At 34.4% G+C, this 60,948-nt stretch overlaps 5 protein-coding genes and 2 pseudogenes across 6 annotated transcripts; 6 read left to right on the top strand and 1 right to left on the bottom strand.

The window, feature by feature from the left end:
* The first annotated feature begins 4,822 nt into the window (after window positions 1-4,822).
* On the top strand, window positions 4,823-7,465 carry LOC120142249 (hydroxyproline O-arabinosyltransferase PLENTY-like). The gene is made up of 8 exons (XM_039157000.1): window positions 4,823-5,448; window positions 5,738-5,805; window positions 5,894-6,095; window positions 6,217-6,314; window positions 6,410-6,479; window positions 6,572-6,643; window positions 6,737-6,850; window positions 7,007-7,465. The coding sequence occupies exons 1-8, from the start codon at window positions 5,077-5,079 to the stop codon at window positions 7,067-7,069; spliced, it is 1,059 nt and encodes a 352-aa protein (XP_039012931.1). The 5' UTR covers window positions 4,823-5,076; the 3' UTR covers window positions 7,070-7,465.
* Window positions 7,466-12,046: 4,581 nt separating this feature from the next.
* On the top strand, window positions 12,047-18,632 carry LOC120142212 (protein CLT1, chloroplastic-like). Of its 2 annotated transcripts, none has more exons than XM_039156959.1 (10): window positions 12,047-12,560; window positions 15,178-15,323; window positions 15,756-15,793; window positions 16,220-16,335; window positions 17,099-17,198; window positions 17,290-17,325; window positions 17,449-17,499; window positions 17,628-17,754; window positions 18,014-18,142; window positions 18,339-18,632. In XM_039156959.1, exons 1-10 carry the CDS (start codon window positions 12,121-12,123, stop codon window positions 18,503-18,505), a joined length of 1,350 nt encoding a protein of 449 aa, XP_039012890.1. In that variant the 5' UTR covers window positions 12,047-12,120; the 3' UTR covers window positions 18,506-18,632. The 2 variants fall into 2 exon arrangements, with proteins under 2 accessions (XP_039012890.1, XP_039012891.1); XM_039156960.1 differs by having other exon boundaries at window positions 18,017-18,142; window positions 18,339-18,631.
* Window positions 18,633-25,658: 7,026 nt separating this feature from the next.
* On the top strand, window positions 25,659-28,945 carry LOC120142182 (annotated as a pseudogene).
* A 2,986-nt stretch (window positions 28,946-31,931) lies between these two features.
* Window positions 31,932-34,618, bottom strand: LOC120142048 (calcium-dependent protein kinase 17-like). The gene is made up of 8 exons (XM_039156805.1): window positions 33,934-34,618; window positions 33,699-33,842; window positions 33,031-33,183; window positions 32,809-32,924; window positions 32,545-32,712; window positions 32,313-32,440; window positions 32,110-32,209; window positions 31,932-32,027 (listed from the first exon to the last, which is right to left on the bottom strand). Exons 1-8 carry the CDS (start codon window positions 34,616-34,618, stop codon window positions 31,932-31,934), a joined length of 1,590 nt encoding a protein of 529 aa, XP_039012736.1.
* A 3,325-nt stretch (window positions 34,619-37,943) lies between these two features.
* On the top strand, window positions 37,944-38,913 carry LOC120142089 (heat stress transcription factor B-4-like). The gene is made up of 2 exons (XM_039156852.1): window positions 37,944-38,180; window positions 38,380-38,913. Exons 1-2 carry the CDS (start codon window positions 37,944-37,946, stop codon window positions 38,911-38,913), a joined length of 771 nt encoding a protein of 256 aa, XP_039012783.1.
* Window positions 38,914-50,793: 11,880 nt separating this feature from the next.
* Window positions 50,794-53,418, top strand: LOC120142169 (annotated as a pseudogene).
* Window positions 53,419-53,799: 381 nt separating this feature from the next.
* On the top strand, window positions 53,800-57,018 carry LOC120142171 (RNA-binding protein Y14-like). The gene is made up of 4 exons (XM_039156903.1): window positions 53,800-54,155; window positions 55,529-55,665; window positions 56,075-56,226; window positions 56,804-57,018. The coding sequence occupies exons 1-4, from the start codon at window positions 53,891-53,893 to the stop codon at window positions 56,847-56,849; spliced, it is 600 nt and encodes a 199-aa protein (XP_039012834.1). The 5' UTR covers window positions 53,800-53,890; the 3' UTR covers window positions 56,850-57,018.
* Window positions 57,019-60,948: the final 3,930 nt, after the last annotated feature.

Here is a 60,948-nt window from a genome sequence, read left to right as displayed (position 1 = left end):
CTTTGTTTGTAGCCTTTGACGATTAATCTTGCTTTGTGTTTCTCAATCTTTCTTTCTTTGTTGGTTTTAGTCTTATAGACCCATTTAACTCCAATTGGGTTATAACCTTCTGGTCGCCTTGTTAGATCACATGTATCATTTCTTTCTATTGGTGCAATTTCTTCATCCATTGCATCCTTCCATTTTTTATCTTCAATCGCTTCTTCGTGTTATTGGGTCACTATTCACAAGTAAGCAGAAAAGTGAAACATTTTGTAATTCATAATCATTGTACTTTTTTGATATCATTCTCTCCCTTGTAGATCTTCAAACTTCTGTGGGACGTACTTTAGGATTTTTTATTATGTTGCTACCACCGTTGCTACTGTTTGATGACGATGGTGTATTTTGTTGAGGGCCTTGATAATCATTTTGTTCATCTTGATTTATAAGATCATCATCATCATCTTTATCATCGTTAAAAATAGTCCTTCAACTTTCTTTTCTCTGGTTCATTTCCAATATTTTGCTTCATCGAACTCGATATCTCTTGAAATTGTTACCTTTTTGGTAAGAGGATTATATAACCTATAGGCTTTACTTCTTTCATCAAAGCTAATAAAAATACATTTCTCTCCTCTGTAATCAAGTTTCTTTCTTCTTTGCTCAAGAACGTGGGCGTATACGATGCACCCAAAAATCTTGATGTGTCAAACTCTTGGTTTTTGACCGTTTCATGCTTCATTTAACGTCATATACTTAACATTTTTTGTTGAACATTGGTTCAAAAGGTAAACTGCACATCGTACTACTTCGGCCTAGAAATTTCTCGGTAGGTGCTTGTCTTTTATCATGCTTCTTACCATGTCAAGGATTGTGCGATTCTTTCTTTCAACTACACCATTTTGTTGGGGTGTATATCTAGTTGTGACCTGATGGATAATGTCATGCTCTTTACAGAAGTCTTTAAATAAATTTAATGTATATTCACCTCCTCTATCTGATCTAAGTATCTTCAAATATTAACTGATTTGTTTTTACGTCATTGCTTTAAATTCTTTCAATTTTTAAGGCTTCTGATTTTTCTTTCAAGATATAAATCCAACACTTTCTGCTAAAATCATCAATAAAAGTTAGGTAGTACATGTTACCTCCAAGTGATGGGATGTCATAAGGGTCGGCTATGTAAGTATGCATAATTTTCAATTGTCTTCGGGCACGCCAGGATCTACTAACTTTAAAGTTTTGTTTATGTTGCTTTCCTTTAATGCAAGTCTCACATAATTGGTTTAGAGGGTTGATCTCTAATAATCCTTTCACCATACTTGTTTTCAATAACAGCTTTAAGCCAGAAAATTCAAGATGTCCATATCGTAGATGCCATAGCCATGAATCATCATTGATTGCGGTCTTCATGCACTTGACTTTTTCTGACTCAATATCAATTGTAAAGAGACGATTTCGAATCATATCAACTTGGGTTATCAATTCTCGTTCTTTATTTTTGATGGCAAGTGAGCGATTTTTCATTTGGACTTCATATCCTTTTTTTCAAGAGTTTATCAAGACTGATGATATTGTTTTTCAAAGCAGGTACATAATAAACATTTGAAATGTACTTTTCACTTTTTTTTTTCTGAGTAATCATGATTTCGCATTTTCCTTTTACTTCTACGTGCGAGTCATCTCTGAAAGTTACCCGACCATAGATTATTTCATCTAATTTCACAAACAGCTCCTTTCGAGCACACATATGGTTGCTGGCATAATTATCAAGATACCAAATATTTTTCTTGAATTCTTCATTTTCTTTATAAGTGAGTAATACATGAGATTTTTCATTTTTTTCTTCTTCAGATGCTGCTACGTTATTTATTTCTTCTTGTTTAGGAGCAAATCTGCACTCATAACTATAATGTCCATACTTTTTGCAATTATAACATTGTACATGTGATTTATTTTCTTGTTGATATCTGCCTCGGCCTCTGAATCTTCGTCCATGGCCTAATGCTTGATTGTTTTTACTTATTTGATCAGTTCCATATGACCGACCACCACAACCACGAGTTCCTCGTCATCCTCTGTATCTTCCACGATAACCTTCACGATTTTCTTGGCCTCGTGTGCAGTTGCTGCTATCTTTACCTTTGCGAATGTTCATTTTGCTTTGCAAAGCGTGCTCCAAATTTTCAGAATCTTCGTTTTGCTTCATATTCTGCTCATGGGCTTGAAGTGAACCCACAAGCTCAACGGTTGATATTTGAGATGAATATTTCGATTCTTCGATTTCCACGATCACATAATCAAATTTTTTTGTCAATGATCGCAAAAAATTTCATGACTCTGACTTCATCGAGTGATTCACCATTCATCTTCATTTCATTTACTACCACTTTCACACGGCTAATGTAATCATTGATGTTTTCCATATTTTTCATTTTCAACATTTCAAACTCAGCTCTAAGAGATTGTAAACATACTTGTTTTGCTTTTTGGCACCTTGGAGAGATTTTTGCAAAATCTCCAATGCTTGCTTTGCGATCTTAACATCAAAAAATTTTCGAAGGTAGATTAGTATACTCCTTAAAAAATAAAAAACAATGCCCTCTTTTATTTTTTACGAGTTTCCTTTAGTATCATTTTCTCTTCATTTAACAAGATTGCTTCTGCTGATGCATTTTCTGGTTCGGGCGTAACAATCTTGGGAACCAAGTAACACCTTCATTTGAATACTCCAATTGCCATAGTTTTTCTTTGTTAATCTAGGGATTTGTAGTTGAATCATGTTGATCATCTTCTCCATCACGTTAAACTCGAACCAAACTTTAGATACCACTTGTTGAAAGTGTAGGTGGACACTCAATAATTTATACCTCACACTATTATTGATAAGAACTAAATATAAATATGATAAAAAAAAACTAGAGGCGACTAATTTACAAACACAACCCCACTATCACAAACTTTGCTAAGTTATCCCTCGTATTTTTTTCTTCTCACTTTTACTCACATTCACATGCTAAACTAAAACTATCAAGGTCTTTTCATAGGCAATTTAACTGCCTAAGTATGTTGCATTTCCATGTCGTGTTTTACTTCAATTTTGTAATTTAGTTGATAAGCTTTGCATGTACTGCTGCCAAGTTTTGTTGATGCCGACTATTTAATTCTTTTTCCATTTGCCACGTTAAGCTTTGCCGCCTTAATCTTAATCTTTCATATGCCACGTTTAAACTGCTGCCTTGTGCCTTGCAAAATCATCAAATTGTTTCCACGGTTCCAAATTGCTTAATTATCAAGTACTTCTAATGGATAAGCACTTCATTCATTTGTTGCCAAGTCATATTATGAAGCTTTTAGGTATGCCGACATCAAATACAAAATCTGGTTTGAATTCTAACAGAATTTGATTTTTTTTTAAAAAAATTTAAAATTTTATTTAACTTTTTAAATTTTATCTTCTATACTTTATTAGAGAATGTTAGGTGCATCTAAGTGATTCGTATGACCTATGCGAATAGTCACGGAGGGTTCCTACGATGTCAACACTTTAAGTCATATGAACCACCTTAGACATTCTCAACACCTCTAATAAAGACAAAATTCTGAATTTAAAATTACATACAAACGCTTTGCGTACACATTGCTGATTTGGTGAGATTTGTCTGACATTAGAAACCTCAATCATCTTCAAAATATACGTATGGATAAAGGTCTTTGCCTCATATTCTGAATAGCCTTTTTATAAGTCCTTTGATTTTCTTTTTCGAGCAATGAAAAATGATTCAGTTGCCGTTATACTCTTTTGGTATCTTTCTAAGCAAGTAGTAGCACAGACTAACCAAATCATTCTCATTTCTACCGATCACAACATGATCATTAATCGAGAGACTTAACTAGAGTAAAACATACTTTAGAGTGATTGTACACGCATCATATGAGAGACTAAATGTGTGTATCTCGTATCTCCACCTTTTTATGAAGGTAAAATAAGTGTTGGTTGTAGTTTACGAGCTCCAATTACCCGAGACACGTAATAAAATCCAACTTAATTTACATACCCATAAATGGTTAAAAGGTGAAAGTTATTGATGTGATGAATAAACTCATCGAAAATACGATCATAATCTGTTATATTTAAAACAAATATATTTATGTGATAATTTTTTTTCAATAAAGTATAACTACCTTATGGTGACGCATAAGCATCGTCATTATATTTTTAACGGCATATGATTAAAATGGAATCAAAACTTAACTTTAGCTATAAGTTTGAAAAAATTAATATTTTGGTGATCAAAACAGTGCCGTAAAAATAATTGAGTGACTAAATACTTAGATTACTCTTTTTAATTTAATTAAAAGAGGTGATGTACCAAATCCTACATATGATAAAAACCAAAGCAAATATTGACTAGTGACAAGTCAGTAGGCAAATGCAAAGATCTTAGAACATAAAACCAATGCAGTCGTCCAACAAGTAGACCCCAAGATCTTAGAAGCATTCAACTCTTTTCCAACTTGCCAAAACTTTCCGCGTTTTTCTCCATTGACTCTGAACACTAGAAATTTTAGGTATTTCTTTTCCTCGGTAAAATTCAGCACTACTACTACATTCATCTCTTTTTTCTCATTTTATTTTCATTTTGAAAAAAAAAATCTTGGTTTCTGTTATTATTTGATTTCTGGATTTGGTTTCTTTTTAATTAAAAAAGTGGAATATCAGATCTGATATTTTCCAATTCTGAATTCTGATCAATACCCGGATTTTTATATTGTTGTTTTTTTATTGAATCGTCTTTATTTTGCATCCTTCTGCTTTAATCATTGCCGTTTTGAAGCAGCATTGACTCATGTCTTACTGCTTGCAATGGATTGGTGCAGATTCATTTTTATGGATTCCTGAGGGATTTATGATCAATTATTTGATATTTTGCCAGAAAGGGTATTCTTACTTGCTGCAATTCTATACTGTATAGCACGTTTAAAAGGAATTGTTTTTATTTTTCTCTCTCCAAATGTGGCTCTAGATCGTATAATTTGAATTAAGCTCTGTGACTGTGAGAAAAGCAGTATTTTTGTATTGTGTAGTGAAAGATGAGGCGCATTTCGCCGCTCTTTTTGGTAGTTCTAGTCCTGGGGTTTTTCTTTGCTACATATAATTTGTTGACTATGATAATACACTATAAGACATCTTCAGAAGAGTGGGACGATCCTTTACTAATGCCCAGGAATTTGAATGAATTTGGGGGTTCGAAGTCAAAGTACCATGTTGCGCTCACGGCAACTGATGCTCCTTATAGCCAATGGCAGTGTCGGATTATGTATTATTGGTATAAGAAGGTAAGAGATATGCCTGGATCAGAGATGGGAAAGTTCACTCGAATTTTGCATTCAGGGAAGCCTGACAGTTTGATGGAGGAGATTCCAACTTTTGTTGTTGATCCTCTTCCGGATGGTTTAGATCGGGTGAGTCTTTTGCTGTTTAGTATTTCAGTTCTTCATTTCCCCTTGTATTTTGTAACATGTAACTCAGTGAACAAGCAACCAGACTGATATATATATATAATCAAACCTAAAGATATAGATCAAGCTTATCCATGACGTGTCATTGCAAGTCGAAGATGTTCATATCGTTTTTCACTTGAATCATACTTCTACGGTGTATTATCCGCAGCATTACTGCAAGACATGAACTGAACTAAAAACATCTTGTTTTAGCTAAAATTTTCTTGTTTTGTCTCAATGCCATCTTCAGGGTTATGTTGTCTTGAATAGACCATGGGCTTTTGTACAATGGCTGGAAAAAGCAACAATTGACGAAGGGTGAGTTTTCGTTAACTAATAAAACCATCCATGGTGTATGCACTTCCTTTAATTTATCTGAAAAGTTACTGCATTATGACTGATGCAGATACATTCTAATGGCAGAACCTGACCATATATTCGTAAATCCTTTGCCTAACTTGGCTCATGGAAAAAATCCAGCAGGATTCCCTTTCTTTTACATTAAGCCATCTGATCACGAGACTATTATTAGAAAGTATTATCCTGAGGAGAAGGGTCCTCTGATGAACATTGATCCAATTGGCAATTCTCCAGTGATTATTAGAAAGGTAGCCCTTTAAGATCGCCATAGCTTGTGTGACGTGTTTGCTCTGAGCATAAATCGCCTTTCAATTTCTTTCGCATTAATATTTGTGCAAATTTAAATCACAATTTCTTGTTTCATAACAGTCTGAGTTGGAGAAAATTTCACCTACATGGATGAATATTTCATTAAGGATGAAAGATGATCCAGCAACCGATCAGGCATTTGGATGGGTGCTTGAAATGTCAGCAACATTTTTTGTTTTTTAAATTGTTTTAATTGTATTCTTTTTTGCTGATATGGCCTTTTGACACATGTGATCATTCCATTGGAATATAGGTATGCATATGCTGTGGCATCAGCACTACATGATGTTCGGCATATACTTCGTGAAGACTTCATGCTCCAGGTTTTATTATAATGCAATGAACCGTTTTTTTTGGCTCTCAATCAACTTTAGTTACAATTTGATATTCAACTCTGATCGCTGTTTGTTATCAGCCGCCGTGGGATGTGGAAATAGGGAAGAAGTTTATACTCCATTATACTTACGGATGTGACTACAATTTAAAGGTACAAGTACAACCATAAAAGAAACTCATAGCTGTTTACCGCTTTAAGATGAAATTTTGCTTACAATATCTTCACTCTGAGTTGGCATTACAGGGAGAATTAACATATGGAAAGATTGGAGAATGGCGTTTTGACAAGAGATCGCATCTTAGCGGGCCTCCTCCAAGGAATCTCTCTTTGCCCCCTCCAGGTGTTCCTGAAAGTGTGGTAAGTTCATCTGTTTGGGAGGCAATAGTTGTAATCAATGTCTCACTTATTGCAGGTTAATCAAACAGTCGTAATTTCTCGGCAAATTAGATAGTTTCTTGACATGCACTTTTTGAGCTGCAACTGTTTGAAATGTGGTCTTTGCAATATCTGCAGGTGAGACTTGTACAGATGGTGAATGAGGCTACGGCAAATATTCCCAATTGGGACACACTTTAAGTCGTGGCCGAGACATAATCATATTAGTCTGTGCTTCCATTCCAATGCTGATATCAATCTCCTTCCAACGAGTGTTATCAGCGCAAAATAGTGGTAGCTGAGACACCAGTATACATAGAGAAAAGGGCATGTTTACAAGTTAACGAGGGAAGTTTCCTTTTTTTACTCTTTTAGTAAACATGAAATGCATGTTTAATAAAAGAATGATGTCTATTTATCGATTTTTTCTCGTGAAGTTTTGTGACTGTAAACGGTACACCAAATGTTGGAGATGAAAATCTTTTTGCAATATTTCTATTGTTTAAGGCTAGACCTACATATGGAACAAGTATGGCAATGCTTGTCTACACACCTATTTGGTAGAGAAGAAATGCAGAAAATGTTCATTTTCTTTTAGCCATTGCCACTTTAGTAAACTTTTATGGATATATATCTGATCAAGCTGAAAAAAGATCTAATATTGACATATATTTATCATATAGTTATTGCATCTAAAAATAAGATTAGGTGAAAAGCATTTTTTTTCACATCAAGCATTGCATGACAGAACAGGCATCAATATGCGCACCAAATACAAACCAACAGACTCACCCTGCGAAAGCATTGTCTGATACGGAAGTACAGAATGGTTTAGAAGCATTAGTGTTACTAAGAAATGATGTAGGGTAAAATCACTAAGTGCTTATGCACAAACACAAAAGGAGAAAGTAATTGGAATAGATCCTACAAACAGAATCACCACGTGCATGCAAAAATCAAACAAAAGAGAGCAACTAGGAAATGACCCAAGTAAATTATTTCAGGGCACTCTCATCAACAAAATGCCGTTTAAAAAGAATTTTAATAACAATCATGATGAAATCCAAATCAAGAAGCAGAAAATGACAATCAAGCAAAGTTACCAGGCATGCTTGCATATCGATCTCACACAACATGACCTGTCCAGACTGATTGTTCTTGAAACTGCTCAGGCTGTGCGGTAAACTGCTGGTTTCCACTTTCCATTCATGAATTGACGATGCTGCAGCTTCTGTTCAAGTTGAAATTCTTTTATGCACAAGACTATTGTTTTCTGCTTTTCCATCTGGAACTGAACTGGTGGAACCTGTTTTCCAGGGAAAGGAAAGATTCAAGCCAATTTGCTGATGTTATTGACATACAGGGAATCTAATGAGATTCATAATTGACAGAACTATCAAGCCCAGAGCCTTTCATTGATGATGCCAACAGATATACAGCCAGGCAACTATAATCATCCATCAACGGGGTTACCAAATCTGAGGAAGAAACAGATTCACTCGATGGCTTTAGAGGAGAGGGCTAAACCCTGGTGGGGGAAGATGCCTAAGAGTGCTGTTAACTAGATTCTTCTGCATCCCAACTTGTGAAGCTGAGGTAGTTCTAGAAGCCAAAGCATCAGATGATACAGTAACATCAATTCCGGATGGGATCGCAGTTTCTGGCACTTTTGACTGATTGTAGTATATATATACGACCAGCACTGACACTGATGGGTTGTTGAACAGCAAATGAGCGAGCAGCAGGATGAGGAATAACAAATTAACAAACATTTGTCTGGGAACTCGAACCAAAATGAAACAAATGCTTGTCGGGAAGTAGAAGAGACAAAACACAGAAATATTAACCAAAAATAGTTGGCTCTTTCAAGCCTCCGTTGTAGTCTAGTTGTAGTTGGTTAGGATACTCGGCTCTCAACCGAGATAACCGGATTCAAGTGCCGGCAACGGGACACATGTTTTTAAACACAATTTTTTGATGAACAAGGTTTGCCAAATCACTTTGAACTTCAATATGTGGCGAGTCGAATTCCAGCGCTAGTTGCAGGACATATAGCTTGAGATTCCATCATCTCAATATCATCCCGTGCTCGTCTCTGACAATAACACCTATCGCTGGAAACTCGAAACTCATTAAACAAAAACCGCCACCATGAATGGTGATACAACCCTGAGAAGGCTTCCACTAATATTTTTTTTTACAAATACATGTGTTTTTTTAATTTATAGTTTTTATCATCAAACTAGTGGATCTAACTATAGTTCTTAATATTTTATTATATTTATCGTATCATGTTTAATATGATCGTCAATCAAAGCAATATATAACATAATCGATAAAACACAAAAGTTTATCGAAATTTAATCCTCACTGTAGACTGTTATTTGACTATTCAGTTGAAACGATACACAATATACATATTTTTCAATATAAACATAATAAAAAACAATATAATATATGGACTCACAATTTGACTACACTCACCTAATAGAAATTAGGTGGATTATCTTGAATTATACTCTCTCCGAAATAAAACAATATAATATACGGAGTAAAAAAACAAACAGTACAATACGGACTCAATATTTTAAAAAATGGGTAAAGTATACAAATAGTTCCTAAACTTTTAGGTATCTTGCATTTTGGTCACTCAACTTTTAAAACTTGCAATAAAATCGTTGAACTTTTAATTCGATTACATCCCGTTAGTTTTACGTGACATGGCAGTTAACACCGTTAATTTATTCTTCTTCTTCAACTTCTTCAGCATAAACCCATGACAATTAAAAAATATAGCATAAACCCATCGCATCGGGGTGAATCGTTTCGCTGCAGCATAGCAAAGTAAATCAAAGGACTCGATCTAAACGGCAGTCATGGAGACCGAAACTCTTCCTTCTGCCTCCGCCAAAGCTTCACACAAAAATCGATATCGTTTGATATTTGAACTCCCTATCAACTTCTTCAATTTGTGTCGTTTACTTTCTCATTCTTTAACTTCACCCTTCGAGCCCCTCTCAATTTCCGAAAATTCTTCTTCAGAATACCCTGATAGCATCTATGAAAAGGACGAAAAGAGCACCAAAACGAACTTGCAACACCTGCAAGGCTGAGTTTGACTTTCTCCATGACCAACGCTCCCACTTCAAATCCGACATTCATCGTTTCAATGTAAATTTTCCCATATGTTTCTTTTAAATTTGCTTTGTTTTTACTTCTCTGAAAAAGTTACATTTGAATTAAAGCAATGGTCCCCGTTTTATTTGAATTTAGGTAAAACTAAGCATTGCTGGTAAGGATACTGTAAAGCAGGAAGAGTTTAATGAGTTGACCATGGATTCTTACAAAGACTTCGAGGTTTCAAGTATTTCGGGATCTGAGGATGATGCTGATAAGGGATCTTATCCTCGCAATGATGCATAAAAGGGATTGATTGAAAATATCAGGAAGAAGTTGTTTATTCTTCTTCAAACTGGAGAGAGAGGGAGAGAGGGAGAGAGGGAGAGAGGGATTAAATTTGGAAATCTTTAATTTTAAATGAGTCTGAAAGTATTCCAAATGAGAATGATAAAGAAGTGTAGAATGATAATCCTGGGTGCTTGAGAGAAAATGAGGTGATTGAGAGGCTGAAAGCTTTGAGTCAAGAGCCCAAGGATAATGCAAGTTTTAGGATTGTGATGCTTTCAAGTGGTGGGTGAGGTGGCTCACATAGGAGGAAGAAGAATGTTGGGTGCTGAAGAAACTAAATGTTCAGCGACTGCATTATAAATTTTAAAAGTTTAGTGATCAAATGCAAGTGGTAAGTATAAATCTTACTAAAAACGAACTAAATATTCAACGGTTATATTATAAGTTATAAAAGTTGAATAATCAAAATACAAGTGTCCTAAAAATTCAAAGATATTTATATACTTTACCTTTAAAAAATATCAAATTATGATATATCAGTATTCTAAAACCTTAAAGGACTTTTTTTATCATACAAAGAAACACTTGAATCATCTAGTACTTCATCTTGTTCAATCAAATTTGTAAGAGAAAATGGGGCTACATCAAAAAGAACTTCCCTCACAAGTTGACCACGGCTCATTACTGTCATAGTATCAACAATTTGGTTATTTTCCCTTCAAATATGAGAGAGCTTCACCTCCCATGCTTGCTGCAAAAGAACACGAATTCCTTCCGTAATGGAATTCCCTTACGTAACCAGAAATTATAGATTAAACAGATTACAAAGCTTCAAACTATTCAATTCAACTTTGATCTTTCAAAAATAAAATAAAAAAAACTATTTTTAATTATCAATCTTTTATGACATCATCTAAAATTATTACTTAATTTAAATTGGTTTTACGATTTGGTAATAAAATCATCGTCTCACCCGTTTATATTGATTTCGCTTTGCAGATATATTGTTTTGCATTTCCACATCCCTCTGTTAAGGCATAAATACAAAATTGACCCTTAAATTGTTTAAAATGTATCATTTTGACTTTTAATTATTTATCTTGATTTATCGATCCCCGATTGATTTTGTTTTTATTGAATATGCATTAAACTAATAATGAATTTAACGTCAAAAGTAAATGAGTACAAAGTTATCAAATTAATTTTAATATTTGATGACGTTAAATAATAAATGTACTTTATTTCCTTTCACCGTTATCAGATTGAGAAAGTTAAAATCAAGCTTAAGCTTAAGCTAGATCGAATCCATCTATTTAATTATTATTTTATTATAATAAAAAACAAGTGATTAATTAAGCAAATAATTTAATAAGATAAAAGCAAGTGGAGCTAGAGATCAAATAAATAAATAAATATACACACATTCCAACCCCAACATGCATACATGTTGAATTATATATTATTTTCTTAATTCTTAAATTAAATAAAAAATTAAAATTATAAAAAAATCCTTAGTTGCCTAATTACATTATCTTAAAAAATTTGATGTATGTAAAGGTGAAATTAGTTTAATTTGATTTGATTTTCTAAAATTTAAAATATTTATTTTAGTTTGATTTGATTCTAAATTTTTTAAATTATAATTCCGACAATGATTTGTCATTTCCATAGCCGCTATAAAAGGTTTTACATAACAACATTTCCCCTTCTTTCTCTTTAGTATCTCTCTCTCGGCGGCAACAATAAATTAGAGCTTTCAGAAGCTCACCAAATTAATCTTTATCGTGTAGTAATATATTTTCCTTTCACATTTAATTTATTGTTTTACTTGAAAATCAGTCGACATGGCTTTGTATTTTCGGCGTTTAACGGCCGGTCCAACGATACCCGACGTTCCGGCTCAATGTCAGAAGTTTAAACCGACCGTCGAGGTTCCTGCCTTCCCTCTGCCGCCTTACAATGACAATTACCTGCCACTAGGAATCGCTCTGAGGTCGAGAAAGTATTGGAGAGTGGAGGCGGTAGGGCCGGTAGGAAGACCGGAGGGCGGAGATGGCGCGAAGAAGGCGGGAGTGGGACAAGGGCCAGGCGCGTGCTCGTATTCATTGGGGGATCGAAGGGTGGGAGATCGGACGACGGAGATAGAGAGGAATAGGAAGGTGGAGGTGGTGATTGCAGCGGGGGTGACGGTGGTGTTGGGAGTAGTGAATCGAGTGCTATATAAGCTGGCTTTGGTACCTCTCAAGCATTACCCATTTTTTCTGGCTCAGCTCGCCACATTCGGGTACCGAGAATACACACTTTTTATTTTTACTTTTTAAAGTTTTACTAACGTAAAAGCTTCTTCCGCTTAGAAATTTTAGGAAAAGATAAATTTAAAGTAAATTATATAAAATGTTATAAATTATACAAATTATTAGTATAAGAATTATGTAAAAATATTAATAATTTATAGACTAAAACATGTATTTAGTCACTTATTTATTTTTGAGATTATGTTTTAGCCACTCAATTTTATTTTAAAATTATACCTAACATTGTATTTTGATTTCGTTTTGATCATCTTTATTAAAAATAACCAAAACGCTATTATGTGTATGATTTAAAAAAATAATTAGGTGACTAAAATAAAATCATGAGAATATATGAGTGATTAAATATGTAGTTGACCCTAATCTATATAATCTAATAACTTTTTCGTTAAATTTACCTCTTTATATAAACTCCTTATCCGACTACATTTCTTCGTCGTTTCCATTGTGAAATTCCTAACTTATATTTACCCTTTTCTCGTGGCATGTAAAAGAACATTTATTTTCTTGCCTCTTTCTCCCCTGTTTTTTTTGTTCCTATTTGTTGGCCACACTGAAAATATCTCTGTTTAGCAAGTTATGAGAATAAGAAGAAAAAAACTGTCTTAGAAAATATGCTAGACTTTTTAGCACTACTTTTTTTTCAAGTTGTTTTGATTTATTATTAGTATCGTTGTTGTTGTGATTTACTTTATTCATATAGCAGCCTTAGGAAAAGAACCTTTCAATAATGACAGCTGAGGATATAACGAATATTCTATAGCCAAACTAGGCTGCTTTTGGCTTCTGCTCGGTGTGAGGTGGCCAAAAGCTATAATGGATTGTCATATAGTAAAGCGTGCCGTGCCCATATCAATGTTCCCGATTCATCTGCCCTTCAAAGTCCACGTTTTGCTTTGGTTATGACTTACTTTCCACCCCCCTAACTAAAAAGAGTCGTGATCCCATCAAAAGATATATGATAAAGAATCAAAAAGAAAAATTGATAAGTTAGTTTTAATATTAGTAAAATTTATAATTATTGAATTTATATACTAAAAAATTATTTGATAAATTAATAAAAAATAAGTATAGGATATAAATATTTTATTTAATCAAAGTGAATTTTTTAAATTGATTTCTTAACTTTAATTTTGTTAATATAATATATTATATTTTTTTGGATTAAAAGTTAAATATAATAATTTATTTTATAAAGAGTTATATATATATATATTTAAAAATAACTTAACTTTCTCAACATTAGTTGATAAGTGACTATATACCTACCCATTTTAGTGAATACTTTTTTGTTCAAGCTTTACTCTAAGTAAACAATTAATATAATTATGAAACACATTTGAAATATTACATGTTAGAATTTTTCAATGATTTAACAAACATAGTCTTAGTATAATATTTGATATTTTAGATATATGTGAGGAAATGGGACTTGGACATTGAAATGCTGAATAGAAAATCGTATAGTAAATTATTAATCATGATTAAACATCATAGTGTGAAGTTTTTGGTTGGATAAAAGAATACTGCTTGGGCTGCTTTACCAAGTTGTGTAATGAATTTTTCTTCTTTTATATTCACTAAATGCTCAAGGCATATTGTCAAATTATATAATCTATGATTCTTTTTCAGTTACATCATTAGTGACTTAAATGACTCTCTTGGTAAATCATTGAGATGTGGTCTTTTAATTATAACCACTTAAATTGATCAGGGAATATTCTTTTTAAGAGCAATGATGAACTTAGCTTTAGAATATATTATCACGTGTGGGGCGATAAAGGGTTGCATGATTGACCAGCAGCCTGCTTGTGCACGGCTTTGGTTTGTTCATAAGGATATGTTAGAGCGACTCTTACTACTTTTAGCTGGTTGTCTAAGCTTGAGAAGATATTGTGAAACTAATATGATTTATATTTATATGTGAATTTCATAAGACAACCTCTGACTTTTTAAGACTATTATTTGAGTATGAGTGTTAGGTATTCTTTTTGTGGCATCTTTTGTGCATTCTTCAAAGTTTTCTTATTCTTAGTCTTCTTATTTTGTGTAAATATTGAAGTTGATGGGACAAAAAAGAATCCACAAATTGAGAAGAACAAAATAGAATTTACAAGGAAATGATTAGGTCATTTTGATCTTTACAAGTGGTGGTCAAATGAAAAAAATCTATAGATGATAGATGGAATAATAATTAGTCAAAAACAAATAGTGAGGAGGGAATAAAAAAAAAGGTTGTGCAAGATCACTCTTTGGTTTCCATTATAGAAAATGGTTTAAGTAAATTATATGAAAAGCCTTATAGTTTGATGATTGTTAGAGACTGACTCTTTAAATTTTGAAGTTGTTGTTAAAACTTTAAGCCCTAGATAATTGACAATGTTAACGAATTGATTAAAGAGAAATGATTGTAGCTAATAGCTATAAACGTACATTTCTCAAAAGTTTCTTGTTTCTTATATGCTAAATGAATTAAAGCTGCTGCAATTTGATACCAGTTGATACCATTAACTCCATGCAAAAGTACTTCTTGGTTCGGAATTTTGTTCCAGTCAATACCTCTCTCACTCTTGATTTCTTGTATTCCAGGTATGTACTTGTATACTTTTCTATATTGTATCTCCGATATCATGCTGGTATAGTTACAGACGAGATGCTTTCCGTGCCAAAAGCTCCATTGCTTGCTGTTGGCCTTTTGGAGGCTCTTGCCGCTGCGACTGGAATGGCAGCTGGAGGTTAGCTCATACTTGGATGTCTTTGAATGTTTTCTCCTTCACACACTGATATTTTAGGACATCTTTGCGTCATGATTCTAAAGTAGGCCTCTATATAAAATCATTCACTATGGGAGGGTCATCTATTTTATTTTGTTTCTATTTGTTATTAGGTCTCTTTCCCTTTGGGATCTTTTTGCCTCTTGACGGCCTCTATATAAATGTTTCTGTTCCCTGCTTCTAGTCAGCAAATTTCAGTTTTTATTGAGTCTTCGCATATTTGTGAAATGCCTTTTGTTGAGTGGCTCTCAGGTTTTTGCCACCCTGTATGAATATCTTCTCATTTTGTGTTGAATTAAACATGAATTTATTGGAGGAAATGGAAGAGTATTATATTGAACTTATAGTTATTATTATATTATTTCTAATACATTTTTCTCAATCTTTGTTCAGCAATTCTATCTGGGGCTTCTATTCCAATTTTATCTCAGGCAAGAAACATTTTTTGCTATTGTTCGATGTTAAATATAACTGTCATAGTGTCTGTGTTAGGTCAATTTTTTTCCATTTTCTTTTTCAGTGTGTACTGGTGTCGCCAAAAGTTCTTGATTTGAAGGCTGATTCTACCTTTATGCCTTCATGGAAAAACAACGGAAGATAGAAAATGGAAAGCCTTTTGAGAGAAATAAATTTAAATAGTCTTAAAAGCAACCAGATATATTTATACATGTAAAAATGCAGAATGATTCTGCAGATTGCCTTTTCTATTTGGGTTGTGATGTAATTATAGTTATTTGATAAGTTTCTTATTACAGTTTTTTTATTTTGGTGATTGTTGTCAAGCCCATTAGAGATTGTGACAGCAACCATTCTAATGTATAAGCACTGAATAGCTACTTTGTCTATATCTTTAACAGACATCTCTTGTGTGGCAAATTTTCATGTCCATGATCTTTCTTGGGAGGAGATATAGAGTAAATCAACTACTTGGATGCTTTCTCGTAGCTGTTGGTGTAATTATAACCGTAGCAAGGTAACTTATGACTGTTTTGGGTTCTAATCTTCTATTGTTACATTTACGAATTTTGGTGGTGCAACTTCTAGATGACTTCCAAACGACCTGGTTTGTAGAGGGCTCTGAAACCGAGGGAGGGCCAAAAACTAGCAAATAGAATCTGATTTGTGTTCTCTAAACTTAACCTATGATATTGCTGTTTCTAGTGGATTTTTATGACAGTAAATCTCATTTAAAGTAGCTGCTCTTCTTGGTCTAGCTGCATGGAGAGAGATTTGTATAAAAACTTCAGCCTTCAAAGCCTCTGTAAGATGATTAGAATAATAAAACCATTTTAGAAGTGAAAACTGAGATACATAAACGTTCCCATTATCTTCTTGTATGGCCACCTTGCAAGTAGCATGTCTCTGTTTTAGCTTGCAGTCCAACCATTACAGCTTTGTAAATGACTTTCTCCTGTTATTGTCAATGTTGATTGCTTGCTTCCTCCATTCAGGCCAGATGAACTTGTCAATAGTCTTTCTTTTAGAATCTCTACTACATCAGTTTACTGTTATCTTCCATACAAATCTTCTAATTTTAAAGGCAAAGCTATATTGCACTTGCAGAATAATTTAGATTTAATTCAAATGATACAGAAATAATTTTATTAGTTTAAGTCATGGTGATTTGAGACACTGGAGCTACCTTTTTATAATGCGTAATGTAACAATTTCTGATAATGGTTGTTCCCATACCAGATATTGAGAATTTGGTTTATTGCCTGTGTTTACACCTGCAGTGGGTCCAGCAGTGGTTATTCATTGAAGGAAGCTAGCATATTTTGGAGTTTATTGATGATATTTTCGTTTTTATTGCAAGCAGCTGATACTGTTCTGAAGGTTGTTGCTTTTCTTATTGACATCTATCTAGTCATTCCCAAGTTCTAGTATAATGCATTCATCTAAAATGTGGTATTTTAATCATTTGCAGGAAGTAATCTTTTTGGATGCTGCAAAGCGATTAAAGGTACAATGTTTACTGTTGGAGAGTTTCTTATATCTCGTTGGTCAAATTGAGCATAGGAAATTGAGAGATATTTATTTGAGTTTCTTCATTGTATTAAAGATCATTTTGTCGTATTTGTTGCAGTGTGGTTCAGTAGATCTATTTGTTGTAAATTCCTATGGATCTGCATTTCAAGTAAGTACTGTGTACTGTATAGCTTTAGGTTAAGTGGAAATTTTTATTTGCAGTCTCCTCTTTAATGTTCCTTTTCTGTGGTGGGATCTTTCTTGTACGTTGATGTGGTTATACATTGTTTAGTGCAGGCACTGTTCATTTTCCTACTTCTACCCTTTTTATCAAAACTTTGGGGCATCCCATTTAGCCAGCTTCCAAACTATCTTAAAGATGGTGCAGCTTGCTTCTTGAACATCAGTGGCACTTTATCCAGTGGTAAGCCATAAATTAAGTCGCATATAGAAAATTTTACTAGATTCTTGCACTAGTAGAGGGCCTGGATAGCACTGAGGAGCTCAAATTAAGGATAGTGTTGCTCATTATGAAAGGGTGGAAGTTCTATTTGTTACGTATAGAGTTGTCTTGCTATTGAGAGTAACCATTCTGTTTTTACATAACTGCCCTATGCTGTGACTGGATTGTGTCTCGAATGGAGCGAGTGATTGATTTAGTTTCATTGAAATTTCGGTGGCTGTAGGATGTGATGGTGCACCACTACTTCCCTTGCTATTTGTTATTGTCAACATGGGTTTCAACATATCATTGCTACATCTTCTCAAAATCTCTTCTGGTGTGGTTTCTTCACTTGCATCCACTTTTTCTGGTATATCTTTGTATCCTTTTCAACATCCGGTTCAAGTAACTAATTTCATCTAAATATGTTCTTAACATGCATGCAAACACACATATATACATACTATGCCGATCATTTTTTGTAGTGTTTAAGTGGTAGAAGTTAATTTGATGAAATATGATTTTCCCAAGAGTACATAATCTGCTATCCGTTCATATAATTGCAGTGCCTATTTCAGTCTATGTGTTCACATTGCCGCTGCCGTATCTCGGTGTAGCGTCATCGCTTCCAACTGGTTTTGTAGCAGGAGCAATCATCCTGGTCTTGGGGTTGCTTATTTATGCCTGGTCACCGTCTGGTTCAACCACGGTGTTGCCCTCACCCTCTAGATAGAATGTGATAATTTACCCATCGTTTATCACCAATTGCCATTTCTTCAAGAACAAAATGAAATCAATAACATGGTATCATATTAAGTAAAAGCAGAGCAAGGGTGGCCCTGCAATTGAGTGCATTAGGGTAAGAGGAAATGTTGATCCTTTGTTCCAAAACGTCTGGTTCCTTAAGTGTGCATGCGATTCTTTTTATGTGTTCCCATTGAGAGTGTCTTCACAGATTGTTGAATAAAACATACGAAGGTTTTTGGTAATCAATCAAGTGACATATGTCGTAATGCTTGATTCCTTCTATTGCAAGTTCTTTAGTTAAATATTTCATGTCAACACACAATTCACCAGAATTGACAAATGAGTTGAATTGCTTGAATCTTAAATGAGATAATTTAAGAAGTTATAGTAGGTTCGTTTCGTTTATCTTAATGTGATGCATATGAGATGTAAGTTCCTAGGGTGATAGGCTGGAACAGCTTATGTAACTCTCGTTTTATGACATGCTATATTGGTTAGGACTTCATTGTATATATTATTACCTTTGATATCATCTAAAATGGGTTTTGGTCTAACAAATAAACGCGTCTTAACCCCATCAACATCTATTAATGGTTATTCTTCAAACTTATCGTCATTTGTCCCGTATGTGGCATCAACCCTAGAACTGGATGTTTCTATCCTGATGAAATAGGTTAGGGTTATAGCTATCACAAATGACGATTTTATTCTAACATTAAGACCAAACGCATCTGCACGAGAATATTTTCTCATAAAGATTACATTAATATTTGAGCTATAAGTCAAATTTGCGTTGATGTCATGTCAGAATTGACGTCAAAGGAGATAATATGTTAAACATTGTTGTAGACAATGCTTGAAGCAAGAAGAAATATCAGAAGAAATTATATTGATCTTGATTGATTTACATTTCACCTAAGCTTGCTTACTTATATTCAATTCTTAACAAACTTCAACAGACTAACAATTATTTTAAAAATCATTCCCTAACATACTTGCCACGTATACTAACAGCATTTACTACCTATAACCTTCACGCAATGCATGTGATGCATTACCATACGCACAACACACTCAGCTACCTCATGTATCTCAACATTCTCTCCGTTTCTTCTTCTCCCTTCCTTAACACAACAGAACATGCAATTTTTCTCGAAACTATTCAAATGTTGGCCTGGTCAGTGGCTTGGTTAGACCATCGACCACTTGAAACGCAGCAGGGACATAACTGACTCGAAGATGACCAGCTGCAATCTTCTCTCGGACAAAATGAACATCCAATTCAACATGCTTGGATCTAGCATGACATACTGGATTGACACTCAACGCAAAAGCACTTGTGTTGTCACACCAAATAACAGGTTCATCAGATAAGGTGAACCCAAGATCACAAAGCAACACAGCAAGCCAGATAACTTCTGCAGCTGAATCAGCAACGCTCCTGTACTCAGCCTCCATTATCGACTGCGAGACTGTCTTTTGTTTCTTAGAGTTCCACGCAACCAGACATCCTCCAAGAAAGACACAGTATCCCGTCATGGACCTACGATCACTTGCATCACCAGCCCAATCGACATCAGAAAAAGCTTTGAGATGTAATCTAGTATCACTGTTCGAAAATACCAATCCATAATTCAGTGATCCTGGCAAATAACGCATGATACGTTTGACTGCTACCAAATACACTTCTCGTGGGGACTGCATGTACTGAGCAGCTTTATTGACAGCAAACGCAATATCCGGTTGAGTATGACACACATACAAGAGAGCCCCCACAATGTTGCGATACTCCCGAGCATTAGCCAACATCGCACTATCGTGATCAGTAGCTTTCGCAACAGCAACCATTGGAGTGCAAACGGGCGTTGCTTGACTCATATTGGCTTTCTTCAACAATTCACAAATATAGGCTCGCTGACTCAGTACCAAACCAGTGCCAATTCTCTTAACTTCTATTCCCAGAAAATAAGACAACTCACCCAAATCTTTGAGTGAAAAACGAATATTGAGCATACGAATGACCTGATCAACAGCTTCAGCAGATGTCCCTGTAATGATGATATCATCGACATACACTAACGCATACGTACTGCAATCATCTTAAAGCCTAACAAAGAGTGACAAGTCTACCTTGGATTCAACAAAACCAAGCTCTAACATACTAGCTTTAAATTTGTCATTCCAATTACGCGGTGCTTGGCGAAGACCGTAAAACGCCTTTTTCAATTTGCACACTAACAGAGTACTATCAGAGGCATATTGTTCAAATCTTGGAGGCTACTGTATATACACGTCTTCATGCAAATCACCATTTAAAAAGGCATTGTTGATATCTACTTGTCTTAAAACCCAGCCTCGAGCAACATCCATGGTTAAGAGCACATAAACTGTCGAAAATTTCACAACTGGGCTAAACGTATTTTGGAAGTCAAGGCCAGGAACCTGTGTGAACCCTTTTGCGACTAGGCAAGCTTTGTATTGAAGCACAGACCTATCAGGGTTTCGTTTGAGCTTAAAAAGCCACTTGTACCCCACCACATTTCTGTCAGCAGGTAAGGGAACAAGTACCCATGTGCCATTCTCAAGTAAAGATGAATATTCAGCATGTACTGCTTCGGTCCACACAGCAGATTGAAGAGCTTCTTTAACCTTGGTTGGGACAATATCATCAAAAAATGTAGTAAGCACTTTTGGCTTAAATATGCCACACTTATGCGAGTCAACATGAGATGTTCACTACGAGCTGCAGGTTCTGTTCTATCACCAGTCAACGATGGACCATCCTCAGCAACCATAAGACCTCCCTGACCAAGGTCTGGAACTTCAGCCATAGCATCTAACTCAGCATCTGACACTGAGTGTGTAGTACAGTGACCAGAATCATCTACAGGTAGCTAGGCAATACCTAAAACTTGAGCACCACCAGTATTCAACTTATTGGTATCCATAACTATTTCAAGAGGCCGACTCATAGGCAACACAATGATGACTGATTGTCCGTGTTAGTTTGGCAAATAGAAAATTCCACTCACCGAACTTTACATGACGAGACACAATGACAGCTTATTATGCGTTAAATAAATAAAGCCTTTGTGTTAAGGGCTAATACCCAAGAACGTACATGGTCGAGATCTAAAGTCAAGCTTATGAGCATTGAACGGTCTTAGATGAGGGAATCATCGACACCCAAAGACCCTGAGAGATTCATAATCGGGCTTCTTTTTAAATAGGCACTCAAAAGGATACTGCCCAGCTAGTACCCTGGAGGGGAGTTGGTTGATTAAATGGACAGCCATGACTACTGCGTACGACCAGTAACTAGTTGTCATGGAGGCTTGTGCGAGTAAAACCAGTGCCAACTAGACTACATGTCTATGTTTACGTTTCACTACACCGTTTTGTTCTGACGTGTGTGAGCACGTATTCGAGATAGCCTGCGATATTCGCCACCCCAGTCACTCTGAACAGCTAAAATCGATAGACCAAACTGCATTTTGACAAGCTGTTGAAATAATTGAAACGCATAGGTAGCTTGAGACTTGTCCTTAAGGAGATATAACCAGGTGTGTCTCGTACAGGCATCCACAAAACTCACATAATACCTATAACCATTAGAAATAACAGGTGATGTCCCCCATAAATCCGTAAATACAAGTTGGAAGGGCAAGTTATAAACAGTAGAAGAATCAGAAAACGGAAGCTTATGGCTCTTTCCCATATGACAAGCAACGCAAGTTTCATTAACATTTTGCTCAACATTTACATTAAGTAGTTTGCATATTTGCCCAAGGGTTCCATGTGCAGGATGCCCAAGACGCCTATGCCACAACTCATACAAACTATGTGAAAGAGCAACACTATTAGCTTCAAATGAAACATTTACATTATTCATGGAATCAACTTGAAACATATATAAACCATCATTCTCCTGTTCTTGCAGTAATACTTCACCAGTGCTTTCATCACGAACACAACAATGAGACACATGAAACTCGAAGAAAATCCCATTGTCCCTAGCAAGCTTCGAGATCGAGAGAAGATTTTTAGTAATCTTGGGAACATGAAGCTAATCATTCAACATCAAAGCTCGAGAAGAAGAGCATAAGGTAGTGTTACCAATAGCTCGAATAGAAAGTAAATCTCCACTGCCAACAATAATTTTACCTGGTCCGGAGAGGTCCTTTGGATTAAGCACCTTAGCTTATTCAGAGGTCACATGGTGTGTAGCCCCGGAGTCCACCACCTAGTTATCTCTCGTAGAAGTAGCAACACGATTCTGAGGCTGTGAAGAATGACATACTTGTGCCTCAGCACGAGCTTTGGGACAACACATACAATCATCCTGACCAACAGAGACTGCATCAAAGCCGGAGTAGTTAGCAGAACCTGACTCACCTCAAGCGACAGTTCGATCCACCGATCGACCAGTGAAGGTTTGATCGAATCTGTACCATGAATCAACAACCAGATGGCCATTTTTGCCACACAACTAGCATTGCACACGTGGTCAACCATGACCACGTCCCCCACCTCGACCTGTATGACTGGACCCTGCTCACCGAGAACTATGATCATGAAAGGCCTGACCAGCAGTTTTCAATGCATAAGCAGACTGAACCATATGAGCACTCATCGGAAGAGAGTCCTCTTGAGAATCAAAATCAGGAAGTTGCGTCTCGGCATTTATCAACGTCGAGTAAACCTTGTCAAGAGACAGCGCATCCTTCATAGTGGTTATAAACGCAATGTACGGCTGATATTCTCGGGGAAGACCCTTTAATATACTGGCAAAATGCTCGGCCTGAGGAATAGGACTATCGCACGAGTCTAGTACGTCACAGATTTCTTTGATGCGCGTAAGGTATGTGTGCATACTGTCAGTTCCTTTTCTAAGCGACTGAAGCTTGTAATGGAGACTGATAACCACTGTGGTAGACCGGTTCGAGAAGAACTGTAAGACCGTGCTCCAGGCCGCCGTCGTCGTCTCCGCTCCAACAAATTGGGATAACAAGTAAGGGATGATCGTGGATAATAGCCAAGAGGCCAATGCACTGTCTTGTGCAACGTACTCTTCATACAGCTCGTTCGGCACTGAATCACCATTTTCGTTTACTACCATCGTAGAAGGAGGCGAGACAACTCCCGTCAGCAACTGTTCAAGTTGATGACTACGAACAGTAAGCAAAACTTGTTGTTTTCAAGGAGAAAGTATGATTCATCCAATATGATATTAACCTTCTTGTTCGTGAAGGTTTTTGCAGTCGAGAACTCCATGGATGTAAGGGCAGCGCAGTAAATAGAGAGAGAGCCTCAGGAACAGCCAGCGAATGATACCATGTTAAACATTGATATAGACAATGCTTGAAGTAAGAAGAAATATCAGAAGAAATTATATTGATCTTGATTGATTTACATTTCACCTAAGCTTGCTTACTTATATTCAATTCTTAACAAACTTCAACAGACTAACAATTATTTCAAAAACCGTATACTAACAACATTTACTACCTACAACCTTCACGCAATGCATGTGTTGCATTACCATACGTACATCACACTCAGTTACCTCATGTATCTCAACATAATGGATAAATGTCTCATTATAAACTTGATGCGACCTCCATATACAGCTTAAACTCGAGGGCATGTCTTGGTTAAAATCAGGACACCTACTGATGGATGTTTTCCCTTTGAAGAAGATGGCATCCGTCGATTTGGGCCTCCTAGTTATATAATGATATAGAATCATCGTTTCAAATTTATTAAATAAAGCTTTTTGCTTCATTTTACAGGCCGAAATACGATGTATACGAACTTGAACCACCTATATCAACATTAAAAAACTCAACATATATCTTATAGTCAATCACCATTTATAGTGAGACCGATATCAAAATATTGACATTTCTCTAATCTTTCTTATACTCATATAGGTTTTTTTTTTCGAAATCTACTCAAAATTGATAAAAAAATTCATATAAAGTTTCAGGATACTAATACTTTGATCTCCTCCAATTATAGTCGAATGGGTCTAATTTTATGATATGTTGTTTGTCTTCTCGAAAGTGTGTTTCTCATTGTTCAAATTTTCGAACAAACTCTGAAAATTTATCAAATTTGTGAAAACTCTCAAGTCCCCTAAAAACTATGAATTTTTGTGTATGTGCGCGTGTTTAATTCTATTAGTTTTAAAAAGATTTTAAGAAAGTCTAAGTCAATAAAGTGATAGAGGACAATGAGATGAATTCTTCCTTGTTTAAGGTGATCGTAAAGGATATTAAAGAATGACAACTTTTTTATGGTGGTTGAAAATGTATGAAAAAAATCTAATTTTAATGAAATTATATTTTAATTTTCAGGCCAACATCAAATATGTTGGAAAATAATGTCAACTAAATAGATTGCATAATGAAATACACACCAAGATTTTACATGAAAAGCTCTAATTTAAAATACCTTTTAACGAAATTGTTACACGTGGCATCTTTTATGAATATTAATAATGAGAAATGCTTTATTTTATTTTATTTTAGTACTCCGTTGTTAAAAACTTAACGGAGTCGTTGCATGTGGTATTTTATGGGTAAATTACATCACTCATCACTTAACTATCTTTTCACTCCTATTTTGGTCACTAAAGTTTAAAAATTTTCTATTTAACTACCCAACTTTCAAAATTGCTCATGTTTCAATCACTCTAATTATTTTATTAATAATTTTTGTGACATGTAATTTTTTATTATTATTTTTTAATATATTATTAAAATAAAAAAATAAATTTGAAAGTTAGAGTGATTAAATTAGGAGTGATTTAAAAATTAAGTAATTAAATTAACAAAATTAAAATCGAGTGACCAAAATAAGAGTAAGAAAATATTTGAGTGAATAATTATATAATTTAATCGTAAAAAATACAATGTTGTAACAGTTCTACTAAGATTTTAAAGATTAAGTATCAAAACATAACAAAAAATGAGCATTAGGTAAGATTTTGAAGCAAACTAAAGTTTATGTGCTAAAACGAAACAAAACGAACAATTTAGCTACTAAACTTATAGTTTATCCACTAAAATAACGTTCTGCGAAATAAAACTAAAGGTGGTCGCCGCCGCTCTATTTCCCCCTACGAGCTATCGGAGAAAACAAATTCGTGGAAAAATAAATCCATTTTCTCACTGTTCTCGTTTTCTTATTTTTCAAGATCTCTTCTCTTCAATATTGAAGATTCACTTCGGCTTTTTCTTCTTTTTTTGCTCCGATTCAGCTAATAGGTGCGTTGCTACGAACTTCGCTGCTTTGTTTTCTCTGGAAACATGCATTTGTTTGATTTTTCTTTCCTATGGTTTGTAATTTGAACTTCTGATTGAACTTATTCAATTTCTTCTTTTTTTTTTTTTTTAAATTATTGATTTGATAAATTTAGGGTATATGATCTTTGAAACCTTTGTTGTTTGGCTGCCAAGAAGAATAAAAAACTTGAGATACCTTTACTTGATTCTTGTTTATACTTTCAATATTGGATTAATTCGGATAGCTACGAACTATAGCAGAACATGATTTTAGGTTAACCTACTTATTAATGTTTTTTAAATTTTCAGTGTTGTATGTTATTTCTGTGAGATAACATGTAGATTTATGTATTATGATTGAGGAATTTCATGTTCAAATATTGTACAAAGAAGCTAATTTGGAGACTGCAATTGTCGATGCTAATTGGAATTTAAGTATACCGTTAGGTATATAACTTATAGGCTTTTAAGGGTTTGGGGAATTTTTTAGTCGACCACTCGACCTGTTAGAATCAAATAAGAAGATTGCTTTATTCTATTAGCAACTCAAAAGTAAGTAAAAAGGTTAAGATTATAGCGTTTGAATGGAAAATCAATGGTTTTTTTTTCTTTTAAAATTTAGCAGTGAGCTAGAAAGAAAGAGCAAAGCAGTCCAGTAAGCATAGATTAGTCAGTGGTGTTAGATTTATATACTTATTTAATAAAATATCATTCCACTTTGTATTAATAGCTTTTTATCTCTTCCAACTTTTGAGGAACCAAAAAGAAAATTGTAAAAGGCATAAAAACAATTATAGACTTAAGTTTGAGCTTATTTTATCTTATCTATTTTGATTCATGTTGATCTGATCAGGGAAATTGATTCGATGGGCAAGAAAAAACAAGAGGACAGTGGTGTTACAGCAAAAGTTAAGGGAAGCGGCAAAGATGTAAAAAAAAAGAGACTCTCTGTTTCAGCAATGCTTGCCAGCATGGACCAGAAACCTGATAAACAAAAGAAGGCGGTGCCCTCTTTCAGTTCTACTTCTGCAAAACCCAAGGCGAAGGGCCCAAAGGTTTCATCTTATACTGATGGGATTGATCTCCCAAGTCCCACCGTCTGATGAGGAGGAGGAGGAGTATGCCTCTGAGGAAGAGCAAACTCAGTCTAATAGACATCAGAGGCAGGACTTAAGGCCACTTGGTACCTCTATAAGTGAAAAGGAACAGAAGAAGCGTGAAAAAGAAGGAAATGCTTGCTGCCCAAGCTGCTGAGCAGCTAAACAGGAGGCCCTTAGAGATGTTCACGATGCCTTCACAGTGGTTATTGGTAGTCGGGCTTCTGTCCTTCATGGTGATGATGAAGCAGATGCTAATGTCAGAGACATAACCATAGACAATTTCTCTGTATCAGCTCGTGGGAAAGAGCTTCTAAAGAATGCCTTGGTTAAGATATCACATGGTAGAAGATATGGTTTGGTTGGACCGAATGGGATGGGAAAATCTACCTTGTTAAAGCTTCTTGCTTGGAGGAAAATTCCAGTTCTGAAAAATATTGATGTGCTTTTGGTTGAACAGGAGGTGGTTGGTGATGATAGAACTGCCCTTCAGGCAGTTGTTTCTGCAAATGAAGAGCTACTTAGGGTTCGAGAAGAAGTTGCAGCCTTAAAAAATTCTTTTTCTCCTGGAAGAGAGGATGACAGTAATCTAAATGGGGATGATGCAGGATAAAGGCTGGCAGAGCTGTATGATAAGCTGCAGATCTTGGGTTCAGATGCTGCTGAAGCTCAGGCATCAAAGATTCTTGCTGGGTTGGGTTTCACCAAAGAAATGCAAGGTCGTCCTACTCGGTCATTTAGTGGTGGCTGGAGGATGAGAATATCTCTAGCTAGGGCACTTTTTGTGCAGCCAACGCTTCTCTTATTGGATGAACCAACTAACCACCTTGACCTTAGAGCTGTTCTTTGGTTGGAGTATTATTTATACCGCTGCAAGAAAACATTGGTGGTTGTTTCTCATGATCGAGATTTTCTTAATACCGTTTGCACTGAAATTATTCATCTCCATGATTTCAAGGTCCAGTTTTACCGTGGAAATTTTGATGACTTTGAATCAGGGTATGAACAGCGTCGTAAAGAGATGAATAAGAAGTTTGAAATTTATGAGAAGCAGATAAAAGCTGCAAAAAGGTCTGAGAACCGAGTTCAGCAGGAGAAAGGTAAAAGATCGGGCAAAGTTTGCAGCTGCGAAAGAAGCAGCAAAGAACAAGGGAAAGGGCAAGATTGACGATGTTGAAGCTCCAGCTGAGGCTCCAAAGAAATGGAGAGATTACAGTGGAGTCCCACTTCCCTGAGCCTACCGAACTAACTCCACTTCTTCTACAGATAATAAATGTCAGCTTCAGTTATCCAAACCAGGAGGATTTCAGGCTCTCAGATGTTGATTTGGGTATTGATATGGGGACTCGGGTTGCCATTGTTGGGCCTAATGGAGCTGGTAAATCTACTCTTTTGAACCTTATTGCTGGTGATCTAGTTCCAACAGAGGGTGAAGTACGAAGGAGTCAAAAATTGAGGATTGGGAGGTATTCACAACATTTTGTTGATCTACTAACTATGGAGGAGACACCGGTGCAGTATCTTCTTCGTCTTAATCCAGATCAAGAAGGACTTAGCAAGCAGGAGGCTGTTCGTGCAAAACTCAGGAAATTTGGACTTCCTAGCCATAATCACCTCACTCCAACTGCAAAATTATCTGGGGGACAGAAAGCTCGAGTTGTCTATACTTCAATTTCCATGTCAAAACCTCACATATTGCTATTGGATGAGCCCACAAATCATTTGGACATGCAAAGCATAGATGCTCTGGCTGATGCACTAGATGAGTTTACTGGTGGAGTGGTCCTGGTAAGTCATGACTCGAGGCTCATATCACGTGTCTGCAAGGATGAAGAGAAGAGTCAAATTTGGGTAGTAGATAATGGGTAGAGCAGAGGTCGATGATTGATGCAGCTGTTATATATCAAGTTTTCCAAATTGATAAGACCTGCATATTTCTGGGGGGAAAATGTGCTCAAGTGTTCATCTGTATCGACTTCTTGTTTGAAATTCAGAGACTAGGAAATTTGAAAATTTTGCGCTGTGTCGTTCGGTTATGAATTTTTTTGGATTATGTGTTTGTGTTGCAATGAAAAAATCTGTTTGAGGATGTTAGAACTGTTATGTTTTTCCAAATTCTCTAAGTACAATTTGCCTTGTTCTTAAACAAGGCTTATATTTGGTGTCGTACTTCGAATTTAAGTTCTATTTTTTAGCTTGACAGTATTAGTTATCCTTTCGTTGCGTTGATCGGCATGGTGCTCTGATTAAAACATGCCATATTTTATATTGTATGCGCTGTGTAATAACTTCATGTTTAATACTCAGTCCACAATTAAATTATCTACGTCAAAATTTATATAATATTGAAGCTGAATTAGTTGATCAATAAATTAAATATCGGTTATTATAAAAAAAACCGTTTGTTTAGATTTTTCTAGCAAAATTATAATATAATATTTAAAGTTCATTATATATATACACGTGTATTCTTATACACGCAATGCTGTACAAAACATGCATATATACACATATCGTAGCTTTACATCACTTGGGCAGATTTTTTTTGTTTTGAGCCTTGCACCCTGTACAATAATACTGTGCACTAGAAAGTATATTCACAGTTAATGGTTAAAAAAAGCCTTATGCTTTGTGCTTCCCCACCGGAATTCAAGGTTTGATACAGCAGTTAATGTAGGTCAATATCTTCTTCTTCTTCTGCATGTCGATACACAAATAACAATGTCATATGCCTCATTTGTATATACCAGAAATATCGATGAATCCGATCATTACCGAAACAGAATTGGCATCTTCTCGGGGCCTTCGAGAAAAAGGATCGACCCTGAAATCATGTTCATTGCCAAGGCTACGCCTCGCATCAGACTTGTGCTGCTTCCTAGTAGCACGAGCTTGGGAGAATATCATCGAATAATTCATGGATGCTTGGTCTTTCTGATCCCAAGCTCCAAATTGAGGGACAGGCATCCATGCCATGTTCGTCTATCATTGAAATCAAAACATTTTAGCCATGCAAATGAGATGAACAAGTGGTTGTTTTCGTAAATTTTACCTGTGCCTGGTGAGGGTGAGGGTGAGGGTGAGCCTGAGCCTGAGCCATGGTGGCCGTCAAAACTCCAAATTATTGGAGATGGTGGGGAGCAAATCCAACAAGGAACAACAACAATAAATAATTTGTGTTATGGGAATTAAAGGGTTGCCTCAGCATTTGGATGCAACCACTTTGGTTAATTTTAAAACACTAATTAAACCATTTTTCAGTTGCAAACTGGTGGTAAAAAAATATATTTCAAAGGACATATTGCCTAAATTAGTTTAGTATTTAAAAAAATGTAAAAAATCATTTTACTTTATTTATTTGTTCTTAAATGGAGAGGGAAGAGGTTATCATAATCTGAATCAAAGATTCAAGGTCGTACTAGAACTGGATTTAAATATATTTTTTATATAGCTTAAACTAAATATTTAGTCACCCGACTATTTTTTTCAAAATCATACTTAACATTACATTTTGGTTCCGTTTTATTCACTTGCCGTTAAAAATAACATAATTGTTAATGTGGTAATTTTTTTCAATGATGATGTGGCATTATCTTATGGTGACACGTTAACATCACCGTTAATCTTTTAATGATAAGTGACTACAACGGAAACAAAACATAGCATTATGTACGATTTTGAAAGAAAATTAATAGTTGGATGATTAAAAATGAAACTAAAGTGAGAGTTGGGTGACTAAATGCATAGTTTACCCTTTTATATAATATTAAGATTATCTTTCAACGCTTATATTCTTTTGGGTAAACAAAGTATTTAGTCTCCCAACTATTCTCTTAGTTTTGTTCTTGTCGTTCAACTATTTTTTCTCAAAATCATATCTAAATTTATGTTTTTTTCCTGTTTTTGTCACTCGCGGTTAAAAAAATAGAACTACTAACGTGAATTTTTTATTTTTTTCAACGATAATGTCATCTCAAAATTTTTAACGGTAAGTGACTAAAACGGAACAAAAACGCAAGTTTAGGTATAGTTTAAAAAAATAGTTGGGTGATCAAAACAGAATTGTAGGAATAATTAAATGACTAAATATGTAGTTTACCCATTTTTTGGTCAAATTGACTCATTCTTTCGTAAGTTAAATAGGAAAAAACGAAATTTTTATTAAAGTCAAATATGATATTCTTAAAGGATTTAGAGTTAAATTTGATCTAAAAAGAAATAAAATTAAAATGATAAAAATATAAATATTGAAGGCTAAATTTATTATTTTTCTATAATTCTTATCCCATGCACCAGGCTCAATTAATTATTTATACTTTAGTTTTAAACTCATATAGTATTAGACGTGAAAGTAATATTTTTAGAAGTGACACTGATGAGTTAATATTCATATAAATCCACTACAAATTATTATTAAGAGATCTAAATTAAATATTATAGGTGTCCATAGTATTCCAAATATTTGAATTCACTTCAGCTATTTAGGGGCAAATGCATGGGGGCAGACAATGGCTTAGGCCACCAGAAAATGATTTGATTGGGCTTTAGTCTCTTTAAAAATAATACAATTTTAAATTAATATGATAATAAAAACAAACTTTTATTAAACACTAAGCGATTAACTCTATATTTAACCTCGTTAATAATGACACATAAAATATATCTTTTTTGGTGAAATAATTTGAATATTCATATTAAATACTAAGAAATCCAAAAGTTAATAGAACTGTAATGCATATTTCTGTACATGAGGAATTGGATTAAATCTCCTAACTACAATGTTAATAAAAAGAAGAGAGGAAAAAAGGCAACTAAACCATATCCTTGTGTATTTTCTTAACTTTAATCATCTCCGCATGTTGTCTAGATTGTGTTAGCTTGTAATATGTACAAATTCTGCATCGCCATTGATCTCAACCATTCGTTTTCATGGTCTCTTCCCGTGTGTTGTGAGTTCTCTACCAAGGAAATATTCACAATGCTTTCGTCCTCATATTTTATTCAGTTAGTTCGATGGTCACAAAAATCAGACGAATATGTCGTCACGTCGTTTCTTCGGACCTGCTTCGGCGTTTCCTTTTCTCATCATCGCAACGAATTCATCGTAGTTGATCCTTCCATCCTGTGGAATAATTTTTCAAACAATCGATGATCAATTTGCTTTGAAAATGGAACATGTTGTGTATAGTATATGATTTGCTTACGTGGTCTGTATCTACTTCAGAGATGATTTCCTTTATGTCTCTGCCATCATGCATGCCATATTCACGTAGAGCTTGATGTAGTTCTTCGGTCGTAATGAACCTGAAAATGTAGGCATATACATATGATTAAGCAAAAGTGCAAAAAAGATGAAGAAAATTGCAGAAGATGATGAAACTAGCTGCAATATTATCACAATGATTACCCGCTGTTGTCTTTATCGAAGTGTTGGAAGGCATGGTAGAGATGTTCTTCTCGATCCATTCGGTTCATATGCATCGTCGCCGTGATGAACTCGTCGTAATCTATGGTTCCATTTCCATCTGCATCAGCCTATATAATTTTTTTTACCAAAGAAATAAAAGGGTAAGAACTCAACAGATTTATCTTATTTCAAAGAGAAAAAAAATGAAATTGATCTTTGGGAAATGACTGACAGCTTCCATTAGTTGTTTAACTTCGTATTCCGAGAGTTTTGTTCCTTGCTTAGCAAGACCTTGCCTCAATTCTTCAAGTGTAATTGTCCCACTATTGTCAGTGTCCATACCTCTAAACATCTCCTTCAATCCCATGATTTCTTCCTCTGATAAACATCCCGCGATGACCTAACGGTTTCGGCAAAAAAAAATTGACTCAGAAACTGATTTCAGGGAGTTCTCTAGCATTTAGACTTTCATTAAATTGTTATTGATGTTTAATACCCTTAAAGCAACTTTCTTGAACTGGTTCATTGCTTTAAACTGTTTGAGCCTGTTTAGCACTGCGTTGTCAAGAGGTGTATTCGGCGCTTCGCCATCGACTTTGATCCATGGATGTTCTGTTGATAGGCATAAAATATAATCAGAATCATTCAAGCAACATGGCAGCCATAGCTGAATTTTTTAGGAACACAAGATTGATCTTAGGCATATGTATGAACTTACTTAGAACCTGAACTGCTGTTAACCTCTGCTTGGGATCCAAAGTTAACATCTTCTTAACAAGATCTTTTGCTTGATGTGAAATTTTAGGCCATGGAGAGCTCGTGAAATCGACATGGCCACGTAGAATTGCAGTGAATATCGCGTTCTCGGATTCTATCAGGGAAAAGATCTTAGTTTTGAGCTTCATGATCACATTCATAAGGTTTCTAGTAACTATGTGTTGGATATTGACCGAAATTTTAACTGGTAGCGTGTAGTTTGGATTTTGCCGTGGTAACTTAAGAATCAAGTTATTAATGAAGCACGTATTCTTAATAGGCAATAAATCTTAATAAATAAGATTTCTTGGTGATCAAGGTAGAAGAGAGATACAATCCGAATTTTGTGTGGAGGGTTCTAGGAACTATGTGTTCGATATTGAACGAAATTGTAGCTGGTAGTGTGTAGTTTGGAGTCTGTTGTGGTAACTTGAGAATCAAGTTATTAATGAAGTACATATTCTTAATAGGTAATAAGTCTTAGTAAATAAGATTTCTGGGTGATCAAGGTAGAAGAGAGACACAATCCGAATTTTGTGTGGAGGGTCTTTTTAATGTTGATTTTGCGTCCGATCACAAATTCACTACACTATGTTGAAAAGTTCGAGAAATGACAATGAAGGAAGTTACCTGCCCAGAAAGGAGGAACACCAGATAAAAGAATATACAACATAACTCCAATGCTCCATATATCAGCTTCTGGTCCATATCTTCTCTTGAGAACTTCAGGTGCAATATAATATGCACTACCAACAATGTCTTTAAATTCTTCACCTGTCCCAATGGCAAAATTAACCATTAAATTTATAACGAAGAACCGTATAAAATATGAATAACCCCTAGCAATTGAGGAAATCATCTCAACCTGGTTTGTAAAAGACTGATAGGCCAAAATCTGTGGCCTTCAAGGGGGAATTTTCGTCTTTGTTCAACAACAAGAAATTCTCAGGCTTGAGATCCCTATGGATGACACCCATGGAATGCAATGTGTGCACAATTTGAACGATTGTTCGAAGCAAAGAAGCAGCAGCGCGTTCGGTGTAATGGCCCTTACTGATGATCCGGTCGAACAATTCGCCACCAGCGCATAACTCCATCACCAGATGAACCGACTGCTTATCCTCATAAGCACCCTTGAGTTCCACAATGTTAGACTGGCCCGTCAAATGGTGCATGATCTGCACTTCCCTTCTAACATCTTCGATGTCATCCTTGTTAGCCAGTTTCCTCTTGGCAATGGTCTTGCAAGCGAATTTTTCCCCGGATTGCTTGTGAGTACACAATTGTGTGACCCCAAATTGTCCCCTACCCAATTCTTTCCCAACGTTGTAGGTGGCTTTAACGTCTTCCATAGGTCGGCCTAACACGGCGCCGATGGAGGTAGAAGTGGAATGCTTGGAGGAGGCTCCACCTGCGGAGAAAGCTGAATTCCTCGGTGCCGAATTCCCCACCCGAGAACTGCCATGATTGTTGTTGATGTTATCCGTCGCGGTGTCTCCCTTTTCATCGTCGTCATCGGTGGGACTGCTACGAGAACAACAATTCCCCATTGTTGTAAGGGAGATGGGGGTCAAGTGATGCTGTCCTTAATCAGGAGAAATTTGGAACCTTTCCTTTTCCCTGATCGGGGCTGAAGAAAAGCCTTGGTTACAATTAAATGGAGACAATGAATACTCGAAAAAAAGAGAGCAAGTGTTGAAAGAATAGGAATTTGTTGAAGGAATTAGAGGGGATCGATGGTGAGGGATTTTAGGATTAAAACTGTCAAAGGTGTGTGGAAACCAGTCATTGATATGTGTGTTTGAAACTGGTGGAAATCAATCATGTTTTTAAGACAGGCATTTGTCGTGCCTCCACTATATATTGGTAATACCGTTTTGTTTTTCAAAGGCTGAAAAAAATATTAATTATATAGCTCTTGTGTGCTAATAACACTATAAACATATATGCATGATAAATGAAGGCATTTACACTGTCCCTAACAGGATGAAATCTACTTCTAGGCTCTACCTAACACATTTTTCAATTCAACTGCCTTGCTTTGCTTTGGCAACCCTCACCAACTCTACTAGGATAAAGATTCCACAACCAGGAAATGGTTATGTTGTACCTTTCAAAGTTCCTCCGCAGCTCCCGGAGATCACCTCTATAGTTAAAATCCTGGAAATGCGTCTCCCAGAGAGGAATTTCAAACACGTGACACTCTTCGAGAAAATGTAACCATACGATTTCTAACAGGTTCACATGGTTCGCTAAAGTTAAATTTATTATCAGTTTACCATATCTACCTATTTTATCATCCTACAAATTGTCATTATGATTCTATGTCTGATATATACACCAAGACCGAGAGAATAATATAAAATTCTCCTCTTCATCAACCACTCTTTTACCTCCTCGTGGACATGGAAAAGTTTAATATCAATTAACGATCGATTTTCACTGATATTCCTATTTAAATTAAAAGGTATAAACTATTTATAATCACCGTGATTCATTTGTTCTCGTTAACATGTTAAAAGGAAAACAATTGTATTTAACTTTAGTCCATTGTTATGGAATCTTATTTCATATTATTAAATACTTTGAATGTATATAATGGGAAAAGCTATCAAAAATGAATACAAAGTTATGTTGTACCTTCTAACGTTCCTTTACAAGATTGATTTAGAATCTCTAAATATCACTTTTATAGTTAAAACCCTGAAAAATGTATCTTCAAAAAAAATTCTTAAACATATATTTCTTAAGAAATCGCAATTCTTTTATATGATATTTTATAAGTCTATGTGATTTATCATAGTTAAATTTATTGTCATCCTATCATATCCACAAATTTTGTCAGTTTTTGAATAGTCACTATTGTCTTATGTCTAATACTCGCGTTAAAATTCGTTATAAAATCTTTCGATCAAGATCGAGAGAAAGATCTAAAACTCTCGTCTTTATCAATATCTTTTTCTACTTTCTTATAGAAATGAAAGATTGTAGTACTGATCAATGATCATTCTTTCATCGATTGTGATACTTTATAAAAATAAATAAATAAATCATTTATAGTTACTATTATCTATTTATTTCTATCAACCTACTAAGAGGGAAACAAATTGAAATTGTATTTGTATTTGAACTTTAGTTTATGGTTAAGATTAAAATGGAATCTTGTCTCATATTGTTAAATACTTTGTTTGTGTATATATATATATACGGGTAAAAGCTATCCAGAAATGAATACAAGGTGATGGAGAATATATTAATTAGAAGAATTCCAAGTTGTAGTACTGTTCAATTCCAATAAATCTAAAAGTCAGTGCTGTCTGATGGTATCTGAAACACTGTTTTCATCTAAAGGCATCCTACTGAGAGGTGTTGAAGACTTTATTTTATGTAATATGTTTAATCATATTAAATTTTATATGTTGTGTGTATGTGTAGGTAGCAACCAAGCTATTGTTATAGACGAGAATATAATGTTCCCTGTAGGGAGGACAAAACAACATTAAAACCATTTCATCATATCATTAATCTTGGAATCTGGAATTTAATTTGGATCTTTATGTCCTTAATTTAATTTATACTAATATATTTGCAAGCCGACCATCAGCCTTTTGAAACATGAAATATTATGCATACTTTTTTCCCCCATTTATGATAAGCATTGATTTAGTTATATATATATAGATTACATTACAGGACCACATCCGTTGAAACCTAGTATATATGACAATTGAGGACTCATTTGGTCAAAGTTAAAGCTAAAATCAAATTTTGATAGAAGGTGTGATGAAGGTTATCTAAACCATGGTCGGAGGGTGGTCGGTTGCTAAGGGTGAGGTCGTGAGGGCCGGGTGAGTGTGAGGTTTGTGATTTAGGATTTGGTGTTAGGGTTTAGGTTGAAAAAAAGAAAATATTATGGGAAATTTGTGTAGTTAAAGCGTTGATGGCTTAGGATGACGATGAACATATGGTTAAGGCTTGATTTTAGATTGTATGAGAGTTAGGAACAGTAATGGAGCATGGGTGAAATTAGTTACTTAAAGTAGCGGTGGCTAAGAGTTTCAATGGTAAGGGACGGCGGAAAATAAAAATATAAAAATAATATTAATGAAATATTAATTGACATCTAAATCTCAATTCAAAATTAATAAATATCATGACATAGTTAAAAAGAAAACGATCTTAAAATTTTCAATATTTAAAATTTAATGAATAAATTAAAAAGTTTTAAAGTTTAATGACTAAAATAAGAGAGAGAGAAAAATTCAGTGATGATTTGTGTAATTTACCCTTTTTAAAAAAAATACACATTTGTTAAAATAAATACTTTGAAGGGATCTTTCTGTATGCAGAAAATTTCTATTAGGAGATTTATAACCAAAGTCAGATATATGATACGAATCGGTTTAGATTAATCAAAATAAAGTATTAGAATCACGAGAATAGAAAAAATCAATTAATAAAGGTGAAATATTAAATGGGAGTGCCCTAATCAAGAAAATAGTTCCCAAAGAGTTTAAGAAAATACTTCGATAATCAATTGTTAATTAATATTTCATTGGATCTTAATGTAGTAGTTCTAGGAATTCTTTTTTGGCTGACATTGCCATATTCTCCTTAAAGTTATAAATTTCAGAAATTTGAATAATCGGATAATATATTTAATAAATTTAAAATTCAAACAGACATGTTAAACTCCAAAAAATAAAAATAAAAATCCACTGAGATCAAAATGAGCTTTTATATTTTAGTGACGAAGTCGTATGTTTCTGTTTCATAAAGCTAGAAAGGTATAGTGAGAGAGACGGAAGAAATAGGGAAACTGCTTTAAACCCCTCATGCTTGGTAAAGTAAGTTGCTAATTTTTAGTGTGGATTAATGGGAAGTAGTGAAGAGTTGGTGTTTTGTGTGGAAACACAAAACACAGTTCCTGCACCATTTCTCACAAAGACTTACCAGCTTGTCGACGACCATCGGACCGACCACATTGTGTCTTGGGGTGAAAATGAAACCACCTTTGTCGTTCGGAGAATCCCCGAGTTTGCCAAGAATCTTCTCCCCAAGTATTTCAAGCACAACAATTTCTCCAGCTTTGTCAGGCAGCTTAATACTTATGTAAGCTCATCTCTCTTTCTCTCTTTACATATTTTCAGGGAAGGATGCTGAATACGATCATATTTTTAAAAATATCAAATTATCGTACAGTTTAAGTATAGATAGAAGGGATATTAGGGTGCGATAGTACCGTTAAGTGTATATTTTTTTATATAATTTAAGTATCTTCTTATATTTTCTATTAATGATCTAAATTTAGGGATTTAAGAAAGTGGTAGCAGATAGATGGGAGTTTGCAAATGAGAATTTCAGGAAAGGAGCGAAGCACCTTCTATCAGAGATCCATAGAAGAAAAACCCACAGAAACCACCATGAACGACAACGACAACCTCAACAGTTGTTTCTCAAACCAGAAGACAGCTTCGGTTGGATCGAGTCTCCATCGTCATCTCCGACAGGAAGCAGTACTACCGATATTCTTACAGCACTTAGCCAAGATAACCAGCGACTACGCAGAAAGAACTACATGCTAGTATCTGAACTCACTCACATGAAGCGCCTTTACAGTGACATCATTTATTTCATCCAAAATCACGTCAAACCAGTGCCTTGTCGGCCAAACGACAAAATCATTGAATTGGGTGGTCCATTACAAGATTCAATCCATATTTCCAGCACTGAAACTGCTAAAATCAGCGTTTTAGGCAACTCATCTTCAGTGACTCTATCGCAGGAGCCAAACAACAGTACCGTGAAGCTTTTTGGAGTTCCTCTCATTGATAACAAACGGTAAAAGATTATTCAGCAAGCAATTGAAATGCTTGGGTCTCCGCTTGTTAGCTTTTTCTTATCTTTACTTTGGTTGATTTAAGCTACTATATTACCATCGGAGATATATAATTTGACAATCATCATTAATTTTCCTTAGCTAGCTAGAATTTACGGTTGATGTAATTTGCAGTACAAGGCATGGAAGAAAATGGCAATGGCTTTCACCCAAATTATTCGACTGTTCATACTTCCTCTCGTATGCTTTTATTTTTCGATTCATCCTTCTGAAACAAGACATTTTATACTTCATCACATTTTTCAACAAAAAAGAAGGAATTTCTCATATATACGTCCAATAATTTAAGTAGAAATTAATGCCATCGAATTAAATAAAACCACGAATGAAAAAGCAAATAATTTGATTCAAGCGTTTGATACCATGTTTTTCAAATCTTTGAATATAATAATTTCATATATTTTCCAAGGCAATCCTGTTGAGTAATAAGAGAATTTAATGAGGTATCATAGCCGGGATAATCCTATTGAGCAACCCCATGTTATAAGTTTTGGGTGTTGTTATTGCTTGGATTCACTGAGAGTCGTGATACACTTTCATATTGAAATATTTCGATGGTACAATCAAAAATTCAACCGGATAAAACTCAAAGATTTAGAACCAAGAATGAAGAGAGTTATGATCTTTTTGTTGTACCATATTCGAAATGACCAAAAAGGGGATAAATAATCCATGTTTGAAACTGACGAAAACTAAAAGTAGCAGTTACAAAACCACCACATAACAGTTCAAATCAGAATAAGTTCAAACAAGTGTAGCAGTTACAAAACCACCACATAACAGTTCAAATCAGAATAAATTCAAACAAATGTGCACTCCGCACTACCCTTACTTGTTCAATATTTATTAAGATTACATTGATCAACAAGTTCATCCCATTACACTTAAATAATATTGGTGATACTAATCACCAACAATCCTCCCCCATTTAAGTGTAATCTTGATTAACTTAAAGCAAAGTCATAACAAACAACAAACTGATGCATAAATGAAATGTTGTGACGATTGAATTTCATATTAGTATATTACACATTCCAATTATTCGAATATCAGGGTGTCACTAAGGATTGAACCCTTTCTATTCACAGTGAATACATGAAGATAATATACACAACAGTTTACATACTCATATGTTCTAACTTGACACTATATTTTACTAGCTTGTGCCCTATCCTTCAATAAACATATCAAAGCTAAGTCCCTAGCTTCTTGAAGAGGCTAAACTTCATGCTTATATAGGTAGTCCTCTTACTCTTGCATCTGCATATGCAATTTTTCAAAAGAACTATTAAGAAATAAAATTTCAACCTCCTTTACTTGCAGTTCTGAACACATACCTTGGGATGATGTTAATTATGTGTTCCAATCTTTAGATATCAAGCTTTCCACATTGAATTCAACATCTAATGTTATATTAGATGGGAATTGGGTATCTTAATATGAAAGATTTCAGGTGGACTTTAAACCCATCCCTACAGCCACCTTGTGCACAAGATCTCTAGCTTTCCCTTTGGTTAGATGGTCGGCTAAATTCAACTGAGTTCTCACAAACTCCACAGATATCACACCATTCATGATGAGATCACGAATCATGTTATGTCTAACACCTAAATGTCCAAACTTCCCATTATACACTTGAATATAAGCCTTAGCCAAGGTAGCAACACTATCACACCTAATAGAAATGGTAGATATCGGTTTAGGCCATAATGGAATTTCATATATCAAATTCCTTAGCCACTCAGCTTCTTTGCCAGCTGCAACCAATGCTACAAATTCAGACTCCATTGTTGAGTTTGTAATACAAGACTGTCTCTTGGATGCCCAAGAAATTGCACCTCCTCCAAGAATGAATACCCAACCACTTGTAGAGGAGTGATCCTCCATATTGGTAATCCATTTGGCTTCTGAATAACCTTCTATAACCGAAGGGAATCTATTGTATGTCAAACCGTAATCCATGGTTCCTTTCAAGTACTTGAATACGCGATTTAAAGCTTGCCAATGATGTGAACTATGATTGCTAGTATACCTACTAAGCTTTCCTATAGCATATGCTATATCTGGCCTAGTACTAATCATGGCATACATAAGACATCCAATAGCTCTTGAGTACTCAAGCTGAGACACTGGTGCTCCTTTATTAGGTAGAAACTTAAGATTAGGATCTATAGGAGTGCTAACAGGAGAACAAGTTTCAAAGTTAAATTTTTTCAATATCTTCTCAATATAATGAGATTGAGAAATTGAAACTCCATTGTTTCCTTGTTTGATTCTTATACCAAAAATCACCTCAGCCTCCCCCAGGTCTTTCATATCAAAGCTAGATCACAAGAATTTCTTGGTTTTATCAACTTGATCTTGGTCAGTACCAAAAATCAACATATCATCTACATATAAGCAAATTATAACTCCTTTACCAGTAGTATCAAATTTGCCATATACACACTTATCAGATTGGTTTAGTGCAAACCCATTAGACAATACCATATCATTAAACTTTCGATGCCATTGTTTTAGTGCTTATTTCAGACCATATAATGATTTCTTTAACTTGCACACCTTGTTTTCATTTTCAGGCATCACAAACCCTTCAGGTTGTTTCATGTAAATCTCCTCATCCAATTCACCATTCAAGAATGCAGTTTCACATCCATTTGATGAATAACAAGATTATGTGTAGCTGCAAGAGCCAACAACAATCTTATAGTGGAAATCCTAGCAACAGGAGCATAAGTATCAAAGAAGTCAATACCTTTCTTTTGCCCAAAGCCTTGGATAACCAATCTGGCTTTGTACTTATCTATGGTGCCATCCACTTTCATCTTTCTTTTGAGGATCCATTTACATCCTAATGCTTTACATCCAGGAGGTAAATCAGTCAATACTCAGGTATTATTATGCATGATAGAATCAATCTCATCTTGGATTGCTTCTTTCCAGAAAGCAACATCCCTAGATGCCATAACTTCACTAAAAGTCTTTGGATCTTCTTCAATAATAAAACAATATTGATGTTGAGACACAGTCTCATCCCTTGTTCCTTCAACTAAATAAAGTTGAAAATCAGATCCAAAAGACTTAGCTTTTCTAGCTCTAATGCTTCTCCTAGGTTCAGACGGTCCAGGTACAGAAATTGTACCTCCAAGTACATTTTCAGCTTGAGTTGAATTCTTGCTGGAAGATTTATGAATCATGTCCCTTGGTCTAGGTATAGATGTAAATCTCTCTTCATCAAATAAAGCATCTCTTGACTCTATAACAGTGTTCACAGACACAGAGTCATTAGATTCTATAACATATAATCTATATGCTTTGGAATACTCAGCATACCCAATGAAGATACAATCTATACCTTTCTCACCCAAGTTTTTCCTTTTGGGTTCAGTGAGCCTTACAACTCCTCTACAACCCCACACTTTTAGATGACTCAAATTTGGTGCCTTTTTATTCCACAGTTCATAAGGAGTATTTTTACTCCTTTTATTTGGAGTTCTATTCAATATATAACAAGCTGTCAATATAGCCTCACCCCAAAAACAGTCACTTAGACCAGAATAGGATAACATGGAATTAATCATTTCTTTCAAAGTCCTATTCTTCCTTTCAGCCACATTATTTTATTGTGGTGTGTAAGGAACCGTGGTTTGATGTATTATACCAGTAGACTCAAAATAAACTGGATCATAATACTCACCACCTCTGTCAGTGCGCAAAACTTTTATCAAATCCTTTTTATGTATATCTACTTCTTGTTTATAAATTTTAAATTTATCAAGAGCTTCATCTTTTGCATGCAACAAATAGACATAGCAATATCTAGATGCATCATCAATAAAAGTAACAACATACTTTTTATTTCCTAGTGAAGGTGTAGCATGAAAATCACATAAATCACTATGTATAAGTTCTAATACTTTGCTTTCTCTGTTAACATCCTTAAAAGGTTTTCTAGTGATCTTTGTTAACATGCAAGTTTTACACTTTTCATTTTTCATGTCAAAAGAATGTATTAAACTCATTTTAGACATGTCTTTTAACCTTTTATAATGAATATGTCCTAATCTAGCATGCCATATTTCTGATTTACTTGAGTTATTACTAGTATTGGGTGTAATCATGCAAATCAAATCATCATAAAAAGGACAATTAATATTCAATCTAATCATACCATTACATACATAACCAAATCCAACAAAAGTACCATGTCTTGACAAGATATACTTGTCACTTTCCAACACTTGTTTGTAACCACACTTATTCATCACAATTTTAGATAAGAGATTCTTTCGAATCCCTGGTACATACAACACATTGTCTAAACATAAACATTTCCCAGAAGTAAACTTAAGTGAAACACGTCCTAATCCTTTGATTGGTTCAGTTGCAACATTGCCCATCTTCACAACAGATCCATCTTCAATTGGTTGACATTCTTGAAACCAACGACGATCCTTGCAAAGGTGACTTGTTGCACCAGAATCAACCCACCAAGCAACATCGTCATCCTGCACATAAAATGCCTCAGAAATTAATGAAACATAATTCTAAACATAATTAAAATTCTGTATCAAATCAGAATTCTGACCTTGTTGCTTTCCTGGATCCTTAGACCCACTCAGACCAGCATCTTTGTTCACTTTCCGAACAAGACAATCCTTCTTGAAATGAACGGGTTTGCCACACTTCCAACATACCATTTTTGACCTTTTGTTGGAAGATTTATCATCTCCACCTATGTATTTCCTTTTGTTTTTAGACTTGTTGGAATTCTTTGATCCATCAACTTCCACCGTATTCACAGAAGAAGATCCAATTTGATTCTTACCTTTAGGATTATTATCAAGTTCTTGAGTCTTCAAAGACTCTTCAATCCTAAGGTGACTTCCGAGTTGAATCAAAGTTAACTCTTCCTTGTTATGTTTCAAAGTATGTTTAAAATCTTTCTAGGAAGGAGGCAATTTGTCTATAATAACAACAACCGAGATGGCTTCATCCATCTTCAAATTATGCTGGACAAATTGTCCTAAAATCCTCAACAATTCGTGATATTGTTTCATTACCGGCCTGGTGTCAGTCATCTTGTAATTCATAAAATCACTGACCAGAAACTTTTTACTGGATGCATCTTCTGTCATATACTTGGATTCCAGTGAATCCCACAGTTCCTTTGCAGATTCGATATTTTGGTAAACATCAAATAAAGAGTCAGACATACCGTTTAAGATGTGGCCGTGATATATGTAGTCGTTGTTCTCCCACTTCGATCTCTTCCTCTCCACTTCCAGGGATTCATTTTCAGCGTATTCATGCATGGGGGTACTTAGAACGTACGCCACTTTCAAGGTAGTAAGAAGGAAATGCATTTTCTTCTGCCATCTACGAAAATCTTGCCCTTCAAATTTCACCAAATTGTAGAACTTACTGGTCATATCCTTCATAGATTCTCTATTCGCCATTTTCCACAGAATATTGCAATCTTTGTTATAAGTTTTGGGTGTTGCTATTGCTTGGATTCACTTAGAGTCGTGATACACTTTCAGATTGAAATATTTCGATGGTACAATCGAAAATTCAACCGGATAAAACTCAATGATTTAGAACCAAGAATGAAGAGAGTTATGATCTTTTTGTTGTATCATATTCGAAATGACCAAAAACGGGATAAATAACCCATGTTTGAAACTGACGAAAACTAAAATTAGCAGTTACAAAACCACCACATAACAGTTCAAATCAGAATAAGTTCAAACAAGTGTAGCAGTTACAAAACCACCACATAACAGTTCAAATCAGAATAAATTCAAACAAGTGTGCACTCCACACTACCCTTACTTGTTCAATATTTATTAAGATTACATTGGTCAACAAGTTCATCCCATTACACTTAAATAATATTGGTAATACTAATCACCAACACCCCATGGATCTAAAAGGCATCACACCCAAGCTACGACACTGATGTTTCTAAATCATTGGATTCGTCTGGTGTTTTGAGTGAGTCTTCTAAAGTTTCTATTTATAAAATATCGGCAGGCCTGAGTTAGCAGGCCAGCCGGGTCCAATGAAGTTTCTAATTTAGAATATTGAGGTTTATTTCGTTCGTATTTTGGTCACCATAATCACATCACTTTCGAGTCAACAAAGAACCATGGCACTAATTACATCTGACCAACCTCTCTTTGAATTTTTTTCCAGCAAAGAAATATATATACACACTATTTACCATGTTTACCCTTTATTTTTGCCTACAATCTAAAAGAGCACATTGTTAATTTTTTTTTTGGTATAACCACTTATATCTAATCGATTAATCCGAATCGGATACTACAGATGTAATGATGGCTCTTCTAACCAAATTTACTCCATTCGTAAACTCCAGGATTTGATTAATACTTCATTCATAATTTTTAATTAACTATTTGTATTTGGATAAATTTCAAAATTTAATCATCATCATTATTTTTATTTCACTGTGTGGAAGAAATAAAAATAACTTAAAAAAGAAAAGAAAAGAACATGCTTGGATTGCTTGCCTAACCTAGTCGTCGGGGTATCCAAAGTGAATAAAACACTAAACATTAGTAGTCAACTGCCAAATAAAATAAGACATCCCTATTGTCAGTCAAACAGGAACGCCTAAAGAACGAGTGACCCTCTATCAACCTTTAAACCAAAAATAAATAAATAAATTTGAACATTTAAAATGAGACTGAAAAATTAAAATGCATCTTTTTGTTAAAACAGTCTTTTTATAATTGTACAAAAAAATTATTAAATTTACTAATAAAAGAGATTGAATTACACTAATAAATAAGGAATAATCAACTTTTGATTTTAAAAATAAAGTTGATATAATTGAGGTACAATTTGGGTTAGGCAAATCCACCGAAGGTTGATTTTGTTATTTATATTCAGAATTAATAATTTTTATTAGGCGATACAATGTAGTATTGGAATATTTTTTAATCATTGGTAATATACATCATGTAAATATAAGTATTACTTTTCGAATTCAGGATTTTTAAAAAAACAACGCTCTTTTAATCCTTAAAACCCCTTAATAGATTCAAAATTAACAATTATTCTTTTGAAATTTAAATCTTAATCTTCGAAAATATGATAAATTATTTTTTCTATATATATTTTTAATGAAAAATGAAAATCAATGGCTTGTAATGCCATATGGACACATACAATAAAAAGGTTCTTCTCTTCTATATCTTTTTTTCTTATTTCGAATTTTCATAATTTTATAATAAAACTAAACATTTTGATAAGTTCCAATTAAAAAAATGTTAAGTGCTTGCTTATTGGTATGGTTTTCTTTTTATTATTTTACAAACACAAAAATGATTTAGGGACACGTTGCCCTCTCCACACCAGCCAATAAAAATGTTTATTTTAATTTAATTTAATTTTTATTTTAAAGTGTCACCATTAATGAATAGGTCAAAAGCCTTTATCAATGTCAAGTTGGCCGTTGTTCACCTTTTTCGAAGGTTTGTAATTTAATTCAAAACAACGCCAGTAGTCGGGGATGAAACCACATTGATCTTGAGATGGATCATAACCCTCATTTTTCTTAACATTTTTTAGTCCTATAAATTATATGCTCATTAAATTAAATAGTTAATAGATAATAAAATCATTTTAATTTTAATTAATATTATATCTTGAATTTAATATTGAATAACTCTTTCTTCTCGTCGTATTAAAAAATAAAGGGTAAATTACACGTTTAATATCTAACTTGTTACTTTTGTTCAGTTTTAGTATTTATATTTATTTTATTTTATTTTATTCAAAACTGTAATTGTGGTGTGAGGGTGTAAATGAACTGAGCTTGAATGAACAAGGTTATGTTAGTGTTCGTTCGTTTGTTTTTAAAGATGTTCGTGTTCGGTTCGTATTCGTTTAAAATTTCAATATAATGTTTATTTATTTATTTTTTAAGGTATTTATGTTTGTTTATTTATTTTTCGTGAACATGTTCATTTAATGTTAACAAACATGTTCATTTAGTGTTCGTTTATATATTCAATTTTTTGTTTTACCCTTTCATTTGCAAGCTAAAGAAAAATAATAAAATTACAATACTAGTGCTTAAACTCCTTAAAATCCACAATTTAAATTTCAACTTTTATCATGTGTTCAATTTAATCTCTGCATTCACCAATATTTAAAATGTAAAAAATAAAAGAAAAAGAAGAACCGGATAAACGAGCTTGTTCATAAATATAAATGAACAAGTCAATAAATGAGCTTATAAACGAACTTGGTTGTGAACATAAACAAACCGCGTGTCCATTCATTTATTAAATGAACATAATTTGTTTTTGCTCATATTGGTTTATTTAGCTTAACGAACGAACATAAACGAAAGTTATACGTACGATTCACGAACAGTTCATCGAACGCTCTGTTCATTTACACCTCTAACTTGATGTTTAGTTTAGGTTTCAATTTGATAATCAATCGTTAAAAACTTGGAGGCAACAATGACATGAAATTATTCTCTTTTTCAATATTCCACGCATCTTGAATTGTTTTAATAATAGGGTACTGAATTGAAACATAAATTAAATGTTAAATATGATTTTAAAAAAAATATTAAAATAAAATAAAAATGATAATTTAGATAATAAACTTATAAATTACTTTTAAAAATAATTGGTCGCTGATATTAAAATCTTTGTACGAGATAAAATCATATGTCAGCTCATATTTTATGCATAATTTGACTCTAATTATAATTTAAAAAAAAAGGTTTTATTTTTATCAAACTTTATACCCTTGATGCTATAACAAAACATGTGTTTATTGATTTTTGACTTTAGTGATCCATCCTCCCTCCAGCTATTTCTTAGTTTTGAGGGTTCTTTTTTTCAATTTATATTAATATTTATAGGGTTGAAAAACATTAATCAAATTATAAAATCAGATCAAACCTTAAGGAGAAATATGTATTAAAAATTACCTCTAAAGATGGTCAAACCTCAAATGCTAAAAATATTAATATAAAAAATTCCACAAATATACGTAATATTGGATTTTAAGTAAAAAAAAAAGTTAATATTTCAAATACATCTCGTATATATTTTTAATTTATATTTTTAAAATTATTTAATGAATAAAAATAAACAATTAAAATAAAAATAAAAACAGAAACATATATTAAAAATTGTCAATTGTTTTTTACTCATCTAGCTATACTAAAAGAATATAAAAGTAAATAATTTAGGGTAGATATAAATAGATACTAACCTTTGAAACAAACCATAGTCAAGTTATTATAAAAGCATTATCATCATCCGAATTTTTGATGGGAACGTAATCCATAGGATGAAGAAATGTAAGAGTAGTGAAATAAAAGAATAATAGCACCTTGGAAATTGGAACTCCCTTGTAAGCAGGAGGAAGAAGGATAAAGAAGCAAGCTGCACGTGCAATATCACTACCAAACTGCTCTACTCATCAAAACTGGGGGTTATTGGTGGACTCAAACAGTGGTTTCCATAGAAACCCCAGTGCCACCTCTCCCAAAGTATAGATAGAAGGGAAAAGGATTGTATATTTTATTAAAAACATATTTTTATTTTATTTTATAATTTTATATCTTATATTAAATTATACATCCGTCCTTATATCCCCTTTAATCTTCATCATGATTGGTCCATCCACCTTTAAGCTTTTTTAACTATAATTTTTGGCTGGAGTGTCCTTGTGTCACCAAATACCAAGGCCATGAATCATGTCACCTATAGGCTTATAAATTAAATATATTAATTCAAAATCAATTACTCCTCTGCTTTGTTTAAAATAAATTTAGGGACTTTATAATAGTTGAGGATTTAGGAAAAACTGTTTTAATTTTGTTGAACAAATTTGGACTGAATAACTGAAAATCAAATTCAAATTTTAAGTTTGAATTCCATGTGGAGTTATATAATATCACATTTTTATATTACTAATATATATATTACTAATATATATATAAATATATATTAAAATTGATCACATCTTAATGAATATGTCAATTAAAATATTATTAAATCTATCGAGTGGACTCAGTAGTTGAAGGGTAGGTATTGGATTCAAATAATTGTGTCTGCAAGATGTGTGCACTATTAATGGCTAAGAAAGATCATTAACAACTACTACCTTATAATCATTTTTTAGACCATTAAAAAAATCAATTAAAATATTATTTGAATAATTCATTAAACTTTTATATCTTATTTATTCTTAAGATCACAAATGAAGAATAATTTAATGAAATATGCTTCACTCATTTTGATAAAGCTACGTGTATTACATTATCTTCATACATGGCAATTGATATATTTTCTTGTAAAAGTAAATAACATATCTTTCAGGTATCACAGGTTAAAAGTAGTGATGTAAACAATATCTAAAGTATATGGTCAAAAACTCTCGATTGACACCTCCTCTAGGTTGTGGGTTTAATATCCATGGGAGCAAAATTCTCCTCCCCTCCCTTAAGTAGAAATTGTTCAAGAATATAATTGAAAATAGACACCCATAACTTTTAAATAGGCATCACACATAAAATATTAATTAATAAAAATAAAAATATGTAAAGAATATTAAATGAATTACCACATTTCCTTTTTTTAAAAGCTATATGAACATAGTTCAAGTAATTATATCATAGGGATAGAGATTAGAGATAGAGGTTAATCAGACTTTGAATTCGATACAAATGTCAAATACAAATCATTTTTGTTACAGCATGTTTAGATTTTCATCTCTTTGAGTATCTTTAAGTTAAGTATCGAATCTTATTAATTGGAATATAATAATTATTATAATAATAATTTAAAAGTGAATGAAAATAATTGAGTTTATATTAATTAGCACTATGCTATTCAAATTATGACCATGTCATTTTAAATTTCTTGGAGTTTAAGTTGCTTCTTAATTAGATTATCCTTAAACAAAAAAAGGTTGATTTTCATGGCTAAACGGATTTTGCTCCCTCTTGCAAGGAACATAGACTCCATAAACCTTTGCTTTTAATATCCAGACAAAAATATATATATATTTCCCTTTTAAGTTTTAGCCATTGTCTTCCTCTATCCATCCATACCTATATGTTCATCTACTGATAAACCAAAAAGGAAAGAAAAAAGAGAGAGAATTTGATGAAGAAGACCAAATCCATCAACCAAGGTCTTCTTCATCAAATTTCTTAATCTCAATTTTTATGTTCTGTTGTGTCTTTTCTTCCAATCCAAACTAACCCAGATTTTTTTGTCACCTTATTATCTTCAAAAGCACAAGGGAAGAGATTCTTAAACGTTGTGTTTTTGTTTTGTTTCTAAAATAGAGAAAATAAATCTGTTTTTATCTGAAGATTGTATGGATATGGGTGGTTGCATCTAGACTTATTATTATCATCTTAAAAAAAAAAGATTATTTTTGGCGGATAAAATTTTCCGGGTGTCAGAAATAACCCATATCAGATCTCAGTAGCCCCACCACCATATTTCATTTCACTTGTTTCTGGGTTCATCCATTAAGATCTCCATCTATCACACGAAAGCTGTTTGTTCGGTTGAGTTTTTTTTTTCTTTTTGGATTGGTTGTTAGGTAACTTATCTGCCTGGAAGGAAAGAAAATTATTTTCTTCTCGTATTTTACTACTAAAATTTGTTTTGATTAGCCATCAAGGGAGGCCCACCTTTGAGGGTTTGGTGGGCTTTGATATTAACCAATAAACCCTTTCTTTTTGTGATTCTTTCTAAAATCAAAGTCGGGGTCTTGTTATATTGATGATCTCACTTTGGTTTTTAATGGAAAGAAGATGAGCCACGAGAAGAGGATAGATAATTGGGTTCTCTTCCATTGATTTTTTTTTAATTTTTTTGCCTTATATTATTGAATTTGGACCCATAAGAGATTCAGTCATTCACCTCTTTTTTTCTTTCCTTTTTGTATTTCTTGGAATGTTACTTAACTTGTTCCTCACTTGTTTCCCCTTCCTCTTATTTTTTAAGTTGAAACCACTTCCACCATGGCCAACTGAGTTGAAATTTTCCTTTGCTTCCATTCCCAAGTTGATCAAAAACAGTTTTGGTATTACCTATTTCACCTCCTTCCCTTCCAAAATGTCTCTCAAAAAGATGTCTTTCGCTTCAAAAGTTGACAGCTTTGAGGCGGTTGAAGGAGGTGGTGGTGGTGGTGCCATCTCGGTTCTGGACTTACCAGATTTGGCCTTGGAATGCATCATCGAAAGGCTGCCGCCCGCTAGTCTTTGTAGCATGGCGGGTGTTGCAGCTCCTTGAGGAGTATGTGTACGGCCGATCATTTCTGGGAAAAACATATGAGGAACAAATGGGGTAGAATCATTGGTCCTGCTGCTTATAGAAAGTGGCAATGGCATGTTGCTTTGAGAAAGGATTCGAGTCATCTGAAACAAGGGAGGCCAAAAGGTTTGATGAGGATTTTGTCTATGGTTAGACCATCCTGGTGGTTTAAACCAAAGGTTGATGATGATTGTAGTAAGCAGAGTTCTTTGCCGGATGATTCAATCATGTCTTGGTTTCTTGCTATTGAGAGTGGCGAATTCTGGTTCCCTGCTCAAGTCTATAACCGTGAGGTATCTGATTCTCTTCACCTTCAATCAAAATCCCCACTTGTGTTTGTGATAATTCCAACTTGATTATACGAGTCTTTGTTGTGATCTTTTTTTTTTTTTTTTTGTAGAATGGTCATGTTGGGTTTATGTTGTCATGCTATGATGCTGAGCTCAGCTATGATCAACGTACCGACACGTTCCAAGCAAGGTAAGTTGAGATATGAACATACTTTTTATGGTGGTTTTTGAAACTTAATCTGGTGGATTGATATGAGATTTGGTTTGATGCTTTTAGGTACCCTCCACATGGAAGAAGGGCGGTGGCAATCGAAAGTTACGTGCCGTGGGAACGGCTGAGAGCACCGCCTATTGATGCTTCACCACACAATCTTCACATTTCTGATTGTTTAAACGAGCTACGCCCTGGTGATCACATTGAGATTCAGTGGAGAAGAAACAAAGAATTCCCATATGGTTGGTGGTATGGTGTAGTTGCTCACTTGGAATCATGCGACCGGAACGAAAATTACTGCCGGTGTCATCAGAGTGGTAAGTTTAATCTCATCTTTTCTTTTCTCAAATGGCACTCTCTGATATTTCTATAGGGTTGCCTAGAAAATGAGAATCTAACTTCACTTTGGTACTATTGCAAGCATTACATGGTATCTGCCTTTTAAGCTATTCCAAGGGACACATCTTCTGCCTTTAAGAGCAGAAATATCTTCTCTTGTGTTGAAGAAATTAACATTTTGTGTTTGTGAGTTACAAACATCCTTGTAATCTACCTTACGTGTCGGTATCTAACACGAATATGGTCAAATTTTGTTCATAGATTTGGGAAATCATTATCCTCTTTACTCGATTGCGTATGTTTGAATGCGTCGAATACGGATATGAAGAAAGAGTCCATGATATATAGCAATTCATAAAGTTAATTTTCATGGAGGACATCCGGTTTAGGATAGGTCATTTTCAGGAACCTCATCTTTCTAATACATGGTCCCCAAGTTGTGTTGTTGGGTTGGTCCCAAAACACGTCGTCGTCATTATGTCGGAAATTCAACTGACATTGCGATAACATTGTCTGGGCAGAATATTTATGGCCAACCACACTAAAAGGACCCAATGTCTTCGGTGGGGATCTGTTTGCTTTACTTATCTGGAATCTTTAAGTCTTGTGGGGCTGCAATGGTTGTTTTACACTTCAAAATTCACATTCATGTTGTCACACCAGTGCAAGTTACATAAAGCATAAAAGAAAGAAAAAGTGGTCTTTTTTTTTCTGTAATCATTTGCATCTTAAGAAACCTGATATTTGCATCATGATTGAAGGTTTGAGTTATTATTGCCCAGTTTTTAACATCTTAGCGTTGCTAAACAGATACGGTGGCGTTAGAGTTCAACCAGTACTCCCCCGGCTCAAGGTGGCGACACACAATGATCAACCGGAAAGAACATCGAGAGGAAGGAAACGAGGCGGATGGATTTTATGGTGGAATCCGTAATCTCAGCAGCGTCGAGGAGATATCGACATGGAAGCGGCTCTGGCCATCTGAAATCCTGCAATAGACATGCGTATGAAACAAAATGCATGCACCAAGATTTCAGTACAGATATTGATCCATTTCCTTTCCAATTGTGCAAAATCAATCAGAATTTTGCTCTATGAATGGTGCTTCTGGAAACCGAAATTTGAGTTCAAAGTGGCCTGGAAGTGAAGCAAATTTACTTGGCACATCCCAAATTATGTTAAAGAAAGCATTCAGAAGGCCATTGATTTGTTGATGGGAATGGGATAGAGAATAGCAACTTTATTAAAGATGGAATATTATATGTTGTAGAGCTCAGACATTTTGCTTGATTTTTTCCCCTTTAATGATATAGCTGATATTGCATTTCACCCTGAGAAGTGAATATTTTTTTTAAATGATTACAGTTATTTTACTCACGTGTATCAAATACTAACCTTAATAATTGAACACATTATGTATATATAATTTATCATTCTACCTATAATTACTAGGTATTCAATAGACTTTATTTTTTATTTAAAAGTTTATAATATGTTAAAATTTAATAAATAATAATTCTACAAAAGGTTAGACTTGGCCCAAAAATAACCCGAATTCGAGCCCAAAAGTTCCTAGAAGGTTCTGCAAAATATGGAAGAGTGGGCCATCCAAATTCAGTTTCAGAAGCTTGTGCTTAATCATACTTTTCCAGCTATTTTTCACTTTCGAGAGCATGAGTTCTGAATCAGAGTACAACCAGATTTTGTTTTAGATATTCTAAAAGTAAACAAGCGTTCAGATCGCGGTGATGGCGAGTGCTGATGTGGAAGCGGTGGATTTCGATCCGGAGGACGACTATCTCATGGACGAGGACGCCGCCGGCGACGCCTCCCCTCAAGAGGCAATGCCTAAGCTCAAGTCTGCCATCACTGGTGGTGCTTCCACTTCTCTTTCTGGCCCTAAGAAGACCAAGGGCCGTGGGTTTCGCGATGAAGTTGCCGACCGCCTGTCCCGTCTCGCCTCCCGCGACTTCGAGTCCCTTGGCACTGATGGTGGCCCCGGTCCCCAGAGATGTTAGTCCTTCCTATAAACCCTATTTTTCTTTCCCCCCTCTCGTCGTTTATTTATGTTGTTTCCTTTTGTTTTATCTAGGGTTTTATTTTATCTGTGGCCTATAAGACAAGATAATTGCGAAATTGACATTAATAATTCACGATGATGTTAGTATAAGTTTGGTTGGAATGAGCTGGGAGATTTGGTAGTTTGAATAGGCTAATATTGAAAATATTCAGAACATAGTGCTAATGTATCTTCTGTTCTTGATTTGGTAACAGTTGCGCATAAGTACATAGTTCAAAAAACTAATCATAGTGAATAAATTTCCCAGATAAGATATCTTAACCTTTGGTTCACTTAACAGGTTATTCAAGAATTATATATCAAAATGAGTTGTTTTGCGGGTCGTTGGAACATCTGAACCTTTTTAAGTCCAGTTCCTAAAACCAACCTCCTTAACTTCGTCACGTGGATATTTTTCGACCATAGTATACTTTTTAGGAACCCTTCATTGACAAGAACTGCTTTTCTACCTTTCTCATTAGAACTTGCAAGTGTATGGGGCATAATATGTTCGGGTCATTTATGAGACTAGATCAAGTTTAATGGCAGAGGCTTCATGAATTTCTTCATCTACATTGTATATGCATTGCACCAACTGTAGTATGTTATTTTCATTTAGGTTTTAGACCTGTTTATTTGTGCACTTGTCTGTTAGATGGGGGTGGTTAATATTTCTGAAGTATTAGGAATTAAAAGAAATCCATGAATTTAGTTATTTTTTTGCTCTTATGAGTTTTTTAAACCTGTGTGATGAACGTGACCCAAAGTTGAATAAAAATTATATATCTTATATAAATTTTCTCTTGATATCAGAGGATATTTTTTTGAAATTATGTCTATATATATATTCTTGGCTGATTCTTGAGGTTCACTTTGTTCCATTTTCAAAAGAACGGGATGGGGATTGATCCTGTTTTCATGTCCTCAGAATTTTGTTGGGACATCATGTCGGGGATATTTGAAATTCCCTTTGTCAAGGACAATAAGTCCAATGAAAGAAAAGGAAAAAGATTCTAATTACATTATTGACCAAGTTTAAATATGTATACACTTCTTCAAGGACTGGTATTACCTGTTTGGCCATGTTTCAACCACCAATTGAGTTCGTTAAATGTATTATACTGTACTGACCTAACCTTCATTCTGTCCAGCTAATTTAAAAGTTTGTGAGCTCTGTATGAACACCCCTTATTTTCCTACACAATGTCAATATAACTCAACTTGTAGAGTATGGTAGATAAAAGCAATTGTCCAAGAACAAATTAAGATTTTCCTATATGTTTGTGAACTCTTTTCTCATTAGTACTTCTCGTTAATGAATGTGCAGCTATTGAAGGATGGATTATTTTGGTCAGTGGTGTACATGAGGAAGCCCAAGAGGATGATTTGCACAATGCATTTGGTGAATTTGGTGAGATCAAGAATTTGCATTTAAATCTGGATCGCCGCACTGGATTTGTTAAGGTAGGCAACATAGTAAATTGGTGTATCTCACTTTATGACCATCAGACTATTGCATAAGTGTAGTATTATGTTCTGTTTTAGGCGTGGAGCACTTCACATTGCATGTTATTTTTTTCTATGTATAGTGTGTGTATGTGAAATATTTTCACCATCTCTTTCTTCTTCTCTAACATTTTTCTTTTGTGTGTTTATTATATGTATTAGAGAATGTGGATTCGGTTGTATTGAGTTATCAAGCAGTTTACTGTTTCTAACCATTTATGTGGTTACTAAGTGCTTGTTTCACAAACAGCATTGCTTGAAGATGAGAAAACAAAGGACCATTTATCTTTTACCTTCTTTTACTGTATTTCCTTAGGATTGAATATTTGTGTTCTGGTAAAATTATAAGTGTGTTTCTCCATTTTAGGGATATGCACTGATTGAATATGAAAAGTTTGAAGAAGCAAAGAATGCCATTTCGACAATGGATGGAGCAGAACTTCTTACACAAACCATCAATGTTGATTGGGCCTTCAGCAATGGACCTAGTACTGGAGCCTTCAAAAGAAAAAATATGAGGTTTGTCTCTATTTATATGCTTTTGAGTTTTTATTTGAGATCTGTTAGTTCTATCAGTTGTAAGTGGTGAAAGAATTATGTATTCATGCAACATGACTGTACTTAAATTAAGAACATGTATTACTTGAACTGAAGTAATCCAAATTTGAATGGCTTGGGCCTCGGATGAACCTGTAAAGGCCGAAACTTGAGACAACCTCAACCTAAGCTTAAATAGACCTGATTGCGTGATGCCAACCTTGCCCAAATCTCGAAATTGAGCTTTAAGCATAACCTTCTTTAAAAGCTAACCTTATTTGAAAGGCATGCTAATTTTATGAAGGAAAAAAATGTATTCTTGATGGTGTTTTTCTTTCCCAAACATGTTTACAATCCTCTTTATTTTATGTTCATAAAGTGATCCAACACAAGCCATCAAACGAGAAGTTATTGCGAATTTGGTTGTAATCTCAAAGATATATTGCTGGGAAATTGAAACTTTTAGCTGGTTGGTAGCTGCTATCGCGTTTTATAGAGTTCAAAATAAGTGCAATACTTGAATCTAATATTACCTTTTTATACCTTCTAACTTTTGCAGATCTGGACGGACACATCGCTCCAGGAGTCCTAGGGGAAGATACTAACTTGTCCTTTATTATGAGGTTGTGGCTTTAAAACAAGAGATTTCGAGATTTGATGCTTGAATTTTTACTGAAATTATGGGGTTTGCATTTGTTTATCCCGTTTCTTCCATAGCGTCTCAAGTGGACTGGCGATTATGCTCTTTGTTTTCTAGAGCGGCGTGTTTTTGACAACTTGGGATATTGTATTGTTCTTGTAATTGGTAAGATGCTTTTTATTTGCAGGATACTGTTAGTGACTCCTTTTCTCTTTGTACTTTTTCTTGTATTATGGTTGTGCATGTTGCTTCTTAGCCATGATGGCATATTTAGATGATTATATCACATGAAAAGAATAATTGAAATATTACAGAATATAATATAACATGAATGTGTTTTAAATTTATAAATCATGAGACAAAAGCTGGTACTTTGTCTTAGGTTTTCATCAAGGGGATTAAAACAAAAGTCGATATTTTCAGATCCACGGAAGCTTTCATCAGTAAATGACGTAGAAACAACCCATAAAATTCTGAAGCATTGGTAAGGGCACTAGTGGTTACCCACTCGTCACTTTTTCTTTTATTTTTGAGAATAAAGATGATTTGCGTTCATTCGATTCCAATTGCATCCAAAATAACAACATTCGAGATACATCGAGGATAGTCACTAACAAACGATAAAGGAACAATACAATTTAACACTGCTCATTTTGCTAGTTCATGAGCTGCTCGGTTAGCTTCTCTTGGAGCGTAGTCCGCGGTGAGAAGCATAAGGAATAAAGTACAGTTTGTTGCGAAAAATCTTCAAATGGTCATTGTTAAAGCATAAGGAAAATAGAAGATGGTCAAATTGTATGGGACAATTCAATCTTTTAGGATATTGCAGGAGCTTCAGAAAAAGGACCAAAATCTTGGGAATGATTGGTATTGATGAACTGATGCACAAATACTGGCACACGAGTTTAAAATCCATCCCTTTGTCCTCGAAGAATCCAAAGAGTTTTCCAGGTCCAACAGAGCTTTTCGAGCAGGAAGACGGTAACATTCTACCACATTTCTTCAGAGGAGAAAAGACACTTCAAAGATATTCTTGCACAGACAGGATGGTGAAAGATTTATTACATGCAAAGTGATATCCGATTACATGATGTACCTTGTAGCAAAGAAGCCTTCAATGGTTTCCGAGGAAGACAACTTCTGGTTCGATTCCTTGAGTAGGAAGCTAAGAAAAGAATTGCAGCAGAATACTATTTCACTGAACGATGAAGCCACGGTGTACCAACAGTTGTTACACGAAATTTCATCGGAAGAAGACGAAAGTGCGCCGTCCATGATGATCCTAAAGCATGCTATGAGGATCGAGGAAGTTTTGAGGGCAAGGCCGGAGAAATGGGACATCATGATGTCAGTTTGGTTAGAGATGATGTACTATGCAGCAATGAGGAATCCCCATTTCTCTCATCTTCAGGAGCTCAGTCAAGGCAGTGAAATCCTCTCCATGTATTGGCTTCTAGCATCTTACAACATATATGAGAATCCAAATATCGAGGATTGAGGTTTGGGGGGTGCCACATTTGTATTCTTTTTACGATTGTATCATAAGGAATTATATATTTTTATGTATATTATCATGCATTGATAATTTCAGTACGAGGGGCGTCGAGCAAACAAATGCAAACCCCATAATCTCAGTAAATTTCAAGTACCAAATCTCTAAATCTCGCCCTCGTACTAGAGAACAAGCTGGTATCTTCTTCTAAGATCTAGAATGGACAGAGATGAGCTAACGAAACGATCATTCCAAAATATAATTTAGATATTATGTCTTTATTGATAATTTATTTTAATCTCTAAAAATTTTACAAGTCCACCCTTAAAATTTTATAAATTCACCCTTAATATTAAATTTTGTGTCTGTCCCTATGAGTTGTATATGCACTCCTATGTTAGGGTTGGCAAGTGTCCACTCTAAAATTCAAATTTTCTCCAATTAGTGACGTATTTTATTGATTATGTTTACCTAAAATTTTATTTGTTTATATTTCATATAAAAATTTTATACGGTTAATAATATATATATATATATATATATACCCAGCTTAAAAGAAAATGGATTATCATTGCATTGGTCCTCGCATAGGATTCCTTAAGGCTACTATTTTCTCGTGAAAAGCTTTAATAATATTACTTTATATTAATTATTGATCATCCAACTCAGTTGGTAGAGCACAAGGTTCTTAACCTTGAAGTCGTGGGATCGAGTCCCATGGAGGGCGTTTCATAATTTGAAGGTCTCCTACAGAAGTTGCTCTCAACCTAGTGTTTGTGGACAGCCTACTATCTTATCTTCCTTTACCCCATTATATATGGGAACAAGGGACAACTTACTTTATATTAATTACATAAAGTAAAAGTTTATTATTTATTTGTTTATCGGCAAGATAAGAAGAAAGGGGTGTGAACGAATTACAGGGGAGAAAAGCAAAAATAGAGGGAAAACGTTGTATACATATAAAAAATAGGAAGCAAAGTATAGGAATAAATTGAAAGTACGTGGAGTAGACTTGGAAGTGCAATGTATTGATTCAGTCCCTTTCACGTTTCTTTATCTCTTTCAATTGTTGATAATTTGAACACAGATTTTCATTTTGACTCATTGTTTGACATTTACAGCGGAAGCAAAAGATCAACCCTAAATGCAAGTTCAACTTATATCGTTTCTTCTTCTTTTTTTTGTGTGTGAACTACAAGGTTATTTATTTATTTATCCTTTTAACGATTTAAATATAGACTAATTTCACGAACTAAATTATTTTAGTGGTTAAAGAGATTATTGTTATTTCTAGATATTTTAAATTCGAGCACGAGAGATTGCAAGAGTGTTTGAGCTTTCATTATCAAATAATTTAAAATATTTAGAACATATATTACATTGTTTATCACTCTAAACTAATAATATATATATATATATATATATTCAATATTGTTAAAAGGTCAAACTGAAGCAATACATGTGAATTCATCCAAACATCCTATGGTATGCTATTCTGTATGATTATTTGTATTGTTGTTGTTTATAACTCCGAAAGCTTAAATCAAAATTAAAATTTTACATGAGTTCCGACTTATTTATAATATCACAGATTTCTATTTTTGGTTATAAAGATATCTGGGAATATCTTTTCACTGATTGGAGTGTGAGATCCTTCCTTAAAGAGAGGCTTATGTTGAGATTTCCAGTGTTGTAGCAAATTTACCGAGTACCTCTAATTGAGATGCTCTCGTTCGTACAATGTGGGAAGCCTTCGTAGCGAGAGCCTCCACTTCTGTAGTGTAAATCATTAATATAGAATATGTGACTCTTCACCTGAATAAAAAAGAGAGTGAATCAATAAAAAGTTATGTCTTCATAAGATGGTTCTCATGATATCTTCATATGATTATAAATTCCTCCGGTTACACATTCTGTTAGAGCACGAGGTGACTCCCATGATGCCTTCTAGGATTGTAGATTCCCTGCTCATATATTCCGCTCCTTGATGTCTTTTCATCATTATAGATTTCGCTGCTTGTATCCTGTCTTCAAAACATGAGATGCTGTCTTTCTAAAATTGCATATTCCTTCGCGCATATATTTTGCTCCTATGATATCTTCTTAGGGTTACAAATTCCTCTGTTCATAAAACATCTTCAAATCCTGAGATAATTCTCTGATGTCTTCTTGAAGTCATAGATTCCTTTGCTTATATCATGTCTTCAAGCACGAGATGAATTTATGATGTTCTTAGGGTTATAGGTTCTCTGCATATGAGAGTTAAACGATATAATTTTTTGATTAAATCAAAAGGAGTGAACCGCTCATCACAATTATAACCCGCCAAGATTTCATTAACATGAAATTTGTATGGAAAGCAAACAATTTTGAATCATACCAAGACATACAGTTCTCTCAAACAAAGATAAACAAGTGTCGTACCCATTTATAATAAATATATCAAAGTTAAACTTCTAAAATAGGTGGTTAAAAGTTTTCACTTGACATCTCCTTTATTTCCTAGATTGTGGGTTCAATGCCATTAGAAGCAACATTTTCCTTCCCAAAAATATATTTTTAAATTTTG

The sequence above is a fragment of the Hibiscus syriacus genome, unplaced genomic scaffold (genome assembly GCF_006381635.1).
Source record: "Hibiscus syriacus cultivar Baekdansim isolate YM2019G1 unplaced genomic scaffold, ASM638163v2 tig00110819_pilon, whole genome shotgun sequence".
NCBI lineage: Eukaryota > Viridiplantae > Streptophyta > Magnoliopsida > Malvales > Malvaceae > Hibiscus > Hibiscus syriacus.
Note: the sequence above shows the minus strand (reverse complement) of the source record. Positions and strands in the feature narration are given on the sequence as shown.

Bases quoted from the DNA above. Each gene is read 5' to 3' on its own strand.
- LOC120142249 (XM_039157000.1), top strand. From the start codon at position 5,077: ATGAGGCGCATTTCGCCGCTCTTTTTGGTAGTTCTAGTCCTGGGGTTT. The intron at 5,449-5,737 runs GTGAGTCTTTTG...TGCCATCTTCAG, and splicing joins TTCCGGATGGTTTAGATCGG to GGTTATGTTGTCTTGAATAG. The intron at 6,480-6,571 runs GTTTTATTATAA...GTTTGTTATCAG, and splicing joins GTGAAGACTTCATGCTCCAG to CCGCCGTGGGATGTGGAAAT.
- LOC120142212 (XM_039156959.1), top strand. From the start codon at position 12,121: ATGGCTTTGTATTTTCGGCGTTTAACGGCCGGTCCAACGATACCCGAC. The intron at 12,561-15,177 runs GTACCGAGAATA...CTTGTATTCCAG, and splicing joins GCTCAGCTCGCCACATTCGG to GTATGTACTTGTATACTTTT. The intron at 16,336-17,098 runs GTAACTTATGAC...TTACACCTGCAG, and splicing joins GTAATTATAACCGTAGCAAG to TGGGTCCAGCAGTGGTTATT.
- LOC120142048 (XM_039156805.1), bottom strand. From the start codon at position 34,618: ATGGGGAATTGTTGTTCTCGTAGCAGTCCCACCGATGACGACGATGAA. The intron at 32,210-32,312 runs GTAATCATTGTG...CTACATTTTCAG, and splicing joins TTCGATAAAGACAACAGCGG to GTTCATTACGACCGAAGAAC. The intron at 32,028-32,109 runs GTAAGCAAATCA...ATTATTCCACAG, and splicing joins CTGAAGTAGATACAGACCAC to GATGGAAGGATCAACTACGA.
- LOC120142089 (XM_039156852.1), top strand. From the start codon at position 37,944: ATGGGAAGTAGTGAAGAGTTGGTGTTTTGTGTGGAAACACAAAACACA. The intron at 38,181-38,379 runs GTAAGCTCATCT...ATCTAAATTTAG, and splicing joins TCAGGCAGCTTAATACTTAT to GGATTTAAGAAAGTGGTAGC.
- LOC120142171 (XM_039156903.1), top strand. From the start codon at position 53,891: ATGGCGAGTGCTGATGTGGAAGCGGTGGATTTCGATCCGGAGGACGAC. The intron at 55,666-56,074 runs GTAGGCAACATA...TCTCCATTTTAG, and splicing joins GCCGCACTGGATTTGTTAAG to GGATATGCACTGATTGAATA. The intron at 56,227-56,803 runs GTTTGTCTCTAT...TAACTTTTGCAG, and splicing joins TTCAAAAGAAAAAATATGAG to ATCTGGACGGACACATCGCT.